At 46.1% G+C, this 71,064-nt stretch overlaps 2 protein-coding genes across 6 annotated transcripts; both read right to left on the bottom strand.

Annotated features, from left to right (window-relative positions):
• Positions 1-7,376: 7,376 nt before the first annotated feature.
• Lhx9 (LIM homeobox 9) lies at positions 7,377-27,401 on the bottom strand. Of its 5 annotated transcripts, none has more exons than XM_070041475.1 (6): positions 27,352-27,401; positions 22,301-22,419; positions 20,201-20,403; positions 18,588-18,943; positions 12,555-12,757; positions 7,377-8,102 (listed from the first exon to the last, which is right to left on the bottom strand). In XM_070041475.1, exons 1-6 carry the CDS (start codon positions 27,377-27,379, stop codon positions 8,046-8,048), a joined length of 966 nt encoding a protein of 321 aa, XP_069897576.1. In that variant the 5' UTR covers positions 27,380-27,401; the 3' UTR covers positions 7,377-8,045. The 5 variants fall into 5 exon arrangements, with proteins under 5 accessions (XP_069897576.1, XP_069897574.1, XP_069897573.1 ...); XM_070041472.1 differs by lacking the exon at positions 7,377-8,102 and adding an exon at positions 10,821-11,078 and having other exon boundaries at positions 27,352-27,379; XM_070041473.1 differs by lacking the exon at positions 27,352-27,401 and having other exon boundaries at positions 22,301-22,474.
• Positions 27,402-31,776: 4,375 nt separating this feature from the next.
• On the bottom strand, positions 31,777-36,059 carry CUNH1orf53 (chromosome unknown C1orf53 homolog). The gene is made up of 3 exons (XM_070041887.1): positions 35,778-36,059; positions 33,016-33,117; positions 31,777-31,904 (listed from the first exon to the last, which is right to left on the bottom strand). The coding sequence occupies exons 1-3, from the start codon at positions 36,012-36,014 to the stop codon at positions 31,833-31,835; spliced, it is 411 nt and encodes a 136-aa protein (XP_069897988.1). The 5' UTR covers positions 36,015-36,059; the 3' UTR covers positions 31,777-31,832.
• Positions 36,060-71,064: the final 35,005 nt, after the last annotated feature.

The raw sequence follows: 71,064 nt of genomic DNA on the forward strand, positions 1-71,064 counted from the left end.
AACAAAGCTGGGGGAAATCACAGCACCTGATCCCAAGATACTAAAGCCAAACCAAACAGGATAGTTTGGGCACAAAACCAGATTCATGTGCCAATGGAACAAGTAAAGATGCCAGAAATCAACCTACATATGTACAACCAAGAGATTCTCAACCAAGTGGCAAAGCCTTACATTGAATACATTCAACAAATACAGTTGGGAAATTGAATATCTATGGGTAGAAGGCAGAAACTAACTTGTCTCACTCTCTCTCTCTCTCTCTCTCTATATATATATATATATAATGTAATATAATATATAATAAGGTATTATGTTAATAATGATATATTTGATATATTTATATATTATATATATATATAATTAACTCAAAATATTTTTAAAACCATAGTGTAGAAGTTAATACTCTGAAACTCCTAAAAGAAAACAGGAAAAATACTTTAAGGCCTGGTACATGCAATCATTTTCTGTACAAGACTCCCTGGGAAACATAAAAGTACAGGAAACAAAAGCAATATTGACAAATGGGATTATATCCAACTGAAAAGTGTCTGTCCAGGAAAGGTGTAAACAATCAATGGAGAAAAGAGTCAGCATACAGAATGGGAGAGACTGTTTGCCAACTATTCATCTGACAGGGGTCGCTATCCAGAATATATATTCACAAAGTTACTAATAAGAAGCAGTAATCCAACTTGATATTTTGAAAACAATCTGAATAGAAAAATATCAAAGGAAAACATTCAAATGGTCAATAAATACTCAATATTATGATGTATCAGGGACCTGTTCCTCCAAACAATCCAACCCCTTAGAATGGCTAGTCTGAAAAATAATAATAACAAATGTTGGCAAGGATGTGGAGAAAAGGGAACTTTTATACACTACAGGTGAGAATGTGAACTGGAATAGCCATTATGGAGGGCAGCGTAGGGGCTTCTCAGAAAGCTAAAGGCAGATTGATCTACGCTTTCGCTGGTTCATTCTGTAGGGGCAAGCTAGGTTTCATCTTTACAATTCAAGCCCTGCTTTATTTTTCTTGCCTTGTATATTCTTACTTGTTACAAGGTGAAAATTTAAACTGTTGAGGTACTGTCAAGTAAAATTAATAAAAGTCTGTTCTATATCAACTTTCTATGGGCTGGAAGAAATGCTAATAAATGAGAGCCAGGTACTTCCTAAATTCTCATGGAGAATGTTTGCTCTCTTCTAGTTTATATACCTCGGTATTATGAGGAATAGTGTTCCATATCATTTAGATATAATCTTTAAATTTTTTGTGAACAATGGTTCTCCTGGGGGAGGGGGGCAGAGCGTGGGGTGGGAGAAAAGGATAATCTCTAAACTATCCATGTGGCTTCATTCAGAACATGGTTCTCACAAGTGAAGAAGGCTTCGTTCCATTGAATAAGAGGATGGCAAAGAGAGAGACAGAGGGAGAGACAGACAGACAGAGACAGAGAGCGCACAGCATATCAATACCTGGGTCAAAGACAGATGATACATAGGCTTTGGCAACAACGTTGTATAAGATAATTCCAAAAGGAAAAGAAGAAGGTGAAAGAGAAACTGATGACATCACCCCTCAAAAAAAGAAAAAAAAACAAAACTGGGTGACTAATGTCATTAACAGACACGACAAAGTCCAGACATTTGCCAAGGAGAAAAAGTGAGTTCAATTTCCACTTAACGCTGAACCTCAAGCAGTATCAGAGAAGTCAGATGGAAACGGCCCAAGAAACGTACTTGGAGTCACGACTGGACAGTCGAATGTGTACGAAAGAATGTGGTTTCCATGGAGGCCAGGAAGCATGCGCAGAGGAGCTCTGCTCCGGAGCAGGCTCGTGGCATGGCCTCTTGAGTCCGCAAAAGCAGTAGGTGCTTGGCCCGCAGGGGGAAGAAGCAAGTCAACTATGGAGTCAGCTCTGGATGGAAGGCAATGCGGAGAAAGACGGGTCCACACACTGTCAGCACAACATCACTGCTGACCTTCAGGACCAGGGGGGCCGAGGTGAGATGGACGAATGGCAGAAGTCACTGTGAAAAGCAGTTCATCCAAAGACCCGGAGCTGCGGGTGCTTGCGGAAAACGCCACCAGGGCATGGCTGCTGTGTGTGTGTCTGTTCATAGCTGCCATCTTCCACAATGCAATGTCAATTCCACCGAGGCGGATTTAGAGCCATGAAGAAGGTGTCGGTGGTACCATGTGGCTTCAGCATGATTGAAAAGGAAGCATAAATCCGTGGAGACAAAGGTAGAGAAATCTGGACGTCCGTGCTCTTCCGAGGAAGGCGCACAGCTGTCTTCCAACTCAAAGTGTGAGAGGTCGGAGGGGGAGGAGGCCAGCCACCGCAGGGGCCACACGCCCCCAGAACACATGCAGCCTCGAATACACTTCACACTGTTAGAAAACCGAGCCACGAGGGTGGCAGAGTAAAGAAAGGGCAGAAAAGCAATCTCACCAAACCTGACCAGCTCTCATGGAGAGCTGAAGAAGGGCACCATGGTGACCTGAAGAGAACCAAGAGACACCGGGCATGGTGCAGAATGGCGCTGAACTGGCCAGGGCCTACATAGGCTCATGGTCAGGGGGCAGAGTCACAGGGTACTGGAGAGTCCCACGAGTTCCTGGTATAGGTCTGGCAGGTCCAGTAGCCTATTGTCCAAGCGCCAGCTAGACCCAGGATCTTTATTTCAAAATACCCTACACATATCTAGATGTTTACCATTTTGAAAATGGACATTTGACCCAGAAAGTCTAAGAAGGCTCCTCTGGCACTCAGAATGATGCTACAGATTTATCCTAAGTTAAAAATAGAAACAAAAGCCAAGTCTACCGGGAGAACTTTGACGGTCTCCGAGCTAAAGTATCCTGGAAAAAATAGAAAACATCAGTGTTCATGACAAATGCTTCATAACCCAACATGCGCTAGTTAGGCTTTTAGACAAATATAGGCACATGTAGGCTGGAGGCGTGGCTCAAGTGGCAGAGCACCTGCCTAGCAAGGGCACCAGCCCCTGAACTCAAACCTGAGTGCTGCCCTCCCATACCCAAACCCCATAAAAACAGAGACAAGTAAAGTTGTATATGTGGTCACTTAGATCCTTGAGGTCTAACTCTATGTACATAGTATTCCCTTTTGGCGTGACATGGTGGTTATTTATGTGTCCAATTCAGGCACAAATCCATATATTTCTATTTTGCATCACCTAGCAAATTCACTGAAATCTAGCCACTGAATAACACTCCATTTAAAACAAAATAGTCTTAAACTGGGAGAGAGCAAGGGAAGGAGTAACATTGTCCAAAAGGAAATGTACTCTTTACCAGACTTATATAATTGTAACCCCTCCATCTAATAACCATAAAAATTAAAAAACAATTCTTTTGGAATTGTGAAAAAAGTGCTTTTCTACTGTCCTTCTAATAAACAACTCAGTCCAACAACAACAAATTCCTTTTTATTGAGATACAAATGTAGGGGAACAAAGTAGTTCCAAACAGCAACTAAGTTATTAGAAAACCAAATGTTGTAACCAAACTGGAAAAAAAAAAAAAAGAGCAGTTTTAGTGAGCCTGGATGGATTACTACTGCCTTAGCTAGGAACCAGGATAGATTAGTGCTGCCTTAGCAGGAAAGCTAAGGGGAGCAGAGCTGAAGGGAAGGAGGCCAGTTCTCATTTTTTTTTAAAGGCCACTATTTTGCCCTTTTTGTTTTGATTTTATTAAATTAATTTCAATTAAGCTGGTTTGATGGGTTTCAGCAAGAAAATAACCCAAACAATTGCAACAAGCTCCTAATGTGGAATTTAAGACAAAAACACTACATCAAAAGCATTGGCTATATTAAAATATGCAGGAGAGCTCAGACATGCTCAGATCATGAGCAGCTATCTGTGCTTGTTACAAAAAAGCTGTCTCTATATTACAGAAAAACACCATCACTTAGTTACATCATCACATTTTGAAGCTCTTTTTTTTAATAGATCTTTACATTTCCCCTACAGGTTCTAGGCTAGTCTGATAAAAAAAAAAAAAAATGCTTCAAATGTTGCATCTAAAAGGGTTTCTGGGATTTGTCTTCCCCAGGCTGGCTTTGAAGCAGGACCCTCAGAGCTCAGCTTCCTGAGTGACCAGGATTATAGGAGGAAGCCACCTGTGCCCAGTTGAAAAACACAACGCTTGTTTGCAGAAGGCAGACAGCTTTGGCAGCTTGGAATCCTCTCAGGCCTTTGTGCTTTTTCCAAAAACCAAAACCAAAAAAAAACACCACATTTTATAAAGACCGTTTATTCTACAGTATTAAAGTTTACTGGATAATAAATATAACTTTAAGCAATCCAAGCCGTCAAAAACATTGAATGCCAACGTTATACAGCTTGATAACCCATCCTGATTTTTGCTGTTTTGGAGAAGGTAAAGCAGCAGAACGAAGATGATGAACTGAAGGTAATCTCACTTTTGAATGTCTTCTTCTTTGTATATTAGTTATAAAAATTTAAATATCCTCAGAGATTAATATTTGCTGGTTCATTATGAAAGCATCCAAAGAATATACTCATATGACTATTATAATTATATAAAATTATAATAATATTACCCACATATAAGGCAACAGAGACCAGAGCATCTTATTTGTAGCAAATTTTATTGTCAAATAACCATAAAAGGTATCCAGTTACTCATCAGAATAATTTATAAGATCATGCAGTATGTAAACAGAAAGTTCCAAAGGAAAGAAACATTCCTGACAATTCTAATATGGGCAGGGGACAGTACAGAGCAATGCATACTGGGAATCTTCTATCTGGATTTTTATTCTTGCCTGCTTTGTGTCATTCAGCACGAGATAAAATGGAATGCAAAGAAGCAAAAATTAATAATCCAAGAGGAGATACACGGGGAGGGAGGGCATAATTATATTAATATTCACAGAGAAAGGTGGCAAACTGGGAAGCTTTGTTTGATTTAAAAGTATCTATTTTGCAACAGACTGGGGAAAAAAAGAAGAGTGGCAATCATGTTGCTACTTACATTACTGTTCAGAGCCTCGGGAGGTACCATGCATGGTCTGAACGCTGTGTTTTGATCCTTGCTATGAAACTGGATAAAATAAAATGGAAAATTTTTCCCAGGTGCCATTCAAAATGATATGTTTAATTTAGAATTCTATTTTCAAAATAAGAAGAATCATAGTATTATTTTGAAAACAAAACTCTATAAGATGGCAAAGGAGGTATGATTTTTAAAGGCTTAAAATCAAACTATAAAGAAAACAATTGCGCATCAGAGGGGCATATTTTTTAAAATAATTTTTATCTTCTGAATTGATGCCCTATTGCGAAGAATAGAAAAGAGATCCACATGACCAACCCAGACTTCATGGATATTTATGGTCTCAAAGAAAATACAATGGCATTTTAGTCATTTGAACTAAATGTTACTTTTCTTCTCTTCCCCTGATATCTAGAGACTAAACTGTCTCAAGTACATTTTTCTACAAGTAGAGCTAACTTTGTAACATGCTTTTAAAAAAATGGAGTAACAAAATTCTATACAAAACTAGGTGTTTAGGACAACGGTTACCATTCCTAAAATTCTCTTTAAGTGCTAGAATAACATGAGTCCAAGTTTCTACTTCAGAATATCCCAGGTTTAACACCCTCTACCACAATGACCTTCACAGGTGCACTACAGTAGAAAATGGCATAATACTATCAGGTTCCTATTTTTTTTTTTAAAGAAAATGCTTTCACTCCAAAGAATGTACAATAGAGTCCACTGAGATTTCATTAAGTAAAGCTATTTATTTTTCAGGTAATGAAAATCACCAAGGTGATTTGAGAGTATTTACTTTGGTTATGAAGCCTTACTCTTATTTGAGTATCAAAAATTCTATCATCATTAGAATAGTTTTTGTCAACTGAAGCTTTCAGATACTAACTCTCTGAAAACCTATTTATTTGTGCCCATAATTAATTTACGAGAAGTGAAACTAGCCTAAACATCTGGGAGGTAGAAGCCAAAATATAGTGCACTCATCTAAAAAGCTCACATTTCTTCTGTTCTATGCCAAACAAATTTTCAGTCACCCAGGCTAAGACAGTTGTGTTTCATCAGAAAGTGGGATAAATCTTCCAACTTCCCATCGTGTGCATTCTTTTCTCTCTCCTCACTCAATTACTACTCTTTGCCTATCTTCACACACACATACACACATACACACACACAGTGCCTGTTTCAAATTTATATTATGTTTTTCAGATGTCTAATTTCCCTCTTCAGTCTCTTCCTGTATTTCGCATACCAGACAACTAGTTAAAGGTTTGTAGAACCAGGCAAGAGTCCAAAAAATGTCCCTGAAATTGCCATCGGTGACATAACAGGAATAGAAGGTAAAGCTTATAGAACTACGATTTGAAAGGCTGGTTGAAAATGTATTGGAAAATCCATTTCCATTGCTAGAGTCATAGATATAGCTTCACTGTGGCCTAAGCTCTCGTGTGGCTAGAAAACAAACATTATCTCATGCTCACTCAGAATGGTCTCCTTGCCAGGGTGTATTGCTTCTCTGTATTAGTAGCAAACGTTGTCTCTCCTTTCTACATTTCTTTATTTCTGTTTTAGTAATCAGGAAATGAAAGCATTGAAGAAAACATTCAAAATTCTGAGCATATACATAAGGGAAATATTTAATGTCTGTCATTCATAAACTTACATCATTTACATAGGGTTTGTTTGTATATAATAAAAAATTTCATCATCATAATGAAAAAATTTTCTGGAAAGTACTTTCTATGTTAATTTGTTTAACATATGCTTTGGATACACAGCTAAATATGAAGAGTTTTTAAAAGTCTTTCTTCAAGTATTCCCTTAAACAATTAACAAACAAAAAAAATCATTCCTAAGTATTTGCTTTTCCTCTCACTTCTTCCTGTGTTTGTAATATTGTCAGTAACTGAACGACACAAAGATTGGACCTTTTCATAGTGCAGAATATATTTGTATATTCAATAAATTTTTTCATTGCATAGTGAATATGTAAACTCATAGAGGATCTATAGATTTTACCCTAAATAATCTAAAAAAGTTGCTAAAATTTTACACAGTAATTTAGTCTGAGGTTTTCTTTTATGTAATTTGGGTTTACTTCTGATTTTTTTTAAGATGTGTAAATTGAATACAACAAATGAAAATAAGTCATGAGAAGTTATAAAGGAAGAAAGTAACTTCACCCTAGACTAACCAGGATTGAACCTCAGTATGCTGTTTGAGGTGATTGTTTTTTAAGCATAACAAGTTGTAAATATACTATGCTGTCTCTTTAAGACAGCGTTTGAAATTAACTTCAACCATGTGTGTTTAACATAAAGCTATGTTTGCGTCAAATCAAATGTTTATTAATGAAAGCTATTTTTTATACAAGAAACAGCAAAGATAAGCCATCATTACAGAGATGTACACTAGAGCTGACACATGTAAAAAGTTCATGCAGAGGCTTCTGTTTCCAAAGAAAATAGTAGACAATAATACTAAAATTACTGGGTTTGGAACTCTATCTTCTTAAATGAGCGATAGCTTCTCTCTGAATTTACAAGTGGAAAATGCCATTAACAGATAGGACTAATACACATCAGCAGGCAGGTAGGGAGAGTGCTTGTGAACTTTATTTTACAACTATTGTGCTTAACAAATGTGTGGGTTTTTTTTTTAATAATAATATTCTCCAAATGAGGGGTGGATATATTACTGCCAGGTTGCTCTGGTTTTATACATGGTTTATCTAATTCCTTTTTTAAGCCACATAATTTAAGCCTTCATTTGTGTCAGACATCATAAAGAACAGAAAGTTTGTTAACATTCAATAGATGACATTTAAGTCTCATTCTCTCTCTCTGTCTCTCTCTCTCTCTCTCTCTCTCTCTCTCTCTCTCTTTCTTTTGGCTCAATAATTTTTTTAAATGTATGATTATCATAACCTAATAGTGTCTTTGTCTTCACTGCAGTGGATTTCCGATCAAACTTTTCCCCTTCTTTTAATACTTTAGGGAATTTTCAAACGTCGGGATGTTTGGCTGTAATGCCCCAAGATTTGTTCTCCCTGAAAGAAATCATAGTGACAATTTATTAACTACAGAGCAACTTGGCTTGTAGGGGTCTTCAATTTCTATTTAGATTTACAAATATCCATTTGTGCTAAATAGACCTGACATTAAATCTTAATCATATTTAAGGCTTCTTTTCATGCAATTACTTTATCTGCTAATTTATCTTTTTATTCTAAAAATTGAATGGATGTAAATCAGTGGGGCATTACTTTTATTAGAAGCAAACATATTTAAAGGTAATTTCGAGATTGAATTACACTTGCATATGCAATGATGTGTGCATTTATGAATCAGAAGTTTGAAAATCTAACGTCTCTTTGTATGTTTGAATATTTTTCTAATTGCACTACTATTTTTATATCTTAGACACATAGATATTGAAAACACACTAGTACAGGTAAAACTTCAATAAAACTGATGGGAAATAAAACTCCTTAGATTCAAAGTGGTTTATTCACACAAATTTAATAGGATATATCACAATTGTTTGGTCCATAAATATTTAGGGGCAATAGTTTCTATACAATGCAATTTTATCAATAAACAAAGAAACATGGACAATTTTTGCTAGACCACTTACTGTACTATAAACACGAAGCTCAATATATAAGATTATTGAATTTATCAACTATATTTGAAAGAGTGCACAACTGCTTTCTATGACATGTTTGTCCTCTCTAACAGGATACACCATAAAAAGGGTTTCAGAAATAAGAGGTAAAACAGTACAAAACTAGAGAGGTGTCAAAAGGGCTTAAAACAGTTAATTTAACAAACAACACATAGATCCTGATTTTTCACAAACTTACTCCCAAGTTAGATCATAAGGCACATATGAGAACTGAGTTATAATTAGTCTACTTAATAAAGTAGATCTAGAGTACCATAGATTGTTCTGTCAAAGAACAAAATTTATAAGTATCAATAATTTACCTGTAAAGTGTGTTCATAAGATCTCAGCCTTACCAAGTTGTTTGGTCTGGTTAGTGGGTAAATGCCCAAAATGTAATAGAAATATGAAAAGTCAAGATTTAAGCTCCATATAAGATGATAACCATACTTGCTAAATATATAATGGCAATCACACCTTTCTTCTGTTACAGTGTTAACTTATCTTCCATCCTCTTTATTTTTTTAAAAAATAAGCTACTTTCTGTGCTAATTTTCTAAAGACCCTGAGCAAAAGTTACAATAATGCACTTTAAAGTGGGCAGTGAACTGTCAGTATGTAACCACACATTTATACAGCCAGAAGGACACCTTTAAAATCTATTAAATAGCCACTTCGACCACCAGAGCAGATTTAAGGGGTCCAACATAAAGTGGAGAATTTGTGCAAAGTTATTCTTAACAATCCACTAAAGCAAGACGTATATCTTGACTTCTTTTTTTTAATTATCTTAGGAAATCCACAATCTAATTGGTATTTAACTACAACAGAAGCATAGAGTTGAACATTCACCACTGCCCAGACCATTAAGATTTTACCTTAAATTAAAAGGAAAAAAATGCTACTGTAAACTAGGAAATATATTCAGATCAGCATCCACGAGGCTTCTGAGTTTATCTACTTGAAGATTCATAACTTCAAAATCTCAATGTCAGAGATGCTTTTTGTTTTTGGTACATAAATCAACCTGTGCCAAAATAAAATGAAGTAAAGGAAAACCAAGGTATTCTTACTGGGTCTATGAAGGGGGGGTGGGGAGGTGACATGTTATTTATATAAATAGAATGCCAGTTACAATATTGTGGAACAGCTGAAGCAAACCAAAGCCAATTAATAGAGCTACTAATTAAAATTTTAACCAATTTTTGACTTCTTAAAAAATTATATTTTGCTTATTTCCATTTTCCCGGGGAGGGGGAGGAGAAAGTAACATAGGAAGAATGGTCTCAGAACTGGGTTTTGGGGTTATTTTGTTTTTCTTTAGCATGAGAAGGTCAAAAAGATAGAATTTCAACTTCTAGGTAGAATTTTGATGCATACTCAGGGAGTTTAAGTATTTTTTTAAAAGCTAAAAACCAAATAGCTAAGTCCAAAGTTTAGGGGATTGTACCTTCCTAGGAAAGATTTCCCACCCAATTGTTCATACCTATTAAAATTTGCTATTGTTAGTACTTTAATCACATTCCTCATTGGAATAAACAGTTCAGGTGAAAAATAGTATATTCTTTTTCAGTTTAAATTCTCTTAAGCGGGCAGTTTTCAAAATTTAACAATTACATACAATTTCAAGATTTAAAAAAAATAACAAATATTCCAGTTCATGATTCACCTAATCATTTAAGCAGGAATATGATTAATCACCCATTATAATAACCACTCTTTTTTTTTTCCTTTGAGACTCTGGAAATAAGTAACATACAATTTTAAGAGGCACTTATATTAGAATGATTAAAAACTTCCCTTACCGATTGAAAGATCTAATTAGGTTTTTTGTTGTTGTTGTTTAAAAGAAGAAAGAAAAGGAAAGAAAAGAAAAGAAGAAAAGAAAAACAAGTCAAGTAGATAATTTATGTTCCTTTAAAGGAGACCACACTGTTAAACTCATTACCAAGTGGCTATAGATGCTACACACCGAGCTGTCATTTATATCCCCCAAATGTCTTATGGGTGAAAAGGGGGGGGAGTCTTGTAATAAAATAATAATAATAATAATAATTAGAATCATAATAGTAAGTAGTAAGAAGAGGAAAGCAAAGCCATGTTAGAAGAGGTTGGTTAAGGTAGTTTGGGGGGGACTCCCCGGCTGGTGGCTGTCCAGGGAAGAGGTCACGGCTGTCACTACAGTTAGGGTGGGGTTAGTCAGGTCTGTTAAAGTGGTCGCTGTGCCCGGTGGAGTGAGACCGCCGCTGTCCGCCGAGGGCGGGGCCGGAAGTGAGGAGCCATCGGCTTTATCGACACCCCCATTCTCCTGCCGCAAAAGGTTCCTTCTGAATTTGGCTCGTGCGTTTTGGAACCAAACCTGCAAACCAATCCCAGTGGATTTCTTTACCGATTTTTCTTTTTTTCTTTTCTTTTCTTTTTTTTTTTTTTTTTAAGATTTTCTGTTTTCCTTTTTTCTTTTTCTTTCCTACTTTGTTTTTTTCAAATTATCTATTTCTCCTTTTAAATGAAAAGAAAAAAAACATATCTTGTCCCCCTTGGGAGGAGAAAGGTTTTCTCACTCTTTTTAAACAAAGAAATGGAAGTAATACTACAGAGTTGTTTTCTTTCTCAACTGTATACATATTCTAACCCCCAGCATCAACAAGTGCAACTTGGGAGACTGGAAAGGAGACACACAGAGAAGGGTGGGGTGCTGGTTACCCTTATTTCTCCACCCCTGTCTTTTAAGAATAGGGGAAAGCAGGGCCACTGAAAGTATATCTCAAATGCGGGACCACTTTGGTGAAGTAGACATCACCCACACGGGGTTATTCCTGAGTCTAACAAGAAATACTCCACATAGCGGGAGAGGGAAAAGAAAAAACTTTTGCAGGTCCCAAACAGGGTGAACCCAACATTTGTGTGTATGTATGTTGGGTACACACGTGTGCCATTACTGGGACCTGCGGCGTATTATCTCTTAGCTCTTTGACTCAAGCCCAGAGCTCTAACACTTGAGCCACAAAAACTCCACTTCCAGCTTTTTGGTAGTCAATTGGAGATAAGAAGCTCACAGAACTTACTGTCTGCAAACTACTGGCTTCAAATCAGAATCACCAAATCTTGGCCGCCTGAGTAGCTAGGATTACAGGCATGAGCCCCCAGTGCCTGGCTACTGCAGAATTGTGGATGCCTGCTATTTATCACTGATGAGCTCACAGCAACCCGTTAGAAGAATTGTGTAGTCACAAGGCCTTACCATGGGGACTTTGGAGAAGCAACTGGACAGCAGAACTAGCACCCCGCTTTTCATTTCTGTTTGTTCAAATGGGGAAAATGCTTGCTTCTCTTGGTTACTGAGACACTAACAATACTTGGCTTTTCAGGAGTTGAGGAAAAGACAAAGAAGAAAAAAAAAAGATGCACCTGAATTTGCAAGGTCCTAACACCTGAACGGGTGGCAGGACATTTCCGTAGCAGGACAGCACCACCGGCCCCCTCACCGGGCGGTGCGCTGAGTCGAGTGGGAATGGCAGTCTCTAGAACCACAGCTATGCCAACAATCTCACTGGTGTGGTATTGCTCAGCAGTGGGAGAGAGGCCCTTCTCCCCATCCACAGGGAGAAGAAAGTGGCCACGTCTTAAAATTCATATGAAATAAAACAAAAACCTGGCTCTCTTTTTTGGGAGGGGGAGGGGCCTCTAGGGACCCCAGTCAAATCTCAGTGTATCCTGTGAGGAGAAAAACTAGGAAAAAACACTAATCAGAAGCAGAAGAGCTCATGGGGAGGAGGTCTGCGCACTAGCACGGGGAAGGGAAATGCACACACAGCCAACGATGGAAGCGTCTTACCTGCAAAACTCTTTTGGTCAAGCCTGTTTTCTGAGCGAGCTGCTTCAGGTCCTTGGCGTCTGGGTTGTGGTTGATGGCAAAGTAGGATTTCATGGTCCGCAGTTGGTGGTGCTTAAAGGAGGTGCGCATGCGCTTGGTCTTCTGTGAAGGGGCATAAGGCTGCTGGTCCCGGTCCAAGTGGTCTGCCTCGTTCTCATTACAACCTGTTGCAGTAAGGGGGCACAAACTGGGATTAGAGGCCTGGCTCAGGTGGGAAGTGCCTGCCAATGAGCACAAAGCCTCAGAGACCAAGTTCTAGTCCTGGTCTCCTACCACACCCCACCCCACCCCTGAAAAAAGCCAAGAATACACAAACAACTGCTTAGTGAAAACTCTTGCAAGCTGTCCGTGGGAAGCTACTTATGATCACGAAGACGCAGAGAAAGAAAGTAAACTGTCAGTCCGAGGAGGACAGTCAGCTAGACAGAATTGCCAGTCGACCAAACAAGTCTGCAAAGGTGCACACCACCCCTTTACCTACTAGCAAAATCTACCAGATACCTCTTCTCCTGGGTTTAGTGATGGGGAAGATATACAAACTCTAAGTGGCAAAAGGGTATGCTAGAGAGAGGGCTCCAATAGTGAAAGAGAGCGGGCCTTCCTGTGTCTTCCAAGACTATCTCGTGTGTGCGTTACTGGGTTGCTTTTTATCATGAGGCATAAATCCTGGGGACTCACCAAGGAAGGAAGTGGCTCCGTTACTACTTTTTTTTTTTTTTTTAACATTTCCTCATCTTTCTAGAACTTTCTCCACCAGGAAGAAGAAAATGTCTAGGAAAGGCAGAGGCATTTGAATATATATGTATAGTTTGATTTGCAAGTCTCATGTACGTGTAAGAATATCACCTCTGAGTCTTTCCCACTCTGATTCGTCAGCCTTGGCTACGTGAGGAAGGAAGTACTTTTCCTCTGGAGTTATTCTAAGGAACATTTTTGGAAGAGGATGAGCTCAGCCTCCTCCTCCCCGGGCTCCACACCTGACACCCTCCCCACAGCTTAGAGGGTGAAAGTCCTTACTTGCAAGCTCAGATCTTAGTCCCTTCTGCTCTGGTAATGTGGGAGTAGGAAGCGAGCGGTGGCATAGACTGGTGTTACAGAGAGAATGCAGACCCTCTCTCCTCCTCTAAAGCCTGCCTTGGCACCAAGGGCCAAGGAAGTCAGCTTTGAGCTCAGCTACAAAGTCTTCCTTTCCAGGATGGGAAGCGCACATTTAACAGGAGACTTCTCAACCCCTCAGAGCTCTGCACAGGAAATACAACTACCAAGTGAAAACACTTGGCAAAGGATTTACAGAGCTGCCAACTTGGCAAATTCATGGCCCTCTACATGTCCAGACCTTATTTTATCTGGAATCTGACACACGTCATATCTGGTTGTACTGTTTTCCTGTATTTCTTGAAATCAACTGGATCCTATCGCTTGACAAGGAAAAGCCTTGATTCCAAAGAAAAGTAGAGCATCTCTGAATAGCACTACCATCCTCTTTTTTAAACGTGTTTTGCGCCTACAGTCCTCTTAGGATCACTTTTTTGTGGACTATGCAGCAAATCGTCATATACATAGAGGTATAGATATAGAGGACTATTATATATTCAGTAGATACATCTTATATGTATTCAGCTAATATTATACATATCTATGTTTTGCAGTCATCAACCAAAAGATCAACTTCATATGGAACTCATTTAACAAGAAATCCTCCCTAATAAAACTAAGCATGAACTCATGTCTCATAAACACGCACACATACATACCTCTGTACATACACACCCACACACACGTGGGAAGACACACATTTGGCAAAAGAGCAGATGGTAAGTTCTTTGAGGCAAAGGGGTACATAAAAGGATGAACTGCATTCTCCTTTGGCTCTCCTGAGTAAAGTAGAAGACTTGAACTCAATACATATTCAATCAAAATTGTGTGTGAGCATCTGTGTATGTGTGTGCTGGCCCTGAGGCTCGAACCCAGGATCTGGGTTCTGTCCCTGAACTGTCTGGCTCAAGGCTTGTACTCAACCATTTGAGTCACAGCTCCATTTCTGGCTTTTTTGCTGATTAACTGGGGATAAGAATCTCACAGAACTTACTGTCTGGTCTGGCTTCAAATAAGAATTATCAAATCTTGACCTCCTCCATAGCTAGGATTACAGGCATGAGACACATGCACCATGCTTTTCAATCAAGATTTTAAACTCTCTATTCATCAACAAAATTGCAAGTAATTATTCATGCAAAAACCAAATTACCTGAAATTGCATATAAGTCAGTTACCTGAGCCTCAGTGTCTGTAAACCCATGAGAATGGTAATGGATTTCCAGAGCTAACCAGAATACACTTTACATTTTATCCTATTTCAGCTCAGTGGAACTAGGTCAAGTTCAAACAGTCTGCAGAATTGCACTTCTATATCCTGAAATGGCCAAGACCTCATCTCCTGGCTGGCTACGAAACACCACTTACATCCAGTAAACGGAGCCATATTTCATGACCAGAATACCCACATGCCCACAATGGAAAGGTCCAAGAGCCACGTGCTAGGCACTGGGGTCTTCTTCAAGGCAGATCTCCTTTCTATCATATGTGAGAGATTTCTCCCAAACAGCACATCAGATTGAATATCACAATGGGGACAGAAGCCTTAGCTTGATGTTTAAATTATGCCTTTGTTCGTTCCCCCTCCTCCCACTCCACGGCAGGATTTCTCAGAAAGAAATATGGCTCCCAACTTAGCTATATAATCATTCATCTTTACAATGGATTTTGTTTTCTAAAAAATCCACAGTAAGATTTGATGGAAGTGATTTCCTGAATATGTTCCCTTGACCATGATCACCGATTTAAAACTCAGCAGAGCATTTTAGTGTATTAAATACAATTGCCAGGGTGCTTGTCTTCATGTGAAATTATACAATTAGGTGTGGAAGGAGAGAGAATGTCAGGTCTTTATTAAATAAATATTGCTATATATGGTTTCCATGAGGCTATGTTAGTGCTTGTATTATGCCACTTAATAGAGAACCTATTTCTTCCTCAGAGTGAGTGGGTTCATTCTTCCATGCTGTCTTCATTTAATGACAAATGCATCACCATACACTTGGAATGACTGGACTGCCCCCCACTCCACCACCTATTTCTAGGCTTTAGGAGTATTTTCCCATGGAAAAAATTGCTTTAGGTGTCCATCTATAAGTACGTATCTGCCACTTTTAAGGTTTATAAGATCAATGTATTTTATTTTCAGTCACTAAGAGATGATCATTTGTTCTAAAGGTTCATAAGCCTTCTGAGAATTAACTGACTCCTGAGAGACCACTAGAGGGCAGTGCCAGGCCAATTTAACAACCACAGGCCTCAGAAGTTTGGGGGGGGGGGGAGAGAATCTAAGGAAAGGAGATATTGAGAAATGGCACAATAAATAAATAAATAAAAGTCTCCTAATTAATAAATTATTCAAGTAGAACTTGTCTATCCTAGACTAAATCTTCTCAGTTCTGGAGGGCTTTATTTCAGTATTTCAGATAAACTTTCCATGTCTCTAAAATATCTGGAAAATTCATTTACACAGAGGTACAAGCTAAATCAGAAATTTATATGACATTTGTCTAATTTATATGACATTGTCTAAGAGTCGCTGGCCATGTTTAGTTCTCTGATTGTCTTTGAATCATAAACATGCTTTTGCATACATGCTTTTAAAAACACCACTAGGTAAATTATATTTTGGTTCCCATCAATGTTATCTTCTGTGAGACTTTACATTAAAACAATATAAACCCCAAAGAAGGCTAAGATGATGAGCTAAAACTGTGGGCCTGTTTGACTTTTGACATTTTAACATGTGCCTAACTTGCTGAAGGGTTTCTGTCTAAAGTTGTGAAACAAACTGGGATTCAAGTCATAAAGAATTTTTTAATGGGTGTGGGGAGGAGGGTGATTTCTGGCTAGGCATCTTTAAGCCAATTCCTTGAGATAACTTCCACCTAATCTTAAAGAAATATGTATTGTTTTCTCCTATCTGAGGGAAAAGTCAAGAAAGAATGGAATGGGTGTTGGGGGAGGGGGGAGAAGGTTTGGGGGAAGCCAGCAACTTTTCCTTCTTTCAAGATCAAGACATCAGCTTTCTCTCTGACTTGTTCTTCACGACTTGTTTGCAAGCTAAAGGTCGAAGTAGCACCAGAGGAGATTTTCATCCTTTCTAAGAAATGAATTTGTGCTCTAATTCTTTTCAGAGAAGAGAAACTAAATTTATTATTCTTAAAGCTCCCTGGAACTTTCTAACAGAAAGATCCAGGGCACAAAAAAAAATCAAATTTAGCTAATTAGATTAAACAAACAAGCAGAAGGCAGGCTGGCTCATAGTTGAGCTAGAAATCGCCACGCTTCTTCACTTATCTGGCAAAGGGAGTCTCTTTTCCAAAGAACATTCTCCCCGCTGCCCCAGCCCAGTTAATCCCACACACACACATTAAGATCCTGGTGAGTGGGTCTAGACTCCAACGTCAGTGCCCTGCTTTTCCTGCTACAGGGACCGCACAACAAAGGATACAACTGAGGCACTGGGCAGAGTGGCCCCTAACAAAAGCCACTGCCCAGAGCAGGGGGAAGAGGAAGAGAGGGCCACTGCGGCTGCCCTGCACTGGCAAAACCGGGGCTGCCCGCTGCCCGCACACCTAGCCCAGAGCCTGTTTTGCAGCCCCTTTGCCTTTTGTCTTGATTCACTAACCCTGCCTGGCAGGGAGACAGAGAAGCTAAGGCAGCCTAGCTGGGATTCATTCCTCCTCCAACCAGAAGGGGTTTGTGGTTTTTAGTGAGAGGAGGATGGGGGGGCACCCGGGCAGCGCAGGATTGTACCCTGCTTTCCCTCTGCCTGGGATACTTCTAGCAAGTCACTTGACTGAAAGCCGGTCCTTGAGCAGCGATTTACATCACCATACCAGGCGTGCTGCGCGCTATGGATACCCATGCTTGATATGCAGACTAGTTGGGTGTTGGTGATCATGAAAAGGTAGCTGTCACAAGAATGAGGAGAAGGAGGTGCTGCTTGCTGAGTACCCTCCCAAGATAGGTCTGGGCCCAGAACAAGAAGCATGTAGGATCTTGAGCTGGGGAAAGTTAGCCGGGACTTTTCTTTTCCCAGTGACTGAAGCTCTCCAGAACTTCCATCCACTGCACATTATGTAATGTCCCACTTACATAATGTGAGATTATGGTCTGCAGAGCCTCTGGGCTTCAGCTGCAGGACGAGCAAAGGACACGGGCTCCGAACACGGATAAAGAGGGGGTGTGTCCCAAAGCGAGGAAGGGAGAGTGTGCTTAGCCTGCTGCCAGGTTTTTTTTCTTTCTGAGTGCTTTCGTGGGTGACGGTAGACCCCAGGACCCACACGAGAGGCTCAGTCCCCACGGGGAGAGGAGGGAGATGTCCACCCCGAAGGGCTGCAGGGAATTCTGCTCTAGCACCCCCTTGCCAATTGTGTTGCTGATTAACTCTGGGCTGGAGGACCACAGCCCCCTAAGCTCTAGACAGATGGGTTGGGCTCTGAAGTTTTGTGGGTTGGGTTTTTGTTGTTGTTGTTTTGTTTTGTTTTGAAACCTCCCAGCTAGGATCTATAATTTGGCTTCCACAAAAGGAATTGCCCTAGGGCTGTTTTGCTCTCCCTGGGAGCCAGAAACCAGCGGGCTCATTAACTGAGAGGCGCACAGATCTGGCTCTGTCCGTTTCCAGGAAGACACTATGGAGGGCCCTGGCTTCTATGGATTTTTTTTTGGGGGGGGGTGCCCTTTTTTGCCACACAGTCGAACAGCAAGTGCTGCCTTCCTCTTGCCGCCTGCCCTCTTTCCTTCCCTTGGCCCCTCTATCTTCCTTGAGCCTCAAAGGGGGGTGACGACGTTCTAGAGAGACACAGGCAACGGGGGTGGGGGGCAAAGTCCCCTCCTGAGGGGGGGACAGACCCCGGGGCCGGAGACCTGGGCGTCCTGAGGGGTGCGACCCACCTGAGTTGTAATTGACGATGTCCACTCCGAGCGCGGGGCTCTTCCGCTTGCGGGGCCGCCCCTTCTGCACGGTGCCCGCGCCGTTGAAGTAGGGCAGGGCCAGGCCGCCGCTCTTGGCCGCCAGCTCGGTGTAGCTCAGCGGCGGCGGGTACTCTCCGTGCAGGAGGCTCTCGAAGTGCGCGCGGCAGTACACCAGGCTGTCCTTCATGCCGAAGTGGTCGCCCGTGGTCAGCGTCTTGTTGCAGGTGGAGCAGGTGAAGCAGCTTAGGTGGTAGACCGAGTCTCGGGCGCGCATGACCATCTCCGACGCAGAGATGCCAAGGTGGCAGCGGGCACATCTCTGCACAGAGAACCTTCTGGAAGCAAACAGGAAAGTCAGGGCGCCAGTGGATGCAAGGAAGGGCGGACGAGTACTCTCCATAGCACCTGAGGTTGGTTTGCAATAACCAAAGGTTGAGGCCTAAGAAGGCTCCAGGAGGACCAGACACCCACACCCACATCCATCTTATTTGCTCTGCCAGGACAGGGATCCCCGTTAAAGCCGGCGGAACAGAGAACTACCTGACCTCCTTGCCATGCAGAGTGAAGATTTTACAAAGAACCAGCCAGGCCCTGGTGGCCACTTAGCTCTGTGGACTGAGGTTCAAAGTCAGCCCGGGCATGAAAGTCCTTGAGACTCTGATCTTCAATGAACTAGTCACCGAAGAAAGCCCGAAGTGGAGATGTGGCTCAAGTGGGTAGAGTACCAGCCTGGAGCAAATCAAGCTCAGAGACAGCACCCAGGCCCTGAGTTCAAGCTCCAGGAATGGCAAAAAGAAAAAAAAGAAAATTGAAGCACAAATTCAGAACACTATGGAAAGAAAGAACGTGAGCTCGCAATGCTGGGTGAACCGCTTCGGTCTTATTCCACGAATAACGGCGAGATTATGTGCTGTGGGCACGGATTTGAAAACATACAGAGAGCCCCAGAAACATAACTCTATGGAGGAAATCGTGTTTTTAAAGTATTTGCCTTGCTACTTCCAGGAATAAAGCTAGGTCACCTGTGAACTCCCTGATCGTTCCCGATGCAGAGATTCACAAGAATCCATGAGCGCGCCTTGGCCCTGCGTGCTCTCTAGCTCGGGTCTCTCTTGCTGTAAAGGAAGCTGGGGGACTTCCGCGTGGACTGAAGTTGCACCCCGGCTTCGGTTCCTTTTCCAGTCACTTACAACCTTGCTTACAACCACAGCTACCACGCGCCCAGTGGGGTCCCAATACAAGTCTGCCCAGTTTGTAGTAAGCGGAAAATTTAACAATAATAATAATAACCTGCTCTCGTCTTGGTCAGCGGAGAACGATCCCTGTGCGTGTACCCCAATTTCTCCGGGTTCTCAAAACCGGGCTGGGGAACACTGGGAGCAAATGGTTTTTCACTGGTTCCCCGCGCCAGACCTTGGGTTTACCTTCCCCCTAGGACCCATCCTCGCCCGTGAATCCCTGGGATTACAGTTCTGCGGCGCGTGCAGAGTAAAGAGACAAAAGCGTGTATCTAGGGAGACAGAAGGGAGCGCGGGGACAGGGACGTGGGGGCACTGTGTCCCCCACTGACGGGAGCGGGCCCAGGGCAGTACCTGTAGTAATCCTCCTTGCAGTAAATGCTACCGTCCTTGGCGAAGCAGGTGAGCTCGGACTCCAGCGCCAGCTTACATTCACAACACTTCAAGCACCTGAGGTGCCACTGCTTATCCACGGCCAGCAGGTAGTAGCGGTCGGAGATCTTACCCCCGCAGCCGGCGCACAGGGCGGGCTTCTCGGGGCTGAGCGGGGGCATCCCCTGCAAGGCAAGCACACGGCCCGGCTGACTCTCCTCCCGGCAGCGCGCAAAGGGAGTTTGGGGGGCAAACATTTGCAATTTCTGCTCTGCATCCTCCCCCTCTTACACACACACACACACACACACACACACACACACACACACACTCACAACACACACTCCTCTTTTTGCCCAGTCCTGTCTCCCGATCTTGCAGACACTGTGAACTTGAAGACATCGCAGCTGCCCCCAATCTCGCTTGGGAAACAAAAATGATTTACAAGTCAGTGTGCGACCCTCAGTTAGAAGAATTAGATGAACATGGTGGGGTAGTGGTTTATTTCTCTCTCTCTCTCTCTCTCTCTCTCTCTCTGATACAGCCTAAAATCGCATGCACAAAAGAAAACAGGAGGAATCGTTCGTGGGAAGCAGAAAGCACTGTGGAATGTCTGCCTTCTCTGGACGCAAACGATTTTCCCGTGGCGTTTCTCCACGCGCGTGCAGACTGGCGTGGGCATCAAAAGCCCGGGAGCTGCTGTTATTACCTGTGCTCACGATTGGGTCCGGACTGGTGGGCTGAGTGGGTGTGAACTGGGCAGGCTCCTAATTTTCAAGGGCGACTGTGAATCAAGGATCAAGCCCGCTTCCAGGTCTCCGCGGCACACACACACCCACACACACAGATCTTTGTCCTGAACATGTTTGATGCTCAAATGGACGGTTCCCACCTGGATCCGAGGGTGGCAAATATCACCTAGCGCTGGGTTTCTTGTGGCCGTTTACTTTTAATTTTTTTTTTCCAGATTGTTACCCACGAAGGGAAGAAGTGAATCGCGGGACCTTTTCCTCCCGACTAGCCGAATTCGGGTTGGGATTGGCGGGATTAGAGCTGTGCAAATGTCCACAGGCCTCCCTAAATCCGCCCCGTTGGCTAGCGGGGTGCTATCCTAAACTCTTGCCTGTTCGGCTTCTAAGTGCGCTCACCGGGGTCGGTTTGAGCTGCGTTTCCTTTCTTCCCAGAGGCAGATCTACAGACAACGCTGTTTGGAATAATTTCCGGAGACTTCTGCTAGTCCCCCCGGCCCCGTTCGTAAATAGGGGAATACTTCGATGACTATGTACACACACACACACACACACACACACACACACACACACACACACACACACACACATATTAAAGAGGACCAGACTTTTATTACGATGAGCAGCGGTCACACGGGCGGGTGGCTATTTCGTTTTAAGGTTAGGAAGTTCTTGCTTTGGAGGCTGCTCCTGGGCATTTAAAAAAATGAACAGCATACACACACACACACACACACACACACACACACACACACACACACACGAGACACCCTCCCCCGGTGGGAAGTCAAGGCACAAAGGAACTGAGAGTCAGGATGTCAGAAACTAAAAGCGCCCGCGTTTGGGATGAGGATCCCTGCGTAGCGGGACGCACGGAATGGGGTCATTTCTGGGCCCAGGGTCTAACGTCACCCCGCTCCGGCTGGGCTCGGACGTCTGCGCGCCCAGCCGGCCTTCCTCGTAATTCCCGGCGCCCAGCCCATCCTGCCTTCGGGGCTGCAGCTCTAGCCCGGAGCCCCGGGACTGAAGTTGGGGGACCCGCGGCGGGCCGTCCTCTCCTCTTCGCCTCCCCACCCCAGTACCGCCTGGGGCTCTTCCTGCGTGAGCGGAGGGGAGCTTGGGGTTTCTGGAGCTTAGACACTTCCAGTCCGAAAGGGAGCCTTGCGCCTTTCCATCGCCCCGCCGGCCCCGGTGCTCGGGCGAGCAGCCCCCGCTCACGTCCTCCACCGCTGGCGCCCTGGGAGCCGCCGGCCGCAATCTCCCCGGGCCCGGGAATGGAAGCTCCGGCTTCCCGGAGCGCGCCCGGGGCGCGCGGAGACCCGCCCTTGCTTACCGCGTCCCGGCCGTTGAGCTGAGCGCCTTTGGCCAGACGGGCCTCGGTCTTGGATCTGCGCTCCATCTCCTCCATGATCCCTTGGATGTGGCCTCCGGAGATGCCGTGGAAAAGCATGGCTGGGGGGCGGAAAGGACACGAGTTGTCTTCAGCTCGGCACCCCACTATTTCCATAAACACACGCCGGGGACTCCGCTCATCCGCAGGAAAGGGGTCCCCCCAAAAAAGGATCGTAGAGGGCCGCGCGCGCGCACGCGCGCGCGGAGAAGCGCAGTGATGCTTGGAGACGGAAGACCAGAGTCAGGGCGAGGAAGAAAGAGGGCGGACCGCGAGGGCAGAGATGTACTTGTGGAGTCGGGGGAGAAAAGGACAGTCCCCTCAAGAAGAAGAAAAAAAGATGGACAAGGGGGGAAGGAGAAAAAAAAAACAGAAAAAGAAAAACACTCCCTCGGTGGCCCGAAGGGGAGAACACAAACCAACGCGGGCCGAGGGGGGAAAAAAGTAAGAGAGGCGAAAAGGAACGGAATCTCACCGCGTGGGGAGATCGAGTTACTAATGGGAAACAACTGGGGGCGGGGGGGGGACAGAGGAGGAAAACAAGATCTGCGGAAGAAAGAAAATAGTTTTGAACACAAAGAAGGAAAGAAAAGGGGGGAAGGCAACCGAAGTGGTGTTTTCAGCGGTCCCGGGCTGCGGGCGCGTTCCCAGTGCCTGTCGGTGGGGTTGGGGACTGGCTCCTGCCCGAGCTGTGTCCAATTTGTTAAGAGACTAAAGCCAGCCCATTTTTGATAATTTAGTAGGAGGAGTTCTCTCCCCGGAGCTGCCACGGATTTTTATTCAGACAACAAAGACCTGTCATACTCCTCTCAACCCCCTGGCGACGCGCAAGCTGGGACAAACATTACAAAGGGGTGGGGGGGAGGGAGGGGAAGAGAGAGGGAGGGGGGGTGCCTACCTCTCCCCACCGCACGCCCGCGTGCGCCTGCACACACACACACACACACACACACACACACACACACACACACACACCTCGGAAGAGTTCTCAGCAGCGTTTTAAAGGGGGTACGGGCTGGGGTGGGGGAGGCGCAAGGGAAACCCTTATTGGCCCACACCCCCGAGGTTATGATCAGACCCGGACTCAGCCTTCTCTCCCCGCCTCTCCCCCCCCCAAGAACACGATCAGCCCCAAACTTTGTGTTTCCTTCTGGTTCCTGGGTCAACCTCCCCACCCCCCCCCATCCTCCCTGCCTCAGGACGGTGCGTCCTGCGGCCCGGCCTCGCCCCGGAGCCGCGTCCTCTGCGGTGTAAAATAAAGGAGGGTGGTTGGAAGGACCTAACCTTTCCAGGGATTATTGGGGGGGGGGGGGTGGAGTTCAGGGCGTGGTCTTGCAGACTCGGGTTGGGTGTCCTGCCTGGAAGGAAGGTTGGGGGGCTCTGTGATCTAGCCAGGTCGAGTCTGGGAATGCCGCGCTGCAGATCTGGGGGTCCCCGTGGGAAACCTGTCCACGTGAGGCCGGGATTCGGGACTCGGGCGAGCTTGGCGCGAGCGGCGCTGGGAACGCGCGGGGCCCCGGGCCCAAGGCTGCAGGACGAGGGGCTGGTAAACCTGGGCGTCCCCCCCAACCCGCGGCACCCACCCGCAGCACACTTTAGGGGACTGCGGGGGGGGGGAGAGACACGCGGGACGGCAGAGCCGTGCTCGCCAGGGGCGGGATTGTTCCACGGCGCCCCCATTAAAAATGTCCACAGTGCTCTGCTGGGATTCAGTCCCACGCGGTCCCCCGGGGGCCGGAGCCGGGCGTGGCCACCAGACCCGGCGGAGCTTTACCCCGCAGCCCGCAGTCGGGCCGGCCCCACGCCAGCCAAGGCCCCCTCGCTCTCCCCACCCCGTCCCCCGGTCTCCCCACCGATCTGCCCCAAAGCTTCTGGGCGAGGGGTCCCCTGAAGGACTCCGAGGAGCCGCTGGGCAGCAGACCCGCTTCCCTCCGCCCGGGGGAGCCCGACGAGCAATTGTAGCCAACTCTAGAAAGAAGTGGGGAGCGAAGAAGCGAGGGAAGAAAGGGGGAAGAAGAGGAGAAGGAAAGAAAAAAAAAGGAGCCTGAGGATGAAGGGGGACGCAGAATGCAATGAATGGTGACTCCCCGGACTTCCTGTCTGCACGGCCCTCACCACCTGTCTCCCACCAACGCCAAACAGACCTCTGCCACACACACACCCCTTTGTTTTTTTGGTCAGATCACATATAATGCTATTTGCAGACGGGATGCTTTTAAGGTCCTTTGGGTGTCGGAATATAGCTCGTGAAAATGTTTGCTTGCAAAGGAAAGGGAGGGGGGAAGAAGCCAATCAAGTGCATGAAGCTGAATCCAAGCCCCACCCCTCTCCTGGGCTGAGGTACCTGACAGCAGGACAGCTATTTACTGTAAGTAATGTAATTAGCCCTTTTGGATAGAAATCAATGAGCTTTTCAAAGCCACGTGTGCACTTGGAGGACCCCTTGGAGGAGCTGAGGCCCCAGCCCTTTCAGAGACAGCAGGTCCTCTCGCAAAGAGCGGGGCAGACTGCCTTCCCACACACCAGCAGCTGGGCTGACTTTGAGCCTGAGGAGAGGCTGAGCCTTCTGCAAGAAGAACACTGTAAGTTAATCGAAAGGAAACTCCCAGCACGAACTCAAGAACCTCAGCTCACCTTGTCCAGTTTCTCTGCTACATCTTTTCCCTACTCCCAAAATAAGGATGTCTGGGATTGGGTTTAGTTCTTAAGACTTCACGCTCAGAATAGTCAAGAGGAACTCACAAATACCACGCCTTGCTTAGAAGAGATGGAACTTTGGAGATTGTATGAAGGACAGCGTAACAACTCTTGAGAGGAAAAAAAAAAAAAGCAGACCTTTGTAAAGAGTTTTTAGGGAAGTCCTGTAAGCCTTCCAACCATTCACTCATTCATTCATTGATTCATCTATCACACACACATTTTTAAAAACTAAAATATCAGGTACAGGCAGAACATTAGCTTTCTGCCTTGAACTGGAGCTCTGACTGCTCTTATAAAACTCAGGTTATAAGTTCCTGGGTCCAGAAAGATTTGCTATTTCTCACAAAGAAGAGAAACTGGCAGGATGCTTTCCCCGCTCAGTGAACACAGGAAGTCTGTAGAAAACTGCCCGGGGTGGAGGGAAGGAGGGAGGGCTGGGGTTTGAGAGGTCTTAGTTAGCTCTACAGACATGCCTCCCAATAGATCCAGCCCAGCCTCCCCTCACAGTGCCTCAAGAACTGAGGGGGGCGGGTAAGATGACCTAAGTATTACTAAGCATTAGAAGGGTGACCTGGAGTGTCCTAACCTTATTGTCTAGGAGCTCCCAGTGACTGCTTAGAATCCCTTCCCCTGCCACTTCCCTATTGAGAGATGCTAACGCTTCCAATAAAGGCTGTTTCTCAGAAGCTTTGCTTCTGGCCAGTGCTCCCGAGAAGGGGCTGGGGCAGGAAATGTCCTCTCTTCTCCCATCTCTAGGCTGAATGGCCAGCGAGTCTTGTATAAAAGTTACAGCATTAGATTTGTCAGTCGCTGTGAACAAGTTGCTGCTCAGCGGGGCAGGTGCAGGGGTGAGGGGGGGCAGGTGTGGGGGACGAGGGCTCTGTCTGGTGCACAATCCAGCACACAATATCAAGTTTCCTCTCCAAATTCAAAGCACCCTTTGGCATGGTGGGGCAGATCGCTGGCCTGGTGCTGGACACCCGCAATGCACTGGTCGCTTGATCGCTCTCAGCCTCCCAGCACCCAGCCTTGGCTAGCTACTTCAGGAAGGCAGACAAGACTCCGGTGGGACACACTTTGGCATTTAGAGTTCCAATAATACAATCTCCATGAAGGTCAGGGGACCTCACGGTAGGGACCTTGTTTAGGCTTGACAGTGCCACTTGGATAAAGGGCCCTAGAGGGAAGGGGGGAAACATCGAGTGGACGCTGGGCTTCGACTAGTGCTTGCCCGGCTTCATCCAGGGAACCGGTGGGGTTTTCGCCTGGCGGGGGAAGCACAGGTGATTCAAGGTATTTGTGGATTTGAATTCGGCAGGCCATGATCCTGTGCCCCTGAATGTGTGCAGGAAAAGAAGAGCTACCTTAGGGTGGAAATGGGAGTCGTGTCCAGCTTCTGGCACTGTGGGAGAGCACCCCCAAGGACGGCAAAAAGCTCAGCCTTGTTTGGGAGGAGGGGTACAAGCGCCTAGAGCGTCCTCACCCGGCCTTGGACGTCCTGGCTAAGCTGGGTTGCCGGTGGCCGGTGGTCTCGGAAGCACAGCTTCTGCACACGGAGCCGAGCAGCTGCGGGCTGGGCTGCCTCGACTCCAGGCAGATGCAAGCGAGCCCAGCCGCTCGAGGCACGGAACCCCGTCCGGGACCCCCGCAGGCCCGCACCTTCTGCAGGTGCAGGCTCGGCGGACCCGCGCGCTCCTCAAGGCCCCGGCGCGCCGGACACCGTCCCTACCCACAGGAAAACCCCTGGGCAGCAGCCCACCTCCTTCTTGGCCCCTGGTTTTCCACGGGAACGGGGCTGCCGCCAAGGGCAGAAGAGCGCGGGCTTCTGAACCCCGCAGCTTTGCACGCGAGATCGGCGGCACCATCCCCCGTGCCCCCCACTCCCCAAAAAGAGCATTGTCTCAGATCCCGCCCGAAAAGGGCTGCGCGGGATGAAGCGGGAACAACCAGGGACCCGGTGGGGTGAACTCGATGTCCGGGAAAGCCCGGCTAGGGGTGCAAAAGGGCGTCTTCCCGGAGGGCTTGCAGCCGAGCGACGCCCCCAGCAGCTCCGCCCAAGGGGTCGTCCACGGAGCTCAATGACACCGTGACCTCTAGCCGGAGACCCTGGGAAAAACATTCAAAGAAAAGAAACAAACAAAAAGCCAGCGTGGCGGGCGAGTGTGTCATTCATTGCACGCGTTCCATTTGGAAGACAAATGCCCCGGCTTCGTGGCGCGCACGCGGGTGCAGACACGCGCGTTGCACGCGGGCCCAGGGCAGGGGCGCGGGGCGCGGGCCGGACCCCCACTCACCTGCCTCGAGGGTGGTGCCGTTCAGCATCCTCGGAGCAAGCGGCGGCTCGCGCGGTCCCGGCGGCGCGCCCTGGCCGAAGGAGAGCGGGCGTCAGCCGGCCAGGGCGCGCGGCCCGGGGCCCCCTCCCTCCCGCTACCCCGTGCGGGCGATCGCTCCCCTCCCCGGGGCGGCCTGGGGACCCCCCGCTCCCCTCGTCCAGGCTCCGGAGCCGTCCCCGGGACAGCCTAGCGGTCCCAGCGCGCTCCGGGGACGGAAAGCTGCCGGGACGAAGCCGGTGTCCATCGGGGGAAGCTTACCTCGACGCCCCGGTGTCAGAGGTGTCCCCCCAAGATTTCCGCTGTCCTCGAGGGCGGGCTGGGGGGGGGGCGGCGTCCAGGGGTGCGGGCCAGCGTCGGCGATCGGAAGAGGATCTCTCTGTGCATCCAAAGAAACCAACTGCTGGGTGAAAATGCTCTCTCTCTCTCTCTCGCTCTCTCTCTCTCTCTCTCTCTCTCTCTCTCTCTCTCTCTCTCTCTCTCTCTCTCTCTCTCTCTCTCTCTCTCGTTTTAATTTTCCGTGTACTCTTTTCTGTTTCACCAGGAGAGCGGAGGGCGCGCCGGGCCCGGTGCCCGGGACGCGGGGAGGGTGCGCGCAGCCCGGGCCGCCTCTCCGGGGTGGGGAGAGGTGTTAATGGAGGGCTCGTAAAGCCCGGAGCATCTCGCGGCTGGCGCGGGCGGGGGGGGGGTGCTCTGCCGCCCCGCCGCGCGCCCCGGCTCCCCCCTCCCGCACCTCCCCTTCCCGCACCTCCCCACTCCCCCTCCCCTTCCCAGCCTTCGCCTTTCTGGAGCTGGTACCTAAACCACGCCGCCGCCAGCTGCTGCCTGTCTGGCGGGTGCCGGGGAGGCGGCTCCGGCGGGAACCCCGGCTGAGCCCGCACGGCCCGCCCCCCGCCCCCCGCAACGCCTTCCCATCCCGAACCTTCCACGAGTGCCCAGGCCGGGCGCGCTCCAGGGCGGGTGGGAGGGGCGGGGGTCCCGCGCATCTCGTCCCCTGCGGCCCCTCCAGAGATGGAGGGTGAGAACCCCTCCCCGCGCTCGAGCCCCCGTCCGGGGTGGGGGGCGGGGAGAGCAGCGCGACTCGGAACGGGGCGCGGGGGGGGGGCGTTACCTGCTCCCAGGTTCCCGCCGGGCCGCCGGAGGGAGAACGGAGGCGCCGCCGCCGGGGCCTCGGGCGCAGAGATCTACCCGCCGCTCCTCCCGGGGACCGGCTGGCCGCGCGGCCCGGGGCGGCGGGCGGGGGCGCGGCTCAGTCCCCGCGGGCGGGCGGGGGGCGCGCGCGGAGCGCTTCCCTCCCTTCCGTCCCCCCCCCGCGTGCGGCGCTCGCCGTGGCGTGGCCCGCGGGGGTGCGGAGCCCCGGGGCTTCGGTGTCTCCCCCCCCCACCTCTGCCGTCGGCGAAAACTGTGCCAATGGGGTCCTGCGGCGAGCAGAGGGGCAAAAAGATCCCAGCACGGCTCCCGGCGGACCAGAGAGAGAACACGCCCTCCCCCACCGCCCACCCCTAGAACACTTTGCCTTCAGAACTGACCCCACGGCCGGGCGCCCCGGCGAGGAGCCCAGTGTGCGCCCCGACGCCGGCCCGACCCCGCTCCGAGCCCAGGTTGTCAGCTGGCCTGCTGGGGCAGGGGGGGGTCCCCAACTGTTTCAGGTATTTGATAAGAATAAGCCCATCGCACGCACACGCGCGTGCGCTCACACGCACACAGGCTGCTGCGCGCACACCTGCGCACGCCCTCCGTGCACATCTGGGTCGGGTGGGGAGCGTGGGATCCATCTGAACCCCGAGCGCCCGGCCGCCCCCGATTCTCCCGCCCCCGGGTGCGCCCGGCGGGGGACCAGGGCGAGCCCGTCCGGCGCCGGGGGAACAGGGCCGGCCCGTGTCCGGCTCCACGCCGCCGCCGTGGGTGCTTTGGCCACTTGGGCTCGGAAACCCGATTCTCCTAAGCAGAACAAAAGGGACCCCCCTCCCACAATGGAGCCTCAGGGGCTGGGCCTTCTCCTGCAGCAACCGTCTTCCTGCCAGCGCCTCCTTCCCCTGCCTAGTCTGGAGTTGACGGCCCTAAGACCCACTGGGCTTTTGTTTGTTTGTGTCGGTCGTGGGGCTCGAACTCTGGGCCTGGGCGCTGTTCCTCAGCTCTTCAGCTCAAAGTGAGCGCTCTACCCCTTGAGCCACGGCGCCACTTCCGGTCTGGTGGTTTATTGGAGATAAGAGTCTCTCGGACTTTCCTGCCCAGGCTGGTTTTGAGCCCTGATCCTCAGATCTCAGCCTTCTGGGTAGCTGGGGTGACAGGCGTGAGCCTCCAGCGCCCCACTGGTTTGGTTTTTTTGTTGTTTGATGTTGGAGCTGTGCGTGCCAAACACATCTTGCCGACACCTTTGGAGAAGAGCTGTTTGGGACCTCCAGGTGCTGCTTGAAAGAATGAAAGTCCTTCTGCCCTCCCTTGGTCTACAGGAGGCCCTGCCCCGACCCCTGCCCAGGGAAGACCTTCCCACAGCGCAGGCTGGGTTAGAAACAATCTAGAAATCACAGGTCCGCCTCGATTGCTTGCGCCCTGGGACTGGAGGGGTACCAGGGCTGATGGGGGAGATCCGTGCATCCCATGAGTGTGCGCACACACCAAACATGAAACCGAAATGTTTATTTTACAACGTGCGAATACAATATAGCTTAAACCTCTGGCAGCGAGGCCCATTTATGTGGTTGTATAGCGTTTAACGCTGCAGCACCGCCCCACGCCACCCCTGACTGTGGTTCTTCAGTACTTTGCACTCCCCGACCCCACTACCAGCCAACTTCAGACCTCTGCCCGGGATCAGGTGCAAGGAAGGCGGAGAAGGGGTTGCTCCGCTCCCCGCAGCTCCTTCGCCGGCCGACAGCAAGGCTGGAAGGCCACCCAACAAGAATCACCAATGCCCACTCGGGAATCCGAATCGTGGGGAAGGCTACCTCCCCGGCCTGGGTCTTGGGCGGCCGGGGGCTGGGAAGATGGGCTGATTCCCATCCATCCCTCCAAGGGGTTTCCTCAAAACTGGCCTTTCTCAGGAGTCCTTTTCAAAATGAACTCTTTTACTGCTTCCCTAGTTCCATTTCCTTTTCTCCTCTGTGACTGCCATCCCCTGCCCAACCACAACCTCACCTGGCTGGCCTTCAAATCGAGAGGGGGAGAGGGGAGACAGGGACGGAGAGAGAGGGGAGAGGGGAAGGGAGAGAGAGCGAGAGTTTGAGTGTGGAGTGGGAATGGAGGCAATGGGTTGCTTCTTGACCTAAGAATATTCTAGGAACTGGCTCCCAAGGAATCTTCACGTCCTTCTGGAAAGATTAATTGCCTCCATGCTCACAATGCCAACTCCTCTAATTCCTTCCCCTCAAAACACAAGGCACAAGGCCTAACTCAGCTCATCATGGCCAGAGAACGTTCCTGGGGGCACAAAATTGCCAACAGTTTTGGGAGACAATTTAACATTAGATATTTTTTTTAAGTCATAAGTAAATACTCAAATTCCTAGGCTTCTTTTTTATCTATTTTTACAACTAAACAAGAGCTTTTAGTTTGAATTGAATGTGGTAGAAGGCACTAGAACTCTCTGGTTAGCTAAAACCTGAAAGCCTGGTGTAGTCTGAAGGTCTGGGGCAACCCCCCCCCACACCCAGCACCCCACAGCTGTTTCGTAAAGGGAAGGGGAAAGGTGAAGGTCAGCCTTCTTAAAGGGCTCAGCTAGCCAAGATGTGCGGAAAAACCACTGTTCTCATGGCCGAGCAAGAAGGTCTGGGAAGAAAGGTCAACAGCATCTCCTCACTCAGCTTGGAGACTGACCTCTCCCAAGAAGATTACCGCAGTGAAAGAAATCGAGGAAAAAGTAATCCAAGGTTTAAGGGGAGACTCACACAGGAAATGGTAAAAGAAATGGAGGAGGAAAGGCTGGCAGAGAGAAGGAGATTTCTTCAGTGGCCCATCCCCTCAAGGCAAGAGAGTGTCAAGATTTTATTGAAGGAACCATGGGAGGTTGAGAACATCTCATGTCACAGAATGGTGCTTCTCTGGGGCATTCATCTGTTCAGAGCATGATATCAATCCAGTGAGGAATAAGCTCCACCATTTGCCAGTAACTCTTGGATTGCTAACATGGACCAACCAGTAAAAGAACAAGGACTGAAGAAAACCCAGGGCTACTCAATGATCCCACAGCTACTCTGCTTTTCTGGTACAGCCATTACTTTTCTTTCTTCCACATGTGATTGATCATGAAGCAAAAGGATAGGAAAATAATTACCAATCTATCCCCCCAGAAACACACAGCATGTGTGACGTTTTGTGAGTTTATTTATGTTGTTGGAGATATATATTTAATATCAAAGTGGTGTTCAATGACTAACAACATAGAAAGCATGTGGTTTGGAGCTTTCTTTATTAAATAAAAGTTCAGTTAGAGAACTGCAATTTTGTCAAACATAAAAGTAAGAATTGAATTGCTTCTTTTTGGATGGATCTTTGACATTGACTTGACCATACGGACACTGAAAAAGAAATCAAACAAATGATTATTGCATCATGTAACCATTATCTCTAAAAAGCACACATTTCATGGTAAACAGAAGACACTACTAAGGAGGTTGTGTAGACCATTTGATCTATCAAGTCTTGAACCCTGAAGAGACTGAATAGTAAAACCTCAGGCAAATGGTCCTAATTAGGGTGCAGGAGCCATTTCCGAAATACATCCTTCCAACTTCAGGAATTTTACTGTCAAACACCACTCTTTAAAAAAAAATCCTTAGGTCCTCAATTTACACAAAGCTCTTACACATTTGATTAGAAACAGCTAATGGCACAGGTAGGAAAACACACTGAGTTTTTCAATAGTATTTACATTTAGTGTCTATTCCTTAATTATAAAGTGGTCCAGCCAAAGGAAATAACACCTTCTTGCAACGAAACATAAAAAGAGCTCTGCAAGTAGAGGGTATCTGTTTATAATCTTAATCTTAAAGCAAGAAAAAGAGGGGAGGGAGGAAGGGAAGGGAGAAGAAGGGAGGGGGACAGATGGAGGAAGAGAGGACAGCTGGAAGGGAGACAGAAAGAGGGAGGAGACATACAGAGGAAGGGAGGGAAGAAAAAAGGGAAGGAGACAAGGAGATAGAAAAGAGGGAAGGGGAGAAAGAGAAGGTGAAGAAGGGATGAGATAAAAATCTCAATCATTTGTAGGAAACTCACTTCTCAATGCTGGGCAAATTTCTATTTGTTCAGATTAATAAAAGAAAAATAAAAAGCTTTCTAGGGTCTAGTCTGCAACATGCTTGATTTCTTTTCCTGCTTTCTTTGTACCTGCCTAATGAAGCCAACTTATTTGAAACTTCATGAGTTTCCTTGCAATAAAGAGCTCCTATGAATTTCTTTTTGAGGGTCTGATGCTTACTTACAGGGAAACGCTACAAAGTTCCATTCACTTTAAAGGCCCTAGGTTGGTACTAAGGACTTCATTGTCCTTTGGTAAAGCAGCTTGTGAAAAGTGCACTCCAGGTCTATTTTCGCTTTTTATTTGACTTGTTTTTCAAATAATAGGTATTTACGAAGTTACAGAAGCTGGGCATACTGCTGCTGTAACGTGGGAGTTATTACTCAACTCACGTGTCGGCAGGCAGAGCCACAGCAAGAACCTCTCTGCAAGTGAGCCAGTCTTGTGAACACCGCAAGGCCGGTAGCAGGGTCGGCGTAGCTTAGCTGGCCAGCCTGCAGAGTAATACAATAAAGCGATTCATTAATCTTCATTAAGGTTCATCATATCTCCTCAGCATAGTCTCTGCTCCTAAAATACTGCAAAAATAATTTTTGGAAAAGTTTTAAATTTCTTCCCAGCAATTTAAACTGCACCTGCAATTACAGACCGAATGCATTTTGACATTTTACACTGTTTAAGTCCATATGATTAAAGGAGAAAATATATCGTTTGTGTGTGGGGGGGGGGGGAGAAGTTAATGGAAAAACAAGAACTCCTCTATACCTAGTAAGTATGTGGCTACCGCTCTGAGATTTTTCATTTGGTTTCTCAGTAACAAGCTTAATAACAGATGATTTTAAGAGCCTAAGAGGCTGAAAATGAACTTTTGCTCAGAAGTTGCAGTTGTAATTTCACTACTTACAATATGGGGATCATGATTTAGACTTACAGAGAGGTGCTAATCAAAACCAACAGTCCTTATAGGAAACCATTCCCTTCACTCTTATTGAACACTTTTCTATACCTTCATGATGCATTACTCCACTGCACGTTTTACACGTTTTCTTTTTTCCTCCTGGACTGCTATTAGCTCCATTTTGAAGTGAAAAAAGTACTGTTGTAACCTATTAACACTCACAGCTTTCAGAAGTTTGATGAAAAGCAACGTTTAGTAGGCTACTTCAAATGTTGAGAGATGTCTTCTGCCTGCATTTAAATGCAGTTAAAAAATTTGCAGTACTTAGTGTCAAGGTGAAGGTAAACTTTTTAGAACTTCTGTGGATCTGGGTCATTTGAGAGATAGTAGCCTTGAGATTTTTTTTGAGGAACTTTCCCATGGGCTTTCTATATAAGCCCTTAAGAATTAGTAACTCAAGAGTGCCACTCCTGGACAGACCTTCTTCATGAAAGTACATGTGAAACTAGCCTGCCTTCTGACACACACACACACACACACCACATTCTTTACCACTTAGGAATGACTTCGTCCATTATATAGTGTCTTATTTAATGGTGGGTATTTTATTCTGGTTGAGATTTTGAACCATCTTTTGTGTAAAAAAAAAAAAAGCATCCAGCAAAAGGATGAAGTTCAAGTGTAGGTTTACTCTGAGACCTTCCAGCACAGCCAGACCCGGGCAGCAGAAATTCAGTTGAGTCGGCAGGTCTCAGAGGCCTCCTAAATCCTCGGGATCACAGAGCACATTCCATGAAACCTGGGGCACAAACCACCCGTTGGCAGCGTGACTGATTGATTATCAAAGGACTTCACTTTGTGGCAAGAAAACAGGAAAGCACTGAAACTTCCTAGCACTTTTCTCCCATGCCAGCTTCTCAGTGTTTGGCGAGGGCCAGGCGCACGCGCGTGCCTCGGGGCATTCTCTGAGAATGGAGCCCTCGGAGCCTGCTGGCCTCCGCACACTTACTCTGCCCTCAGCAAACGAGTCTCAGATAATCCAGGCTGACAGCAGAGATTCAGGGGGTGCCCATCCATCCTGGGAGAAATGCAAGGAGGAGCTGATTGGAGCTCTGATTGGCTGGGGGGGGGGGACACCAGCCAGCTTGCTATTGGGTTTGCTCAGTGGTCTCCAGCACAGCCACCAGGCCTGCGATCGTGACACGGGTGAAGAAACACGTGTGAGTGCCCCAGAGAGAGGGGGAGAGGGAGAGACACAGACAGACAGAGCCAGAGCGAGAGAGACAGAGCAAGACAGAGGGACAGACAGAGACAGTCAGAGCCAGAGCGGGCCATAGAGAGAGAGAGACAGACAGAGCCAGAGAGCCAGCCAGCCAGCCAGAGAACAGAGACACAGACAGAGCCAGAGCCAGCCAGCCAGACAGACAGACAGAGACAGAGCGAGACAGAGAGACAAAGACAGACAGAGGCAAAGCCAGAGAGGGCCAGAGAGAGACAGAGACAAAGCGAGACAGAGATAGACAGAAACAGAGACACAGAGAGAGACAGAGACAGAGAGGAGAGAAGGGACAGTCTTCATCTCTGCACACTGCTGGTGTTTGCTTCAAGGCGCGCACACGCACGCGCACACGCGCACAGGCTCCCTGCACGCGCGCTGCACACCAGCGTCCGGCCATCTCCGCAGGTCCCCGGCCCTGCGGCCGCGCGTGGCGGCCCGGGGAGCCGGCCCGGCCGGTGACGGGGCTGGGGGAAACGCCGAGGACGCGGTGTCCGGAGGGGCTCGGCCGGGAGCTCGCCGCCTACCCGACGCCCGCGGACGGCGCGGGCCGGCACGGGGCGGGGGCTCCTCCCCTCCGCACCCCGGCCGCTCCGCTCCCCGCCGGACCAGGCGCCAAGGCCCTCGTCGGCCATCCGTGCGACTGCGACTGGACAGGACGGCGAGGGCGCGGACGAGGCCAGGCCGACCGCGGACGCCCGGCCTCCTCGCAGCCCCGGGGTCCGGAGGGTTCCGGGAGGCCGGCGCGCAGGCGCACGGACCGGGTAGGAGGGGGTGCGGGCAAAGGAGGTGCGCAGGCGTACTGGGCATGTTCGGGCCCAGGGAGGGAGCGGGCCGGGCGCGCATGCGCACAGACCCGGAAGGAGGGTAGCCAGACGAGGTGCGCAATCGCACGGAGCGCGCGGACCCTGGGAGTGAGCGGCAGCGGCCGGGAAACGCGCGCATGCGCACGGAGGGGCGCGCAGCTCGGGGGGCCTCACCGCGCACGCGGCTTCGTGCAGCTCCACAATCCGCCGCTCCGCCGCGGTGAGCGCTCGGCGCTCCGGCCGCCCCTCGGGCTTGCGGGTCGGGGGCCCGCCGCCGTCTCCCTCGGGAGCCGAGCACGGGACGAAGCAGAGCTGCTGTTGCCAACCTCTCCGGACGCCGAGAGCCGGAGGCCGCCTTCCGAGCGCCGCGCCCGCCAGCGCGGGGACCTGCCGGGCCGCCACGGCCGCCATGGCCGGCGCGGGGCTGCGGGGGCGGGGCGGCCGGCGCGGGGCTGCGGAGGCGGGACGGCCGGCGCGGGGCTGGGCGGGAGGCGGGGCGGCCGGCGCGGGGCTGGGCGGGAGGCGGGGCGGGAGGCGCGGGGCTGCGGGGGCGGGGCGGCCGGCGCGGGGCTGGGCGGGAGGCGGGGCGGCCGGCGCGGGGCTGGGCGGGAGGCGGGGCGGCCGGCGCGGGGCTGGGCGGGAGGCGGGGCGGCCGGCGCGGGGCTGGGCGGGAGGCGGGGCGGCCGGCGCGGGGCTGGGCGGGAGGCGGGGCGGCCGGCGCGGGGCTGGGCGGGAGGCGGGGCGGGAGGCGCGGGGCTGCGGGGGCGGGGCGGCCGGCGCGGGGCTGGGCGGGAGGCGGGGCGGCCGGCGCGGGGCTGGGCGGGAGGCGGGGCGGCCGGCGCGGGGCTGGGCGGGAGGCGGGGCGGCCGGCGCGGGGCTGGGCGGGAGGCGGGGCGGCCGGCGCGGGGCTGGGCGGGAGGCGGGGCGGCCGGCGCGGGGCTGTGGAGGCGGGGCGGCCGGCGCGGGGCTGCGGGAGGCGGATGGGAAATAGAAGGCTCGCTCCTTCCTTCCTTCCTCCCTCCCTCCCTCCCTCCCTCCCTCCCTCCCTCCCTCCCTCCCTCCCTCCCTCCCCCTCCCCTCCCTCTCCCCCTCCCCTCTCTCTTTCCGTGTCGCCCAGGCAGCTCTTGAACTCACATCCTCCCGCGCCCGGCCTCCCGCGCCCGGCCTCCCGCGCCAGGCAGCTTGACACGGACCCCTAAGGCCTCCGAGGAAGCGCTCGGGCAGTGCAGTTTTTGTGCTTTTCCTTTTGATTTCTCCTGTCAAAGTAGACTTCAGCCGGCGAAGCCCCACCGGTTCAAGGCCCCGCGATCCCTGACCTCCCCGGGCCTACCCAGGGAAGGCCGAAGCCCTCAGTGACGTCGGAAGCAGAGTCTTCGTGGCTTGGTTCTTTGGCTCGTCCTCAGAATTAGAAAAGGTGCTGTTTTCCTATCTTAAGCATTTGCAGAAATCCCAAGTGGAATTTCTGCTTTCTGTCTGAAAGGTCGTGGATGTCTTTATGTCCTCACGAAGTTCAATGAGGAAATGATCATTTCCGGTGATAGAATTAATATCCCACCCCCTCGAGTTTGAAGAGGAGAGTTGAAGAGTAACAATTTTGGTTCTTCATATGGAGAGCTGAGGGCAGAGGAGCTGATTTTGAGGGCATAAGTAGAATTTGTGGTTTATCCAAATCGCTGGGATGGAGCTCAGGGCCACAACAAGCCTCTACCAAAACAGCTACAAAAGTAGATTCCTTAGGTGCTTTAGATCACCAGTATCCCTGTTACACTATCTACAACTCTGTAAGCTCATTGAGATTTGTGCCTGGAGCTCTTGTTTTACTCAAGGCAGGTGCTCTACCCCAGCTCACGCCTGTGTTTTTGGTTGTTAATTGGAGATAAGAATCTCTTGAAGTTCCCTGCCCTAGCTGGCTTTGAATCTTGATCCTCTCAGATCTCTGCCTCTTTACTAGAGAAGATTACAAGTAGGAGCCACTAATGCCACGTTTTTACTTTTTAAGATTGGACTGAAACAGTCCTATTGATCGACTAAAAATCCCAGCGATTTAATAAATGGGAATCTTATTTTGCAGATTTTTTTGTTGTTAATGGGAAAACTCAGTGTGCTGAAAAAAGAGTTTAAATCCTGGAAAGTTAGGCTAGAGACTACAGAAGGTTATGAAAGTGCGAGACCAAATTTGCAATCACCAACAGTACAATTAAAAAAGAATACACCTCTCCTTCAACCGAAATGTCAAAGGAAACAAAGTTTAGCGGTTCAGATTTATTGAACTGCCTTTAAAAGTGAGGTTAGAGGTCTACAAATAGGTTATGACGTCAATTCCAAGAATGAAGAAAGAACTTTCAGGAAATGAAAGAGTAGGAACCAGATTTAAGTGAAAAACCAAGGGAGCCACGTTAGAAAGGAGCATATTACTTGAAACTTTTGGTGGAGAGGAGAAATCACTGTATAGGTACTGAACCCAAAAGACCTCTGTGGTGATGTAATATTCTCTAAATCTTGACCATAATACACACATTTATAAGTGACCTCATAGGCTGTTCACACATAATGCAGCATTGCTCCAATGCAGATCATTCGTCTTCATATTGTAAGTATGGGAGGTAAATCCTTGTGTAATAAAGAACCTCTCTGTACAAAGAAATTTGCAGCTTCTTATAAATCTAACAGGATTTTAAAACAATAATAAAGACATAGTGGTACTCATTACCTTACTCATGTAACTGTAACCCCTCTGTACAGTATTTTTACAATAAAAAAAAAATGAACCAAAGAAGTACAGGTACTTTGCAAGAATTTCAGGGATCTACTGAAAGACTAAACTTAGAAATCATGGGCATAGAAGTGGAGCTGTGGTGGTCCAAAGTGGTAGAGTGTTAGCCTTGAGCAAAAGCACTCAGGGACAGCACTCAAGCTCAAAACTGACACACACACACACACACACACACACACAGAAGAGGAAAGAAAACATGGTAATATATGAAGAGAGATGGTGACTGAAGCCATAGAAAACATTCAGTAGAGCAGTAGCAGAACAATTACCAAATTCTGAAGAAGAGAAACTCCTTGGGGCTTTTGGAACACCCAATAGCCAAGATCAGAAAGGGACCGTCTCTCAAGAGGAGAGGGGTAGACGAATGAAGAGAGGAGGAGTGGAAGGATGTATGCATGTGGTGTGTGAGTGGTAGTAAGAGAATTGAGGGGTGGAGGGGGTTGAGAGAAACACGGGAAAATGATTGAACGTATGATGATCAAGATACTCTGTACTCAAACCAACATGCTGAAATAAAACTGTATGCCTACTTGAAGTTAATAAAATTATAAAATAAGACTGGTTTTGGATTACTTGGTGAAGCATCACTGGATTAAACAGAATCCTATTTCCTCATCTGCATTCCTAGGTTGAAAGTCCTTCTGAGCTGGGAGGATCTAGTGGTGCAGGCCTCTAATCCTGACGGTGAGGCGGAGGCAGGAGGGTCTCCACTTCCAGCCTAAGCTACAGACTAATAATAAATTAATTAATTAAAAAATAAAGTTAAAAATTTCCCCACTGGAGTGCATCAACACCTCAGGGAATCCAGGCTGAGAAATCTCTTCTGTACTGTTCACATTTGCACTGTGTATACTCTTAACTCTATAATCTATGTTGGAAACCTGTAGAGTAAAAAGATGAGGAAAGTGTCTCTTAACGCTTCTCAAATCCTTGGTGATTTGATGACACACTTACATTCTGAGCAGATACTCTGTCCTCTTCAGTTTTTATTTGATCTTGAGTGGGAAACTGGTTTTTTTTTTTAATGAAGCATTTGCATTGGAATTTGCTGTAGAAAGGTTTGTGTGTGTGTGTGTGTGTTTGTGCTGCAGTTGTACTTGTAATATGATACAAGTTCGGTTTCCTAAGCTTTAATTTAGGATGAGGAGGTCTATGTTGATAATGAACATACTTGTGGTGCTTGGGGGGGGGGGGGGGGAGCTTTCAGGGAATTGTGACTCCCAGTATGTCTTTTACATTAATGTGTGTGCAAGCATGCACATGCACCAATATTGGAGTTTGAACTTAGCACCTCAGTGCTGTCTCAGCTTTTTACCCAAGGCTGGATCTATACCACTTGAGCCACAGCTCCATTTCTGCTTTTTGCTAGTTAATTGGAGATAAGAGTCTCATGGACTTCCCTGCCCAGGCTGGCTTCAAACTATAATCCTCAGATCTCAGCCTCCGGAGTAGCTAGGATTACAGGCATGAGCCAGCAGCACCTGACCATTTATATTAATTGAAAACAGTTGGTAGGACTCTCCAGGATTCAAGATGAACATATACAATTATATAGCTCAACCTGGCTATAACAAAAGGGATGTGTTTGTGTGTGCAGTTATGCATATGTGGATATTTATGTGCACATACACCCATGTACACACACCAGCATGATGGCTCACTTGCTGTAGGCGTCTATGGCCACTCCTCATACTTTTTTTTCTGCTTTGCCTCTTCTGGTTTAATTCACTTTTTTTTTTTTTTTTTTTTTTTTTTGGTCATGGGGCTTAAACTCTGGGCCTGGGCGCTGTCCCTCAGCTCTTCAGCTCAAGGTGAGCACTCTACCACTTGAGCCACAGCACCACTTCCAGTTTTCTGGTGATTTATTGGAAATCAGAGTCTCACGGATCTGCCTGCCAGGGCTGGTTTTGAACCACGATCCTCAGATCTCAGCCTCCTGAGTAGCTAGGATTACAGGGGGGAGCTACCAGTGTCCAGCTTGGTTTAATTCACTTTTCAGGCAGGCTTTTTTCTGCATTGGTGAAGGACGGCTGCACACAGCTCCTATGTGTCTTTGACTCTCATCCCTCTCAGAGAAAGAAGAACCTGTGAGGAGGCACCAGGGCTGGAGCAGTTTTTTTCTCTCCTAGAAGTCTGAACAGCCATGTCTACATCCTAGGCACATTCGTGAACCCATCACCAGTACAGGTCACAAAACCAGCAGGGCTGTCCTTTCATGGCCGGAAGTGGCCTGTGTTAGTACAGAGGGCAGAGATAAGCAAATCCACTCTAGTGTTGACTTCAACAGCAAAATGATTTTCTGCAGCCCCGTCAGTCTATTGGGTGTTTTTAGTATGGAAATGTTCATCAAGTACAATATGACCCCCCAAACTGCCTTCTGGTTCCCCTCTGGAAGAACTTCCTTTGGTCTCTGGTAGTGCCATTTTAGTTTTTTATACAGGGATTTTTTGCCATTGTCTCCAAATACCATAAACCAAAACCAGTGGAAGGTGTTTTTGTTGTGTCTCCACAGCCCATCCCCTGCTTTTTTGTGTAGTGCTGTGGTTCCCACCGAACAATGAGTGGCAGATTCCTCATTGTGTAAGTGACTCAGAAGTACTTCATTCTTAAATACATATTCCTAACAAATGGACAGTGTCATATGAAAGTTTAATTTTCTATACATAATATTGGACATTTGCAAATAGGTTAGAAATTCATGCTTTTGAAGAGCGAAGTGAAAAATATTAACTCTGAAGTCATTCTCAATCACACTGAATTATTTTACTGACAAGACAGATGTGTACATTGTGAAATGATTTGGTCTGAATCCTGGAAATGTGACTGCTAATTGACTTTACGTGTTACCTTTTAATGAATGAGACTATATTGTGCTGCAAATGGACACATCAGGACCAAGAGATACAACACTACCAGCAGATCTCTTGTCTGTAGCCTGCCCGTTCTATTCCATTCCTTTTGGACACTGATTTATGTATTTGATGTTTTTCAAATAGCCCAGCGGTGTTATGGCATGCCATGCTCGTGTGGAAATGCATTTTCACTACCAATTCTTATGATTGAGAGCAAATGCTACATGCCCTTAAGGTTGCCTATGGGGAATCTTCTTCTTCTTCTTTTTTCCTTTTTGGTCATTTAATCAGACATCCAATAGCACTCTTTATTTCACAAAACTAGTCTTAGAAAACTCTTTAGGGAATGATAACCATTTCTATTTGCAAGCCAGCACATCTCTGCTGATTTCACGGTTGCTGCCTCGCCCAGGGCTGCAGCTGGCGCTCTTCTTTCTGTTTTGCTGTCACTCTGGCCAAGGCCATTTTCTCACCTTCCACTCCAGGTCCAAGCAAAAGCAATATTGGAAATCCACTGCGAAGTTCAGTGCACTTACCTGGCTGAAACTCCAGGCTGCTTTTAAACTGGTGGATGCATCTGTATTTCCAATTTTGACTTCTTGGATTGTAATGTGTGTGTGTGTGTGTGTGTGTGTGTGTGTGTGTGTGTGTGTGTGTGTGTGTGTGTGTGTGTGTGTGTGTGTGTGTGTGTGTGTGTGTGTGTGTGTGTGTGTGTGTGTGTATTTTGCTTCTGGTGCTTGAAATTCAAGGTCTGGGCTCCAACCCTGAGCTTTTCTGCTCAAGATGAGTGCTCTACCATTTGCGCCACAGCTCCATTTCAGGCTTCTTGGCATTTAATTGGAGATAAGAGTCTCACAGCTGGCTTTGAACCACAATCCTCAGCTCTCAGCCTCCTGAGTAGCTAGGATGACAGGAGTGAGCTGGCACCCAGCTGGATCATCAGTTCTTAAAACTGATGTTGCTATGATGATGGTTTCTTTGGCTCTCTAAGGTCTGCCTTCCTTCTTTTTTGGGGGGGGGGGGTCCGGTCGTGGGGCTTGAACTCTGGGCCTGGGTGCTGTCCCTTGGCTCTTCAGCTCAAGGCTAGCACTCCACCACTTGAGCCACAGCCCCACTTCCGGCTTTTTTCTTTTTGCTTATGTGGTGCTGAGGAATCGAACCCAGGGCCTCAGGCATGCAAGGCAAGCGCTCTGCCACTGAGCCTCCTTCCCAGCCCCTTCCTTCTTTCTTTTTCACTCGTTGGTTTTCTCACACCTCTCCCTCGGTCTTTAGCCCATGTGGCTGTGATTTCTAAATCTCTGCCTTCTCATCAAAGCTTTTGTGAGCGGCACACCTGCATATTGGCCTGCCCGCTGAGCATAATTCAGGTAAAAATACTCCAAATTCCTCATGCCCCCAAAGCACTTAATCATCACCCTGAGCTCTTACTTCTCCTGTGGCTTTCTGTTTTAAAGGCACAGGCGCCTCAGCATCTGATGTGAAGATGTGGGGGAGATCCTGTCCTGGTCTCCCTTCCAGACCATCACGTCCAGCAGGTGTTACTTGTAGGTAAAGTCTTCTAACTAACTTTCAGATTTGTTAAAAATGCCTTACGTTGGTCCTTTCTTTTGGTTCTGTCATTGCTCTACTTCTTTATCATTTCTTTCCTCCAGCCATACGTGGAACAGAATGCTTTGTGGATATGATAATGCATAATGCAGGCTTATGGTTCAGAGGTCATATGTGTTCTTTAGTCAGGAATATCCTACCCCTCCTTTCTACCTCAGACTTCATCCTCACTTCCTTCATCGCCACTTCCTGAAGTTACTGTGCCTGACCTCAGGCTTCTATCTACCACATCGCCTTCTGTACTGAGCTCCTTTCCCTACGTGCTCCCTACGCCGTGTGCCCTCCCGCTCCCACCTCAAGCCTTCTGCAACACCCACAGCTTGATTGCATTTGTGTCTCCCTCCTGCATCCTGTTATGCTCTGAGTTTTTTCTCTGCCAGACTTAAAAAGGGTAGGAACTGTCTTATTATCTTTGTATCTGCAGTAGCATAAGTGCGTAGGAAATGGGGCAGGAAGAAACACAGGAAGGGACAACACAGCTTATTTAATGCACAGACGAATGAATGAAGGCAGCAGTTCCCGTCCACCTGAATGAATCACGTTTAATACTCTGTGGTGAAGCACTCTTACCGTGTCTCATCCGACGCATCGGGGCATCCGTGACTCAGAACACTAAGACAACAGGGTTACTGTGATTCTAGTTGGCAATTTGTTAAGTAAGTTTCCCCTAAATTGTCATTGAATTAATGGTCTAAGCACAGTGAGTGGGCTGCCTTCCAAATGAAGTGAGTCTGTGCTGCCTGGGAGGTGCAGCCTTGTTACCTCTCACCCATCACGCCAATTATAAACCACGTGCACACCGTCACTGCCACAAAAACATACTCAGGCTAATTACTTCTAGCCCTTTTGTTACACAAGTCTTAGAAGGAAACCTATTCTTACCTCTTTCAATATTAGCAGTAAGAGCTCCAGAAAGAACATTGCTTCAAAACAAAACAACAACAACAGAACGAGAGCAGCTCTTTTTCCATTAGTAAATGGATCCATACAGTGCTTTAACATCGTACAGATGACCCCTGTTCTGCAGGCCTTCCCACACAGCCACACATTTGTAACAGATCTTGGTGAAGGGCGTAACGCAGCGTGCAAATCAGAATGTGGTTGTCTGCACTTGCGTGTCTGTCGGAGGGAGAAAAGCACGCCCACTGTTCCGTGACAGGGCTGAAAGGCACACTGAGTGTTAAGTCAGACAACCCCGGCCTTGACATGTCTGACTAGCTCGCCAAAGGTGAGCCATGTTAATACCTTCCCAGGGGCGAGCAGGAGTGATATGCCCGGGCGATCAACTCAGCACGCGCAACCCCTCTAGGTTTTCTACAGGTGTAAGGCTGATGTGCCTTTGAAATCCCGTGGAACATGATTCCTCGACATGCGGTAGGACCGCGTGGGTCATCATGTCTGGGCAGCCCTGTAAGGATGCTCAGTCTGCTCATGTTTAGTGACAGCACATTTTGGGCAACATTGTTAAGAACGAAATCTGTCTGCCTCACATTATGGGACCAAGAGTCACAGAAAAACCCGTTTCATGGCCTATTGAGCGCTATACAGTGTGTGTTTGTACCTACGCTGTGATTTCTGCAATGGTCAGAGGTGTATTTGGAAGGTGATAACGTGACTCATTTACCAGCCCAAGTTCTGTGTCAGCAGGGATATGTAAGCTCCAAACTGGGACTAGCCCAAGAGCCAGCAAATGAATAGATTAGTGACCACCAAGAAAGTCATGATGGCCTGGCATTGAATCTTAACTGTTACATCCACTTTCTAGTTCTGTGGCATTAGGCTTCTTTAGTTTGTAAACATACGCTTCGTCCCCTGTGGATGTGAATAGCTCCCAGCACTGAGTTATTATTGCTGTTAAATGGGCCAGTATATAATGCATCTAGGAGGATGCTTACCACATGGTACTAGCTCATAAGTGTTTATTATTGTGAACACTTGCACTCACGTCTATGTTTTTAGTATATTAGTTTTTGTATATTAGTCAGTAGCTCCTTAATAGTTCGCTTTGATGATTTTGCCATCAGTTCTTAATAACACAGGCCTAGCCTGTGTTATTAAGTAATAGTAATAATGTATTTTGAGTGCTGGCACCGAGACTTGAACTTGGGCCTTTTTCATCAATGGCTGGCCTGTACCACATGAGCTATGCTGGTTTACCAGAGATAAAAGTCTCTCAGATTTTGTCTGCCTGGGCTGGTTTCAAACTTGAATCTTAGATCTCAGCTTCCTGAGTAGCTAGGATTATAGGCATGAGTCACTGGTGCCTAGCAACTACTAAATTTGTATTAATACATGTTAAAAGCTTACTGTATGTATGAACAGACATTTTCCATTAATTCAAAGAAAAGCTATTGTGTAGTGATCCAAAATTACAGATCAAGATTTTAGAGATCGTGATTTTCAAAGTAACTTTTTAATTTTCACATGTCAAAGCTATTCAGAAAACTCAGTGAGAAAAAGTCTTTTGACAGAAGTAGAATTTGAACTGAGAATAAAAGCTATTGTACACTGGGTGCTGGGGGCTCACACTATAATGCTAGCAATTCAGGAGGCTGAGATCTGAGGATTGTGGTTTGAAGCCACCCCGGGTAGGAAAGTCCATGAGACTTTCACCTCCAATAAACTACTCAGAAAAAGCTAGAAGTGGTGTTGTGGCTCCAATTGTAGAGTGCTAGCCTTGAGCACAAAAAGGCTCAAGGAAAGTGCCCAGGCCCTGAGTTCAAGCCCCACCAGCAAAAATAAAATAAAGCTCTTGTAGCCAAGAGGAAGATTGGGAAAGATTTTGTAGAGAGCATTAACTGTGCTGTTTTGGGCTGTAAATGAGAGCAAATACCACTTATATGTGCTTAACATAAAACCATCCAGGGCTGTGCATGCAGGTCAGTGGTAGAGCACTTGCCTGGCATCTGCAAGGCCCCGGGTTCAGATTCCAGCACCCCTCCCCCTACAAGGAATATTATTGTTTTATAGAACCAAGCTAGGTGTTGCAACATGGGTTAATAAAAGCAGCAAGGAACTAAGTTCTTTGCCAACATCCTTGGTGAGCCCATGGGTTCTGCTTACTGCCCACCTCAGAAGGACAGACTGCAGAGCTGTGGCGTTAGGCATGCGCTCCACCTGTGGCAAGGCCCTGTGAGGGAAGGAGGGTGTGTCTTCCTCTTTTCAGGTCTTAGTGCGGTCATATCTCACACACCTACCAATCAAAGATGATGATGTAGCGATAGCCACGGGCCTACCACCCAGGTTAGAAAACAAAACATCAAAACTGCTGTCCTTGTTTCCTACATACAGCACCTCAAACAGTATCTCTTTCTGCACTCCATATTCATTGCAACGTTAATTACAATGACAGCTGTGGATGCATCCAAATGTCCATCCAGAGATGAAAGTTTAAGATAGAGCTATACAATAGAGTAAACTATTATTTACCCATAAAAAGAAGGAAATCGTGAGGTACTGAACCCTGGGGGTTAACTTGGAGATTATGCTCAGTAAATAAGCTAGGCACAGAAGGACAAACACAACGTGATACTGCTTCTAAGAAGAATCTAAAGTAGTCAAACCAGGCCTGGTGGTACACACCTGTAGCCTCAAGTACTCAGGAGGCAAGGCATGAAGATCCCTTAAGCTCAGGAGTTTGAAACCAGCCTGAACACCATAGTAAGAGTCCATGTCAAAATAAAGAAGCAAATCAACAATGACAAAATGCCAAAAGCCTTGAACTCAGGAAGCTAAGAGTAGAAGGGTGGTTGCCAGGGAGTTGGGAGAGGGAGTGAGGGAGGTGTGAGTCAAAGGCTTCTTCACGTTAGAAAGCAGTGCCTATGGTTAATGACAGTATCTGGCATATTTGGAAATTATTAGGAGAGTAGATGTTACTATACAAAAATATGAAGTGATAGAATGCCATTTATCTTGACTTAGTCATCTAAACCAAGCATATCATAGATATAAACATATATACAAAAATATGACATTGTACACACTATATATACCTATACACACATACAAATATATAGTATACAGATCTATACCTTATACTATAGAGACTATAAAACATCTATATTAAGATTATAGGGTATACATAATATATACATATATACACACATATGTATATATGTGAATTCTACTTAAGGAAATTTGAGGTAAAAGGAGAAAATTCGTACTTTATTCAGGTCATGGACTGATGTTTCTGGTCATTGCCATTGAAGGAGTGGTCCAGAAATTAGGTACTCTGGCATTGTTTGGTGCAGCTACTTTTAGCACATAACCTCTAGGCTCACTGAAAGGTGCTCAGCCTCTTCAGCTTAGAAGTGGGCACTCACCTGTCTGTTTCGTCATCTAGGTCTGAGGTAGCTGTGGAAAGCATCCCCAGCGCAACACTTTCCATCTTTGATCAACTCTACGCCCTTTGCTCCTCAGACCCTTCCAGACCATTACATGTCCCTTCTCCCAACATCAGCTAGTAAATCTCCCAACAGGGGCTGGGACATCTTCAAGGGGCAGTCATATCTATGGTTTCTTTGGCAGAACCCAAACTCAGTCCTTCCATGTTGTGGAGATACCCAGTGAACACTAGCATAGCTGAATATAAAATTTGAGTTACACTTAGTAACACAGTTTCATTTTAAGATAGACAGTAAATATGTATAATGGTCTCCATTTTACATGAGAGAGCTGAGGATTCAGAATGCTAAGCAGTTCACCCAGATTTACCTCCCTGGAAATGGCAGGGCTAGAAATGGAACCCTATGAACTGACTTTGAATTTAGCATATCCTTAAATTTAACTGTACTGAAACCTCATGCTTTTAGAAAATAATTTACTATCACTTTAGTAACCAAACTCCATTTATTTTTTATAATGTGTCTTTCTTCTTGTGAATCTGTATAGCAGTCCAGTATGAGTCCTTATCTTTTTACACTTAAGTTATTGCAAAAGCTTCCTAAATTAGAATGACTACATCCAGTGTCTTCCCCGAATTTATTCTTAGCACTGTTGTCAAAATAACAATACTGACACACTGTTTCTATTGTCATTTTCTGGTTCAAAAATCCCCAATGTGACAACTCTACAAGTAGGGTAAAATACGAACCCATTAGGCAGGCATTTATGGCACTCCCACACTTTGACCCCTGAAAGGCCTTTCCAATCATATGTCTTGTTACTCTCTAGGTCATGCACTCTCTTCTAATCAGACTAATCTACCCGATCTCTCCTAAATTTCTCATGTTGAAGACATGGTATTTTGTCTCCCCAACAGCTATTCCCTCCCTATTTCCCAATTTTGTCTTATTGTCCATTCCTCCCTCATGGGGCTCTGAGCTAAATCCTACCAGGTCTTAACTCCATCTTGGAAATCTCACTTTTCTTGCCATTGATAGATTTATGCATGCAGGTGACCAATGATGCATGAATCCAAGTGGGAGGAGCCTACTAGAAAAGGTTTCCTTACCCTTATAACAAGATTGTAGAAAACATCTATTTTCCTAGACTATGGCAAAGCAGATATCCTTAAAAGCATCACCTTACAAAATATTTAGAAGGAAAACAAAACTGTTTTAAATGCAAAACGAGCCTGGAAAATAGCACAAAAATTACGGAAACTGAAAACATCGAAGTGGTTAAATTCTTCTCTGGGACTACTATGGCCCTGGAGAAATGTGTCAGTGATGCTGAGGCTTTCATGATAGAATAGAGCCAGGGGATAGAGCCTGGCCTCTGCCAGTTGAGACACTCACAGAGCTGTAGGCTTCATTGGGGCCAAGACTCCAGTGAAGTAGGTTAGTTAGTGGAACCCCTCTCTGGTTGTGTGAAAGAAGCAAAAATTAAGAAATAAATTATTTCTAGAGAATTTATAAAGAACCTTCGATTTTGGCCCCATGAAGTTACCATTGTGCTCAACAGCATCTCACAGCCTCCACACACAAGACACAAACTTCCAGTAAGAATGTATTCTCATGGAATGTGTGTGTTACTGAATGTAGAATGCACACTCATGTTCTAGATTAGCAAAGGAAGAAAAGGTCAGATTGAACTCATGGAAGCTCTAACAAGATAAAAGACGTTAAAGGCCAGTTGGATTTAAATTACAACTAAGAAGTAATTTGTGACTGTAAAGCAGTAGAACTAGCTTGAAAACTCAAGGAGCAAGTTAAAAAGACCAAGCACAAAAGACACAGAATGAGATACTTAGAACTGGTAAGAACTAGAAAAAGAGACACACATGTAAAGAACTGATCTAGAACAGAAGACAGAACAAGAGATTGGAGGTTTGGGCTGGGTGAAGGGACATGGAAGGTGCTGGAAGGAGAAATATTGTTGTAGTCTAGTTACAGTCCCAGAGGGAGAAAGTCTGCCATTGTCACCATGTAATCCCAGATGGAGACGATGGAGATGATGGGAAACGATGTGTGGGAACTGATCCCACACATGAGTTCTCGGCTTCAGACAGCGCGATGAATCCTAACAAAAGCATAAGAAGAAATAAAAGAGGTGAGCACTGATGAACAGCATGTAAACATTCAGAAAATCAAACCAAAGACTTGAGATATTTAGACCAACACATAGTACAAAACCATCAAGAAGTCAACCAGTGCTGGCCTGCAGTGAGTCTAGGAACTTCGATAAAGAAGATGGTTATACTCTGGGTGGTAAGTTGGTCCATGTGTTTGTGGGGGAACATTTAGCACTATAATAAGAGGTTGAAGATGTACACCTCTCACAACTTGACATTGAATCTGTGGTGGTCTGTGTCTCCTCAGTATTCATATTGAACCTAATCTCCGATACAACAATTAATGTGGACATGAAGAAATGTATCAGTTATGTGGAACTGTCACTAGTTATTTTTAATTCACGTGTGTGTGCATGCGCACGTGTGTGTGTGTGTGTGTGTGTGTGTGTGTGTGTGTGTGTGTGACATGGGGCTTAAAACTCAGAACCAGGCACTGTCCCTGAGCGTTTTTGTTCAAGGCTCTACCACTTTGAGCCACAACTTCACACTTTTTAAAAAAAATTGTTCACGTGTTCCCTTTTGTGTTTGTTATATTTTATTTCCTCAAACCCTTAGGAATTACATTTGGCAGATGGCAACAAGCCTGCACCCTAGGCAGGTCTGGTGTCCTGAAGTCAGAGCTGTGCGTGGAGAAACAAGGCACCTTGAAATACGGGGTACAGAGATCTGAGGGGCGTCCCTGGTCTCCCCTGCGGGAGGCAGCCCATCCTTGCCTAACCACAGATAGCTGTCACTTTACATGTCTCTCTCCACAGACCCTCCCCCATGCCTCCCTTCTTGGATGGCTAAATTCTAACCGAACCCCTGTGAGAATATCATCAGAAAGGGCGGAGAGATTGTGTACCAACAAGGTCCCAGAGTTGTGACTACTTGGTACCAGTAGAAGCCGGCTGAGAGTCCCTGTGGCTGGATTTTCATGGCTAGAAAATGAAACTGGAGTTGACCACCACAGCTGTAGTGGTAGAGCACCTGCCTAGCACACTCGAGGCCCTGAGTTCAAACCCCAGTACTGCCAGAACAAACCCAGTCCACCAACCAAGAACCAAGAAAGAGCAAAACAAAGCAAAACTGGAATGACTGACCAAGCAATACATCTTGTGATTTAGTGTCCTGACACGGCCATCCTCCTGGTGTGGATGGCTGTGCACACACAGTGGCTAGTTCCTGGGGCCCTCGGTGTGTTACTGACATCGTTCCTGAGTTATTAGAACATCCCCCATCAGGTACATAAGAGCTACATCCAGGGTGAAGGTCAAGCCGGTCAACCTCTACATTCACCCTCACTGCGGCAGGGGAGTTAGCAGAAACATGACTTCTCCCCAGAGCTCACGGGGGGAGGCCCGTGCTCCGTGAAAGGACTAAAGGTACAGAATCTTCTTCCCATCGGCCCTGTGGGCTCCGGACAACGAGAGACGGCACCAGGCTTTCCAGTCCTCGTTGCGTTGTCTTGCCAGATGTCGGGTTCCAAGGCCAGAACGGACCAGTCAGTTCTCAGATACAGCTCTGAGACGGCGGTAGGGGCATTCCTTTCCAATCTGGTTAGAAAACAACACGGGTCAAAAAACTGTAGGTTGTTAGCCAAAACCAGCCAGCTGGATCATTTTGTAAGAAAAGGTCGCTGGCACACAGCCATGGCCGTTGGTGTATCTATTCTATGTCTGCTTTCTTACTTTGGCAGCCAAGCTGACTCGGTGAAACGCGCTCTGTGCGAAGCCTCAAGTATTTTTTAGTTGGCTCATTACAGAAACTTCTGCTGACCTTGGCAGAGGAAGACCAGAAACGGTTTGAATTCCCAGGGAAGAGTGAGTGACATTCATTTACAGGGTGGGGACAAGCCAGACTCTAGTGTAAGAGCTCCAGAGTGAGTACCAGTGCCACAGAAAGTCATCCTGACCCATCGTGTCACCCATCTGATACGAATTAGAAACGACCACCGTAGCCGGTGTGCTGCAGGCCTTGGTGAGGCCCAGGCGGTCCAGGGGTGGAATGCAGATCTTATGTAGATGAAGGATGGGTTCTTTAGGTGCTGCAGTTTGGGGGAGCCCTGGGCTTATCCCCTCCACAGGAAATTACAAATGCCTGAGTAGTCTTGCCTCTTGTACTGCAAGGAAGGCAACACAGCAACCAACAGGCTGCTTTAGTTCCTGGAAGCAACACGCTCCGAATCTAGGGAGAGCTGTCTGGTGAGTCGTTGCGTGGCCTGGAACAGGCCGGCCTGGAGCCGGGGCCTGGAGGGGTCTCTCATGCCGGCTAACCTGCGTGATAGCAGCCCCGCTGCTTGGGCACACAATGCAGAGGCAGTGTGGGAACAGACCTGCGCTGCTAATTGCACGCCCGGAGGGAACAGAGAGTCATAGCAGAGGCCTCTGAGATTCTGGTACAGGATTATATTTGCAGAAGAGTATAGTATCTTCTGTGTTATCATCCATCAAGATAAGTGCTCATTACACGTATTCATCATAATTAAAATATTTAAAAATAAACCATCGCTTTATCATTTTAAAGCAATCCTTCAACTTCTCTCCTTCCTTCTCTTTTTCTTTTTCCTCTTTCTCCTCCTCCTCCTCTTCTTCCTCTTCTCAGTCTTGGGCATGCTAGTCAAGTGTTCTACTACTGAGATACATCTGTAATCTTTTTTTTTTTTTTTGAGGCAGGATCTTGCTAGGTAGTCAAGCTGGTCTTGAACCTGTGATCTTCCTGCCTCAGCCTCCCAAATGCTGGGATTACAGGTGAGTGCGATCACGCCCAACTTCAGTCCTCTCTCTGGAGAAGGTATGTATTGGTTCAAAACAGTGCACGTGACAATTCTGTGATGGCTTTATTATTTTTCAGTGAAAGAAAACTGTTGGAAGTTTTCTCGCATCCTATTTCTGAACTGTGTAAGTACAGCCTCCCTCTCTTAAAAACAGTAAAAGTGTGATCTCATCTATTCTACATTGCTGACTTAAAGACCCTGAGTCTTTGATGACATCATTCTCACTGTGAGCGTGTTTGCCCACAGGTTGTCATTGGAGCTGCCATTGAATGTCTACAAATCTATTGTCTGTGGTGAAGGCAGACAATTTTAAATTTATTTTGTTTTATAAAGATAGCCTCCATTATCTTGAAATTCCTGTCACTGGACCTTTAGTACACTGTTTCTTGTATGTAAGTGCTATACTTTTTATTTGTCACTGTACTCGCACAAGACTTAATCCTGGCATGTTTGAGGTATTCTTTGTTGGTCTTTCGAAACCAGCATTTCACAGATGGATTTGACTGGAACTTTGAAAATATATTGGCATTATGGTCATCTGTCCCATCAATGTCTTATGACTTCATGCTGTAGGGTTTGTTCTCAACTCCTGAAGTTTGGCCTTGCTTCCTATAAAGAGTTGTCTTGACGTAGCTTCAACAATAAGTAAGAGATGGGCTCTCATACCTTTCTTCACTCCTGGCATTGGGTGGAATCTATGGGCTGAGTTTTCCTAAGCTATCATTAAACACACCCTCTGCTTTCTGGAAATACAAGACTCATAGAGAGCCTCATAGCTCCATTCAGATACTTCAGTATTGCCTTGTGTCAAAGACTTAAGGATAATTCTTGAAAAGAACGCATCAAGTCTACAGGAGGAAGTTTTCAGCTTTGTGTGGGGAAGGGTGGGTATTCACAGTTTTTCAGACCTGCCTCTGGGAGGCAGTAGGGTGTAGAGGTTCAGTCTGGCTTCCCATTGACTTCAAACTCACAGAGCCACTCACCAGCTGTGTGATTTGTGCCTTGGTTTATTCTGTGAAATAGGTACAAAAGTAAATCCTCCCCTGTAGGGTTTTTGTGAGGATTAAATGAGATACTTCCTGCCAGGCACTTACAATCATGTCTGGCACAGAATAGATGTTCCGTCTATGTGTATTGTTGTGGGGTATAGGCTGTCTAGCTGACAGCCTGTCTTTTGTGTGTCCTCCATCATTACAGAAATTTAAGCAAAGGTGAACAATACATTGGTGGGAATTTCATAGGTAAGGTTTAAGCTTTGAATAGCTTCTTCAACCCTTGAGATTATGCTTCCATTATTTCAGTTCCATTGAATATCAAGGGACCTTTTATATGTGAAAAATGGTGGTATTAACCTGCATTTCATACTTCCTTTTTCTTTCGCTGGTGGTGATGACACTCTCCTGTAGGCAAACTGGAACTTCTGAAGAAACCGCTGTGTACGTCCAGTTTATAAACTGACCGCACAAAGCAAGCCGGTTGTGAATGTTATTTGGAGAAAACGCTAAAGAACAAGTCTTTTGATAATTTAGAATCTTTCCAGGATGATGACACAAATGAAAAAGGGTCAACATATTCGGTAGTGTGTCCTCGTATTTTACTGTCTCCAGTATTCCATTTCCTCTCATTTTAAGTTTTGTAGTGTTGGGGATCAAACCCAGGGCCTTACACATGCTAGGCAAGCCCTCTACCACTGAGCCATGTCCCCATGCCTGCCTTTTCTTCCTAGTAGTCAAGATCAATTACACACCAAATAGAAAACCCATTGTTTGTGTAAAGAGGAAGAGCCTGATATATCCAAGTGGAGGTCTTGTCTTCCAATTGAGTGTACCATTTTTTTGTGTACCCAAAGGAAGCATTTTTTTTTCTCTTAAATATTGACTTTTCTAAAAGGTCTGAGTCCTAACTAAAAATAACAGCAAGTAGCCTGGCACCAGTGGCTACTTACAGTGCCTGTAATCCCAGCTACTCAGGAGGCTGAGGATCTGAGGATCCTGGGGCAAACAAACTGAAGAGATTCTTATCTCAAATTAAACACTCAGAAGCCAGATGTGGATGGTGGTTCATCTGGTAAAATGCTAGCCTTGATCACAAAAGCTCAGGGACCTGAGTTCAAGGCCCGGGTCTGGTATCATCATCATCATCATCATCATCATCATCATCATCATCATCATCATCGTGATAGGAAGCATTTGTCACCTGCAAGCATCTAATCCAACGAACTCCCCAGACCTGCCCATTGCTTCTGAAGCAGGGACCAGGATCAGAAAAGCCTGGGAAGGTCAGTGAGGGCTGGAAGGAAGCAAAGCATCAGTTACCTTGCCTGGGAGGCAAGTGGACAGCAGAATAAGCCACTTTGCCCACCGTGCTCTTTGGAGGGTCAACCCGAGGGGTGCCACGAGGCCCCAGAAGTGGCTGTGTGAGGTCAGTAAATTAAGAAGAGTGGAAAAGATTGGCACCTTTTCCCTTTCTGCCCCACTAATGACCAGAAGCTCCCTCTAAGGAGACATTATTAGAGATCGGAGGGGGAATGGTGGAGGGTGGGCATGGAATCATGAAATCGAGGTGAAAACCAGTTACGACCACCATTTTCTTGTGTGGGACCCATCGATGTCACTCGGGCTTGAGCAATGCAACACCCCTGGTTATGCCCAGTCCCAGTCCCAGGACCAGGAGCTCAGATAGCTATGAATTTGGGAGAGCAATGCTGTCCTCACAGTCATGTTCCTAAGTCAGATTCTCGTTCACTGCCAAGAGCAGAGAATGAAATCCTCAAAGAGGATCGTGTCTGCCAAAATACATGGCTTTATCGCCACCAGAAGATCACAAGACATGGACACTGGCATGCAACGAAGGCTTCATGAGAACCGCTTGATATTTCTGCTCTGGGTCCCGTGGAAAGTGGCAATCGGATAGGATCAACACATGTAGGCATGGTGTATGTTCCATCAGAAGTCAAATGGAGTTTCCCCGTGCTCTTCTTTCTCTGCAGCAGGGAGAAGGCGTGAGAACTTCTCTTTGGAGAAGCATCTCGCCGTGTCCGATTTCCCCAGGAAATCCACTGAAGTGGTAGATATCTCCCTGTTGATGGTACTAATCACCACCACACCACACAGTACTGTATCAAGACAATTTGAACAGCTGCCACTCAGCTGCGGGGGCTGAGCTGCTTGTGGGGCAGATGCTGATAAATATCTCTTGAAGACTCTGCAGAAGCGCAGGGCAGGTGAGCTGTTACCACTGTAGAGCAAGAGATCAAAGGTGTCCCGTCCTGCTTTCCTTCTAGGCAAAAGCCAGCTTCGGCTGTGGTCTGCAGTTGTGAGCAGAGAAGGTACATAGACTACACTGGTCTCGTTCTCTGCCAGCAGTGTTAATTTGCTCCAGGAAAAAGAGTATCTACAGCAGAACTTTAACGGGAACCACAGCTTCATGGAACAATGATTTATATAGTACATAAAGTAGTTCAAATAGTATTTTTAGACAATTGGATACTTAAGTTTTTATTTCTTGGCTGGCTTTTCTTTCTGGTGTATGTACTCATTAAATTGAAATTTTCGAGAGTAAATCACACTTGATATTAATTAATAATATTTGAATTTCAAATATAGAAAATGAATGCAACTTTTCTGTCATTTGGTTCATCTTCCTGGGCGACTCTAGAATGCTATTATGAATGTCTGGCTTTTTTTTTTTTTTTAATATACTTTGAAGTGAGAACTAAATGTATATAAAAATGTCTCTCTTACATTAAACCATAAGACAATCTTGTATTTCCTGGGTACAATTCCCTGTTTGCAATTATAACTCCTGTTCATAAACATGCAAACTTATCATGTAAATTGTGTTCCCCTAAAAATAGATTTACAGGAGTTTCTAGTGAAAACGCCCTTCTTTTCAGCTAAATGTAAACCACACTATTTGGTAAAACACCCCCACAGACACTTTTTAGAAAACACAGTAACTTTGGTGTGATGTGTGACGTGACACATCTGAACAGTGAGGGCATGTGCTGGCAATTCTGATGAACCCAGCATGAGGTGCAGATATTCATCGTTTCCATGAAGTCTTTGGCCAGCTATAACCTTGAGCTGTAGCCAGGATGTAAACAATAGCTCAAATAACACAACATACTTAGAATACAAACTAGAAAATTCTAAATATGTTGGCTGGCAGTTATACCAACTTCTAGTTACCCTGATTTAACACATTTACTGAACACCTGTAGCTACCAGGCTTGTATTATAAACCTGTTCTTCAAAGATCTTTCTTATCTATTCAGAGACAGACAGACAGACAGACAGAGACAGAGAGAGAGAAGGGTAGGGGGGAATGACAAATACTTAGAATTCAGTGTGTAGGGGGCTGGGAAGGTGGCTTAGTGGTAGAGTGCTTGCCTTGCATGCAAGAGGCTCTGGGTTTGATTCCTCAGTACCACATAAGCAGAAAAAGCCAGAAGTGGTGCTGTGGCTCAAGTGGTAGAGCGCTAGCCTTGAGCTGAAGAGCTGAGGGACAGCACCCAGGCCCAGATTTCAGGCCCCACAACTGACAAAAAAAAAAAAAAAATTCAGTGTGTAGTAACAAAGCATTTCAACTACTTATGGCCTTTACAGGAGAGATTGACATGCTTGCAAAGGAAAGTTAATATACAGGATATAGATTTTGAATATTTAGAGTTTATAAAATGGGGTAAACAGCCTACATTTTGAGCTTTAGAAATTATGTAATCATTGTAGACTTAAATGTATCTAAAAATAAATGACATGACTAGATTAAATGTATTCATTATCTGTTGCCACATCACCCAGAATAAGTGGTTTAAAATCATTTATTTTTATAGGTCATGCATTCATGTGGACTATCTGAATTGCTACAGAAAATTAATTTCTAGCCGGAAAGCTGTGGCTCACACCTGTAATCCTAGCTTCCTAGGAGGCTGAGTTCTGAAGGGTCACAGCTTAAAGTCAGCTCAGGGGAATAAAAGTGTATGAGCCCCCATCTCAAATTAATCAGCAGAAGGCCAGGCTGGAGGCATGATTCAAACGGAGCACCAGTGGAGAGAGCAAGTTGAGCAAATAGGAGGCCCTGAATTCACAGTCTGGTGTGCTGTTTTTATAAATAAAGTTCTATTGGAATACAGCCATGCTCATGTGTTTGTCGTGTCGATACCTGAGTGTGTGCTGCTCTGGCAGAGTGAAGTAGTTATGGCGGATTCCTATGGTTTATAAGAAGACTGAAAAGCACGGCTAACTTCCATCTCAACCAGTGCTGCTCGGAGGAGCTTTCTGTGGTGATGTGAACCTAGCTGTAGAGCACTTGGAAATGTGGTCAGTAAGGAACTAAATTTTAAATTAAAATTATACCTAACTAAATTAAAATTTAAATGACACCTAGTTCTAGTGAGGTATCATTTCAGTCTACGTGGCTGACGGCTCTGTATCAGATGGCCTCGTGGTAAGTTCCCTGAAGACAATGACCAGTTTGGAGCTATGATGTTTATCCAGTTGGATTCCTTCATGCCCAGTATACTGCCTCATACTTTAGTCAAGTCCATAATATATTCAACAGTATGTATTGAATTAAATTGATCATGGCTGTTTTCTCTTATTTTAGACTTAAAGCTATCCCTCCCCCACCACACACAGAATGATTCGTGTTTGCCTCTGGCAAACCATTCCAGATGTCCTCGCCTACAGGAATTTCTCTCTCTGAAGGAACAGCGTCTTTGGGAGTCTAGTCCATGGCACAGAGAACTCAAGCACTCAGCCTTGTCCACTGTTTCAGATACTGAGGGAAGAACCTGGCCCTCCAGAGCCCCTCGGGAAGGCAGTGTGCTTCTGCAGGGACAGATGAGCTTGCCTGGCACCCCAGGGCCCGGGGCGAGAACTTCCCCGACTCCGGAGCTTGCAAGCCCTTCAGTTCCTCTGGTGCCACCGTTGACCTCCGGGATGCCACCGTGACCCAGGAGCTACCGTGCCTTGCTCTCGTGCTCCAGCGCCCAGTCAGTCCATTCAGGCCCACTTCTCCATCACCATAGAAGACGCCTCTTTCCTACTGGGCCTCCATCACGTCTGTTTTGTTCCATAGGCCTGGTGGACTTTGCATTCAGAGAAAGAGAGTTGGGGTTCAGTTATCCTTCTTGGAGTTGTTTTTGTTTTTTTTTAAACTACAGTAAGGGTAAGGGCAGCACATCCGTTTTCTGATACGCACGTTACGGGAAGGGACATCTTTTCCTAAAGCAAACAGAAGGTGCTGTTACACTTCGACAGACTTCTAGTTGCAATAGTACATGGTGGCACTAGAGAGCAGCAGGCAAGAGAAGTCAAATCCAAGATCACACTTTCATTTCATTTGTTTGTTCATTCGTTTGTTTGTTCATTCTGTAGATCGTTGAATGAGGAAAAAAAACAGCTGTTTCCACCCAAGAGAAGGGATAGATGATAAAGAGGACAGACGAAAGAAAGGAAGAGAAGAAAAAGAGAGACAGAGAATAGGAAAAGTGCTCTGATAGGCATCCTGCATTTACTTTGCCACTTTGTGGCTGTGCCCACTTGTGAATAAAAGTATTTGCCCAATCTCTTATTGATGGCCTCCCCCCGCCCCCAGCTTGACCCTGCACTGCCATAAATAACTCCCATTTTACAAATGCTTTGTGTATGTGGTGTGGTGTTTCTACAGGACACACTAAGAGCACGTACATACTATAACTCCACAGGCTGTCAGATTACCTTCCCCAAATGTTTACCACTTCGATACCCATACTGTGGGCTTGGTTGAGCCAGGGCTGTAGTCTTGCCCGAGGCAGTCCAGTTCACCCAGTGTCCATGCTCCTGTGCTAGCTTCCGATACCAGCCTCGGCCTTCTCAAACTCTTGCGTTTGCAGCCTTACCTTCGCATAGAGCTCAGAAGCAATGAGTGCTAAGCAAATGGTTAGTTGTGGAATAATCAGAGAAGATAAAAATGGATTCTCTGCCCTTACCTTTGCTTGTAGTTTTAAAAGCTACAGAAGATTTAACAAAAAGAAGACTTGATTTTGACAGGTGGACTGTTCATCCTAGCAGGCTTTGGGAACTATGATGCAGGCGTCACGAGATAATACATCTTGCCCTCAATTTGCTGCCATTTAAATAGTGGAGTGAGGATTTCTCCCGCGCCCCCCACTATGGGAGACTGCAAAGCAGAAGAAACTGCCTCTTTCACTCACATAAGAAAAACAGTGTGTTTACCGAAGTCAGAAACTCTGAAAAACAAAACAGGAAATGAATCCAGTTTATTGAAAAATGTCGCGTGAGCTGGATGCCAGTGGCTCACTCCTGTTGTCTTAGCAACCCAGGAGGCTGACGGTTCTCATAACCCATATACGAGGCGGTGGTTGGGAGGGCTGTGGCTCCAGAGGGAACAGGCTGAGAGGCTTCATCCGTGGAGGAAGCTGGAGGAGGAGGCGTGTCCCTGATTCCCAGAACTATCAGAAACCTAAAATAGGTGGACCACAGTCCAGGCAGGACGTGAGACTGTCTCAAGAATGACCAGTGAAAAAAATGGGGCTGGAAGTGTGGTTCAACAGTAGAGCTCCTGCCTAGCAGGCTGGGGGCCCTGAGTTTACACATGACTATCAACACACACACACGTGTACATACATGTATGCACACGCACATATGTACACAGATGCATGCATACAAGTACACCCGTGCACACACACAATGTTATTTTGGTGAAGATGCAGTGACATACGATAAGGTAGCAAGTGCTGTGTTAGGAGGCTGGGTTCAAAATGGTTGGCAATAGGGACCTGGTTACTGGTACTTGTGCTTGGTACTCTTTCCTGCCTACAAAAGCAGTGCTACACCATCTGGGGAGGGAAAAAGCCTTTTCTTTCTTTTTTTTTTTTTTTTGGGGGGAGAGTACTCAGGGCCTCATTCTTAGCACGGTACCAACTGAGCCATGTCTCCAGGTTTCTGGGGCGTTGAGGGATGGGGTCTCTCTCTCTGCCTGAGTGGATGATGCCTAGACTAGAATCACAGGTGTGCACCTCTTTAGTCTCTCCCTGTGGAGATGGGGCGGCCTGGAGCCCCGGCCTTCCCTGGTGACTTCGGGTGACAGGTTTGCACCACCGAGTCCAGCTTGGGTTGAGAGGGGTCTCAGGCTGACCTGGAAGCCCCATCCTGCTTCCAAGTAGCGAGGATTATAGGCACGCACCTCCAGTGCTCACCAGTGTTCGCGATAACACTCCTTCAAATCCTGGAGTTCTTAACCCTCTTCATACCTATATGACTGAGAGAGAATGAGGGTGAGAAGTTCTGGAGAGGCTCCATCTAGTCGAAAGAGCCGGTGATCACATTGACAGAAGGCTGATGGAGCCAAGGTTTGTTGGGGTGCTTCTTGAACGGGGATACAGGACAAGGAGAGGGGTGGCACTGAGGCTCCCACGCAGTGGGAGGAGACGGGATGTGTTCCCGGTGCAGAGGCCATCCCGCTCCAAGAGAAAATGGAAGAACGCAGCCACAGCGCACCGCCTGCAGGACGGATCTCAGTGTTTGGGCCTAGCTGTGCCCTCCTCGATCAGCCTCCGCCAGTCCCAGAGCACTAAGGGAAACTTAAGGCCTTGCCATTCCTGCCTAACATGGCCTCTTCTCACCCAATATTCTTTCCAAGCTAGGCACCGGGGGTGCTGAGGCTTTGCCAGACCTGCCTTTTGGCTCGAGGCTCTCTTCCCTTTCCTTTCCCCCTTTCCTGCCCTGGGAGTCAGATGGGCATCTTGCTCCGGAGGCCTTCCTGGTTACATCCTGCAGCCAAACTCCTTTGATCTCTCATGCCCCTCCGACTCTCCCAGCCCCTCCTGGAATCTGCTTCCCTAGGGGCGGAGCAGCTCTGTGAAATCACTGCTGCAAGTATGTAAATACATATTCCCTAAATAAGCCTGATGCAGATGCTGAAGTGGAAGAGATTGAATTAATTGTACACAAATAGTATGAACATGTCCCCCCCTCCCCCCACCCGAAACCATCACATATTGCTAGTTCTGCTTAACATTGTCTAAAATTTTTAGTGGAAGAAAGAAAAGAAGCTTATGTTTCCAGATTTTTGTTGTCATTTCAGAAGGACTATTTGCATAACATCTTCTCGTATCATTTTCTCGAACAGAAATACTTGATATGTTGAAAGGCCTAATGTCTTAAATTCACAGGAGATTTTCTTGCATCTGTTTATGCCTGACATTGTAGGATTTACTTAAAGAGGGTTGGGTAGATCTTAGATTTTATATTCTTCTATTCTTTAGAAAGCATGAATCCACAAATCTGTAAGTCTAAATGGATTTGAATTCCTCAGACATTTGTTAATTGTTTTCCCTTCTGTTTCTTATTTTTTAGTTGAAAATCTTACGTGTATTATAATCTTAGCTTGCTGATCAGGAATGAAAGGATTAATTTAAAGTAAAACAATACAAATATAAAGACAAGACTAGCAGGAAATCTCAGGTTGACAACATTCATGTTTTCCATATTTATATTTGCATATAGGTAACCATAATAATCTTTAAATGATGCATATAAACAAAGGAATTATTTATGTCTTTGTTTACTTATATTTAAAGAAGCCCTGGAAATAATAGCACAGGAAACAAAACATGGATCTAGTCTGAGTGATGCCCTTTTAAGACACATCATATATTTTATTTCCCTTCGTTTTTGCCTGAAGCAGCAGGCAAAATAGGAACAATTTATCAAATGATTGATTAAAAGAAGACAGCTGGAGGTATGGTTTAAGTAGTAGAGCACCAGCCTTGAACAAGAAATAAGACAATTACCTATAGAAGGTAATTTGATCATATCTTTAGTCTTTAGGTCCATCTGAAGTATCCTTTCACTATCTATCTATCTATCTATCTATCTATCTATCTATCTATCTATCTATCTATCTATCTGTATTTTCAATTTTTCATAAGCTAAGGGTATTTTAAAAGGTGCCTTCAAGTAATTGTATACTTTCTATTGACAGATTTTCTTCTTGCTCTTCTAAACAGTGTCATACCCACGATCACATTGTTCTTATCAGAATAATGTTTTACTAATTGATGAATGCAGCTGTCTAATATGCTCTGTGTTGATTAGCAATGTCAGACCATTCCTCTGTCATTTCCTTGGCTTCCAAGTACAAGTTGCTTATATATTGTATGTTTAGGCTATTTTGACACACTTCAAATGAGAACATCTAAAAAATACTTTAGCTGTTAGAAAATTTTTATCTGTTAGAAGAGTATTCTTAACCCAAGAATTTTCTGTGGTATCATCATTTATGGACAGTGGCCATTAGATTACCTACCCATAGATATGTATGAATTTACTAGGCTGCCCTACAGGAACTTATTTGGAGGTTCAAAGTTCAAAATCCTGGTGTTAGCAGGGTCGATTTCTTTGGAAAATTCCTAAATCTCTCTAGCATCCTTCTGGTGGCTGCCTAAAACCTGTGGACTATAGATTTATCTCTCCAGGCTCCATCTCTTCCTCCACCTGCTACTTCCTCTGTGCCTCATTTCCTCTTATGAGAACAGTAGTTATACTGGAGTTATACTCGAGTCCAATCAGTATGACCCTATCCTAAGGTGATTCTGTCAGCAAAGTCCTTGCTTGAGTCTGATCTTCATTGCTATAACAAAATACCTGAAGCTCTGACTTTCAAAAAAAAAAAAGGTGCTTGGAGCTCACAGTTTAGGAGCTGAAAGTCCAAGATTCTATGGCCACGTTGGTTTGGTGTGACTGTCTAATGATAGGTTCCTTAGCTGTGTAAGAGGAAGAGATCACTTGGCAGAAAAGAGTCAGGCTCAGGCTTTCACGTGCATGGCTATTGTATGAAATGGCTTCCCTTGGAGGACTTGATCAGCACTCATTTAAGAACCTCCCTCACTCTCCCACCTCTTAGCGGTTCCATCAGCAACTGGCTTTCCACCCTGAGACCAATCTTCCAACCCATGACTCTTTGAAGACACATGTAAACCAAATTTAAACCATCATCTACCCTATTTTAAGCAGGATTGCATCACAGGGACTGAGGGCCCGGAGTTCAGTATATCATGTTGGAAGGCATACAATTGGTAAAACACTTTTGTTACCACTTTTAAAGTTAAAATTTTGGTGCCAGTCCTGGGTGTTAAATTCAGAACCTGGGCGGTGTCCCTGTGCTTTTTTGCTCAAGGCTGGAGCTCTACTAGTTGAACCATAGCTCTACTTTTGGTTTTTTGGGTAGTTAATTGGAGAGAAAAGTCTCAGGGACTTTCCTGTCTGGGCTGGTTTCGAGCAGTCCTCAGAGCTGAGCTTCCTGAGTAGCTAGGACTATAGGCTGGAGCCACCAGTGTTGGATTTGAAGTTTTAGTTTTTTCAGGTCTGAGGAGTGAACTGAAGGCCTCCTACCCATTAGGCAGATACATTCCACCAAGTTATGGACCCTACATGACTTTTAATCTTTAAGAAGTTACTTTATCTGTAAAACAGTGCCAGCCATTTGGAGGATTAAGTAATAATTGTGCTTATTTATAATTTATGGTATGTTCTAGGTGCTCTATGATGTATCTGAATGCAATTAGTTTCTATATAACATGCTTAAGAGGTAAGTACTGTTATCTCCATGTTAGAGGAGAAACACTGAGATATGAGAAGGTTTATTAGTTTTCCCAAGGTCAGTTAACTAGGAATGAGTTAGTTGGAATCTGAACAAGCATTTTGGTTTTGAAGTCCCCCCTTTATTAATAGATATTATATATAAAATATATTATATGTATATGTATATGTGTGTGTGTGTATATATATATATATATATTTGAGACAAGGTCTCGCTGTGTAGTCTAGGCCTGCTCACACTTGCCATCTTCCTGCCTTAGCTTTGTGAGCATTCTGGGATTACAGGGGTGAGTTGAGTACCCGAACAGCTCCAAAGTCTTCATATTTTCTCTGCAGTAAATTATTTACCACTGAGCCCTGCCCCAGATGTCTTTGGACCTTCAGGTTATTCACGAGGAGATAATTCAGGCACTTCTATTTATCTGTGGCTAAAAGGAAAAGTCTCTGCTTGTGTTGGATAAGACAGATCTGACTCTGGTACTAGCGATCTTACAGACAAATATTTTTCACATTGAAAAATGGTAATCTCTTCAGAAGGAGGTGGAAAGTCTTCGCTGCCTCTGGCTGCCACTGTTTTCTTACAGCTTAGCTTAACTTCGAGGGTGTCTGACTTCTCCCTTGTGAGTGGCCACCCAGGAGCAGCTCTCCTAGTCTGTAATGTACTCGAGCGTGTGTGCTCCATGGGCTTCGCTGTTGATCACTCTGAAGCAATTGACCCGGTTCAGTCCCTTGTAAGTGGTCGCAAGCACAGGTGTTAATTCTGGTTCTCTGCTAGATGGCTGAATAAACTTAGAACTATGTGACTGCTTATACAAGGGCCTGTGACAATTCCCTCTTCACGCTGGCAGGAGTGCAGTAGACGCCAGGTCTTTGATGAAGGGATCTTGGAATATCGATGTTCACCAGTGAGCAAAGTGTAATGGTGACCTGCAGGAGGCTGCGAGGCTCTGTAGTGAGTGCTGAGGACCAAATCTTTTTAGTGAAGTGGATATACAGGGTTAATTTCTGGTTCATGGCACTAGATAGTGGCTGTCTGCTATCTGGGCAGGGATTGAGGGAATCTGGTAGGAGGGTAAATCAAGAGTGTCTGGTATGTTCCAAGAGCAGCTGGTCAGTGCTGATAAGGTATCTGTCTCCCGCCAGAGGCTGGGCCGTGCTATCTAAAATATAGCCAGAGTGTATTTTATGCTTGTGGCATCGTGGAGGTATTTGCACCAAATTAAATCTTCAGAAAACTTAAATCATGTGATATTTTAAACTCACCAAATGCACAAGAAAACAAAACACCAAGTCAGATAAAACTAGTGTTGTCATCTAGATTTAATGGATGTTTACTTTGTTCTTGTTTGAGTCCATGTTCCCTTCTTCCCTCCTTCTTCCTGTTATTCATATATATATATATATATATATATATATATATATATATATATTTTTTTTAACATTTTTAGTTTGGCTGTGAAGTTTGAACTCAGTGCCTCATGCTTGTGAGGAAGACTCTCTTGACCTCTCAGCCATGTCATCAGCTTTCCTTTTACTTAAAAAAAATCTTATTTATATAAAAATTTAAGCTTATGCAGGGCGCTGGTGGCTCACGCCTGTCATCCTAGCTACTCAGGAGGCTGAGATCTGAGGATCACAGTTCAAAGCCAGCCCTGCCAGGAACACCCATGAGACTCTTATCTCCAATAAACCACTAGAAAACTGGAAGTGGCGCTGTGGCTCAAGGTAGAGCACTTGCCTTGAGCTGAAGAGCTCAGGGACAGTGCCAAGGCCCAGAGTTCAAGCCCCACGACCGACAAACCCCCCACCCAAAACCCAAAACAAAACAAAAACTTAAGCTTATGAGAGAAATAAACAGCAAACTTTTTTTTCTGCAATCATGACTTCCTCCTTCTCCTAGATTATTTGGGGTGAGAGCTATAGATATTTAGCACTTTACCACATTCCTTCTTTCTCTTTTCTTTAGTATGGCTAAAAGATAAAGGTTATTTAGAAAAATATATCATGTAATCCCTAAGTAATTAGCAGTAAGTCCTTAAGTCCCTGAATATCCACTCAATACTCACATATTCCTGTTGTGTGAATTTCACTTGGTTACTTACAGGTGTTTTTGTTTTTGTTTTTGTAAATTCAGTACTGGAATGTCTAGGCATCATAATGGTGGATATCACTCTTCATTCTCTCTCTTTTTTTTTTTTTTTGTTGGTCATGGGGCTTGAACTCTGGGCCTGAGCGCTGTCCCTCAGCTCTTCAGCTCAAGGCGATCACTCTACCACTTGAGCTACAGCGCCACTTCCGGTTTTCTGGAGGTTTATTGGAGATAGGAGTCTCACGGTCTCTCCTGCCCGGGCTGGCTTTGAACCTCGATCCTCAGATCTCAGCCTCCTGAGTAGCTAGGATTACAGGCATGAGCCACCAGCGCCCGGCTTCATTCTCTCTTAATATGAAGCTTCCTATGCTCTTCTCTGCTTCTCTCCCTAACCATTTAGTTTTTGAATAAACTTATGCTCCGGGTTTTGCTGATTGCATTTTAGCAGTTTCATTAATGCATTTCTTTGGCCTTTGTTTTCAGGGAACTGGGAGTTGGGTCTTAACATTTAAGTGAATGTAAGTTTTTATTTTAGAGATAGTATTTCATAGACATTATGTATACTTCTATGAGAGACACATGTTAATTTTTCTTTTCTGATTACTACTCTGATCGCCTGAGCATCTTTTAACAACCTGTTCTGAATATATAAATGTTATTGACATAGTTGAAGTTCAGCCATACCTTCTATCCCTGAGCTTGTGTACTTCCTGTTTATACATTTTTAGTATAAGTAAATGTGCATATTTTTATAAATTAGATCCAGAATTTTTGTATGTTTAAAATATTTGTATGTTGGTTATCACACTATATATTTGCATTTGCAGTTTTCTCTTGAAAATGATATAGGTCAATATACAAGGACCTAATTAACCTTTTCAAACTAGCTTAATATTGTGCTATATAAATGAATCTTACTTTATCAGTTTCTCTGCTTTCAATTTCTTCTTCTATAATTCAGACCACAGTAAAGATTCCCTGCCCCGAGTCCTTGTAAATATGTATTCAAGTAACTTGACAGTGGTACCTAAAGATCCCAGGTTGCATTAGAACCGTTATTCGCATGGTTATTATTAAATTTTAGGATGACCTATTATCAAAAATTTCCTGTAATGAGAGGCCCCTGGATTTTTATTTGAATTATCAAGTACATGCAAGTCCACTGAGTTGAGATTCTGAACACTGAATATAGACTAGTTTGTTCTTGAGGCAAGCTATCATTCTGTGGAGCAGGTTGGCTTTGAACGTCAGGTTGGTTCTGGTGCCTCGGTGCCCTCAGTGCCAGGATTTCAGTGTGATCCATCCCCTAGACTGGAGCTCGGTTCTGACAGCAGTTCCCTGTTAAAGTGTTGAATGTGGTCACTTGCGGCTGGTGGAATTGTGGAAGATTTATTTTTCTGTTTGCTAAAAGAGTTCTTTATGAAGATATTGCTGTACAGCCAGAAACGTGAGCGTTAAGTCTTCCCCGCCCAGTAAACATTTGTCCAGAAGACACAGTGGTAGGCATTGTTCTTAACACAGCAAGCGTTCCAAAAACAAGCCAGGCTACCTTTGCTCTCCAGGGGCCCACAACCTAGAAGCCAGTGTGGAGACACTTGGTATGAGTGATCCGGCCCCTTGACCGCCTTCTGTCTGAATTTGGAGTGGTCAAGCTGATGTTGACAAGAGGCTATGTTTAGATGGAGAGAGTGACTTGCTGACTTTTGTTTGTGTTCCTTCAAAATGGTGCCAGGGGTTGGAGATTCTGTTCATGCTTGCCTAGCAAACATGAGGCCTAGAGTATGAGCTTCATCACACATATGCGCATGCACACACAAACACACACACACACACCACACAGGAAGTGATTTGTATGGTGCACTTTTTCCAATGCTGGGCTCATTGGCCGGCACTCCAGCCTTGTCTTATTAGCTGGAAGGCAACGGCCACGTGTTGCAGACAAGCTGTGCTCGGATAGGGCGAGAGTTCTTGTCTGCCACACACCTTCCTGCTCCCGTTCTGAGATCTCCTTTTTGATCTCTGGGAATCGGCCCTCTCCTCCCCAACCTGGCAGAAGATAAACGTCGTGCATGTAGAGGGAGCCATGGGGGTGAATGCTGTCAGCACTTCTTGGCAATCAAATAAGGTACAAATTTTTTGAAAGCCTTTAGATTAATATTGAATGAAGAATGTGTAGGAATGAAAAAGAAGCAGTTGTGTTGGAAGACTTTGAAATCAGCTGGCCCCCAAATCCCCCAGGACAGAGAGAAATATGTGTCTTACAAGGCCACTGGCAGGAGACTAAACTCAGTGATAGTGATGATTTAGAAGCTGGCACTGCGAAGTTTTCAGTTGTGTGTGTGTAAATTTTAACACACCCACACCCACTGGAGGTGAATGAGGAAAGACAGTCTAACTCATCACAGTCAGCTTTCAAAGAAAAGCTAATCAGCCGAGGGGCTGGAGGAGAGCGGAGGCCGGGCTTTTATGGCTGACTTGTCAGGGCCACAGTCTCTGAATTTAGTCTGTCCAAACAGAAAAGATTGCTTATTGTTTTCCTTGTCGACCTATCACATAGCTGGCGGCGTCCCAAACATCTCAATTTATTTTCTAGGGTCTTACAACCAGAAAAGGACACAGAAGACACATTTCTCATGGTCACTCAGAAAAAAAAAAAAAAAAAAGAGTCTTGAACAGCTATAGTTCAAAAAGAAAAATCTCAAGAATGAAGAAATATTCTATGCAATTTCTGTGTTTGGGTTGTTTTTGAATTTTAAGCTGGAATGCCTTAGAAAAGACTCTCATTTTAAAAAGCAACAACATTTCATGGAAGTTTTGCTTTTGTGGGGTTGAATACTAGAGAAGAAAAAGCTGAAAAGTCATGAGTTACCAGTAAACAAAACTAGCTAGCTTTCTCTCTTTCCTTCCTTTTCTTTTCTTTTTAAATTTCCTTTTAAATTTGTCCCATAATCTTAAATTTCTCTTTTTCTCTCCCTTCCTCCCATTTCTTTTCTTCCTCTTTCTCCTTTCTCTTCTTCCTCGTCCTCCTTCATCTACTTTCTCTGCCTCCTTCCTCTTTCCTTCTCTTCCTCCTTCCTCCTCCTTCTCCTTTCTCTTCTTTCTTCCCCTCCTCCTCCATCCACCTTTTCCTTCTCTTTCTCTCCCTCTCTCTGTCTCTCTCATTCCCTCTCTCTGTCCATCTCTCCCTGTCTGTCTCCCTCGGAATAAATATAACATGCTTTTACCCACCCAGGTTTGGAATTAGGCCTTGGGTTTAGGCCTTAGAAGCCCTGTCCAGCTGGAGGTCTGTGCTTCATAGAGTTCTTTATGCTTGTTCTGCTTTCCAAACTGCTGAGCCTCTGTAGATTAGCTCTTCTGTAATCCTTCATTTAGCAAAACTAGTGTTTTGAGTGTCTTTATTTTGAGGCATTTGCCCCATATCCTTATTTGTGTGAAAATATGTCTTATACATTCAGTTGGCAGTATTTCCTTCTTGGTTGCTGGGAAGTAAAATAACTGTTCACCTTATAACAGATTGAGTAAAATACTACAAGAAAGGTGATATTAAAATCAGTTCCATGCTTTGAGGACTTCCTTTGAGTTGGTTACAACACTGTTTCATAATTAGCCTCTTATCTAAAGTAACATCTCCCAAAGTCCACAGGGACTTTGTGTGAGAAAACAGAGCAGTAGAGTTTAATTTAGGGGAAAGAGGGCCTTCCAGCATGCAGGTCCTTCGGAATGCAGATCCTCTCCGCCGCTTCTTACCCACATAGCACAGCTGTGTGTGTGTGTGTGTGTGTGTGTGTGTGTGTGTGTGTGTGTGTGTGTGTGTGTGTGTGTGTGTGTGTGTGTGTGTGTGTGTGTGTGTGTGTGTGTGTGTGTGTGTGTGTGTGTGTGTGTGTGTGTGTGTGTGTGTGTGTGTGTGTGTGTGTGTGTGTGTAGGCCGGGGAAGAAGAGAGCTATGAGCCAGGCCCTGTGGATGCCAAGGACATGCTGGGAAGCTGTAAGAGGAAGGTAGGAAAGCAAGAATGACTTGCCACATTGAGAACAGAGTGACCCACCAACAAATGAAGGTATTTTACAGCACAGGGGGTGTGTGTGTATAAGCGTCTCTCCCATCTCCCTTCAGAATGGTAAGTGTTGAAAGGCCACACAGGAAGCCTGGACGTGAGTAGGAATCAGTGAGAGGTATTGAGAAGAACTGATGGACATATCATAATTGAAATGACAGCTCTGCCATTAAACTACAGCCGAGAGGAACGCAGAAACTACCATTAGCCTTCAAAATCTGGTAAATGGTAAAGAAAAGCCAAGCTTTTGCTGCCAAATCTGCTGCTATTAAAAAAAAAAAAGTCAAAGATCTTCCAAATAACGCTCAGGCAATTGAAACCGTCAGCATGCAATGCACGAGACGCCACGGAATCTGAGGTGGTGTTGGAAAGGGGTTTACTTAAACCTCATGAAGACAATGATTTAAAGCACGGAAGGGAGCCATGCGTGCAGGCAGAAGTGAGAAAGGTTATGACAAAAACAGCCTGTCTTCTCCTGCATGGAAAAAAGCCAGAAGCAGGGAGGACCTGCAGTCCATCAGCATGTCTAAATGACCATGTCAGCCTCAAAAAATGCAGGTCAACACTGGACTCCCCCTCCCTCCTCCACCCCCTCTGGGCTTTGTCATCAGGAATCTGCAGTAAGAAGGAACTAAGATCAGGGAGGGACTCCTGCCAATCGCCAGGCGCAGCAGCAAGTTCCGGGAAATATGCTTTTCCTGGAACATGACCCTGCATTCTGACAGTTATTCCTGTTGAGTACCAATACTTGAGACTCCTAACCCAGAACAGCAGAGCGTGGCCCCCCATACTTCTCTATGGGTACATTTTTCTCTTTATTCTTGACCCCTGGTGGCAGGAAATTTTGATGATGTTTATTTCTGAATGACTATGCAGGGTGTGATGCTATAAAACAGTATCGGTGGGCTGGGAAGGTGGCTCAGTGGTAGAGTGCTTGCCTTGCATGCATGAGGCCCTGGGTTTGATTCCTCAGCACCACATAAGCAGAAAAAGTCAGAAGTGACGCTGTGGCTCAAGTGATAGAGTGCTAGCCTTGAGCCGAAGAGCTGAGGGACAGCATCCAGGCCTAGAGTTCAAGTCCCACGACTGGCCAAAAACAACAACAACAACAACAAAAACCTCAGTATCTGTATCTGTGAAGATTCTTCACTTAAAGAAAGAATGTTGTAAATAAATATTTCCATGGAATACTTTAGAAATGAAGAACACAAT

The sequence above is a fragment of the Dipodomys merriami genome, unplaced genomic scaffold (genome assembly GCF_024711535.1).
Source record: "Dipodomys merriami isolate MVZ:Mamm:240054 unplaced genomic scaffold, mDipMer1.0.p SCAF_31, whole genome shotgun sequence".
NCBI lineage: Eukaryota > Metazoa > Chordata > Mammalia > Rodentia > Heteromyidae > Dipodomys > Dipodomys merriami.

Excerpts from the sequence above, each read along its gene's own strand:
- Lhx9 (XM_070041471.1), bottom strand. The coding sequence starts at position 22,474 with ATGGAAATAGTGGGGTGCCGAGCTGAAGACAACTCGTGTCCTTTCCGC. Across the intron at positions 20,404-22,300 it reads AGCTCAACGGCCGGGACGCG|GGGATGCCCCCGCTCAGCCC; the intron begins GTAAGCAAGGGC and ends CTTGCCTTGCAG. Across the intron at positions 11,079-12,554 it reads TGACCAAAAGAGTTTTGCAG|GTTTGGTTCCAAAACGCACG; the intron begins GTAAGACGCTTC and ends ATTGGTTTGCAG.
- CUNH1orf53 (XM_070041887.1), bottom strand. The coding sequence starts at position 36,014 with ATGGCGGCCGTGGCGGCCCGGCAGGTCCCCGCGCTGGCGGGCGCGGCG. Across the intron at positions 33,118-35,777 it reads TGCACGAAGCCGCGTGCGCG|GCTGGCCAGCTAAGCTACGC; the intron begins GTGAGGCCCCCC and ends ATTACTCTGCAG. Across the intron at positions 31,905-33,015 it reads GTGGCTCTGCCTGCCGACAC|TGTCCGTATGGTCAAGTCAA; the intron begins GTGAGTTGAGTA and ends TTTCTTTTTCAG.